At 43.3% G+C, this 55,277-nt stretch overlaps 3 protein-coding genes across 5 annotated transcripts; 2 read left to right on the top strand and 1 right to left on the bottom strand.

Annotated features, from left to right (window-relative positions):
* Positions 1-210: 210 nt before the first annotated feature.
* Positions 211-17,243, top strand: b4galnt1b (beta-1,4-N-acetyl-galactosaminyl transferase 1b). Its single transcript, XM_077198399.1, has 12 exons — positions 211-391; positions 7,115-7,243; positions 7,487-7,709; positions 8,472-8,648; positions 10,223-10,329; positions 10,712-10,749; positions 10,837-11,017; positions 11,131-11,229; positions 12,186-12,373; positions 13,190-13,330; positions 14,567-14,804; positions 15,776-17,243. Exons 3-12 carry the CDS (start codon positions 7,495-7,497, stop codon positions 15,988-15,990), a joined length of 1,599 nt encoding a protein of 532 aa, XP_077054514.1. The 5' UTR covers positions 211-391; positions 7,115-7,243; positions 7,487-7,494; the 3' UTR covers positions 15,991-17,243.
* Positions 17,244-18,884: 1,641 nt separating this feature from the next.
* arhgef25b (Rho guanine nucleotide exchange factor (GEF) 25b) lies at positions 18,885-31,786 on the bottom strand. Of its 3 annotated transcripts, XM_077198395.1 has the most exons (16): positions 31,563-31,786; positions 29,494-29,620; positions 23,585-23,937; positions 22,968-23,042; positions 22,748-22,872; positions 22,579-22,645; positions 22,392-22,495; positions 22,230-22,299; positions 22,038-22,127; positions 21,834-21,926; positions 20,770-20,820; positions 20,584-20,661; positions 20,206-20,397; positions 19,937-20,117; positions 19,644-19,828; positions 18,885-19,495 (listed from the first exon to the last, which is right to left on the bottom strand). In XM_077198395.1, the coding sequence occupies exons 1-15, from the start codon at positions 31,647-31,649 to the stop codon at positions 19,647-19,649; spliced, it is 1,875 nt and encodes a 624-aa protein (XP_077054510.1). In that variant the 5' UTR covers positions 31,650-31,786; the 3' UTR covers positions 18,885-19,495; positions 19,644-19,646. The 3 variants fall into 3 exon arrangements, with proteins under 3 accessions (XP_077054510.1, XP_077054511.1, XP_077054513.1); XM_077198396.1 differs by lacking the exons at positions 29,494-29,620; positions 31,563-31,786 and adding an exon at positions 25,117-26,647; XM_077198398.1 differs by lacking the exons at positions 29,494-29,620; positions 31,563-31,786 and adding an exon at positions 25,117-25,273 and having other exon boundaries at positions 23,585-23,928.
* Positions 31,787-33,399: 1,613 nt separating this feature from the next.
* ankrd33ab (ankyrin repeat domain 33Ab) lies at positions 33,400-38,170 on the top strand. Its single transcript, XM_077199949.1, has 5 exons — positions 33,400-33,559; positions 34,115-34,505; positions 35,623-35,752; positions 36,095-36,235; positions 36,695-38,170. Exons 2-5 carry the CDS (start codon positions 34,236-34,238, stop codon positions 37,543-37,545), a joined length of 1,392 nt encoding a protein of 463 aa, XP_077056064.1. The 5' UTR covers positions 33,400-33,559; positions 34,115-34,235; the 3' UTR covers positions 37,546-38,170.
* Positions 38,171-55,277: the final 17,107 nt, after the last annotated feature.

The raw sequence follows: 55,277 nt of genomic DNA, 5'->3' as shown, positions 1-55,277 counted from the left end.
ATTTAAAAGTATATACCTTAAATTATGTTACTTTTATTGTTTGCAATTAACTCTGGAGCATTTTTAGTTTAAGCTACTCTCAGCGACAACTCTGACCAGGAATAAAACAATCTCGATAATCATAAGAGCTAATCCGCTTTTTGTGTCGAGCGGCAGGCGTGATTGCATGTTGTGTTCAGCTACATCACTCTCCCCTCCTCATTTGAAGAGGCTGCATCCCTCCATCGCTATAGAGGGGTAGCCCGACGACTCTCCACTCTCCTCCATTCTGCCTCGGAGGTGGATGCCATGCCACCGGATTTTCTTCATTTATCAGCTGCTTTCTTTCACATAACAAGAGCGCCGGGAGTATTTTAAGGGTAGGAGATCCCTCTTGGACGCGACATTACAGGTAAGATTTATTTGAACGCGTTTGCTCGCTCATCCGCCCTCTTGTGATTAGCTCTGATATAATTTTCTCAGTCGTTTACGACACATTTGTTTGTTTCTGCTGCACTATTGAGTAAATAAATACAATTAAATAAGCACCTAAAGTAGCCTAATTGTTCGCACTCACTTCTTGGTGTTTGATTAGAAAAGATTTGATTAAAATTCCATGGTAACGTTTTTTTTAATAGAATTCTGCATTGACTGATAGAATCTTCTGTGGATGATGTGACATGGCGACAAATGGCCAAGGGGCTTTTTGTACCTTTCTTTATTTCTGTACGGCAGAATGGACAGTGGAAATGATGGGTTGGTTGGCAGTTACTTAATGACTATTGACTATTTGCCAAGACTTTGAACTGATTTAGCCAACGGTGCATGCTGTCAGCTGTGCGGCCTATGTGAGATATAGTTTACAGTAGGCTGGGAATCACCGCACACTGGCCTGTTAAATAGACTATACCACAATATATCAGTGGAAGGAAAGCGCCCCCATTGGGCGTCCACGCTTCAGGAATGCGCATATGATTTTATCTTCACGGCTGTGGATGGAGTGATGTTTAGATGAAGTGAATGGTTGTTTATTGCGTTAGTTCCGCAATGCAATCTCTCTCTCTCTCTCTCTCTCTCTCTCTCTCTCTCTCTCTCTCTCTCTCTCTCTCTCTCTCTCTCTCTCTCGTATTATAAAACACAAACGCAAATACTCACAACCCAATACAGAAACACACTGCAACTGAAGACAACTGAGGAAAAATCATGCAAATAGAAAAAAAACATCATCAGTTTGTCAACACATGCTGACAATACTCACAACACAAAACAGAAACGCACTGCAAATTCTCATGTGCAACCGAATATAGAAACGCACTGCAATAGCAAAGACCACAACGGAAATGTTACTAGGGGACCCCTATAGTGATGAACCTTGCTGGGACATGCATGCTTATTGTTCAATGTCTACTGGTCAGTGGTGTTGTCGATGACCTGAAAAGTGTTTTTTGTTTTGTTTATTTTAACATCCTGATAGTGCGTTGTGCGTATTTGCAGCGCTTTTCTGTATTCGGTTGAGTTGCGAGTAGGCTATAATATCAGAACATGTGTTGTCAAACTGATGAAGATGTTTTCTTAATTTGCTGGTGTTTTTTCAGTTCGCATCCGTTTTCTGCTGTTGCAGCGTTTTGAGCTCTCTCGGTCACTGTACTGAACAAATTATGTTTATTCAATGTTTATCTGATTCCCAAGCAGAAGAAAGGATGTGCATTGTATAGAAATAAGGCAATGCTCACCACAATGTCTATTAAAAGGATAGTTCACCCCAAAAAATTAAAATTTTGTCATCACTTACCCTCATCTTGTTCTAAACCTGTATAAGTTTCTTTCTTCTGTTGAACACAAAAGAAGATATTTGGAAGAATGTTGGTAACCAGTGTAAGGGGATTTACAGTCAAAGACCCAAGGACCAGATATCAGAAGCGACATGGAGTCAGAAGTGCAGTCAATTTAAGACAATAGTCAGAATTATGAAAAGTTTTACTGAAAATAGTTTGCAGTTTCATCAGGCAGAAGTCAGCTTCAAGACTCACAAGGAGTTCGTTGGCTGCCCCGCTTACAGTTACAAAGATCACAGCAATTATACTATACACCAAGGTCTAAGCAACTCCTTGCTTCAGGTTGAATGATTCTGATTGGCTAAGAAAATAGATAGGCCTAAACATATTCATTTTCCACACATAAACAGATAGACTGAATCATATCTCCATTGATTAGGCAGCTGACACTCTCGGACCCTGAAGTTAGGCACTTCGTGACCTTCCAGGTTGCAGATGTGGGTTGCTGGGCGCCAGCCTATCCAGAACAACAACAACTCAGTCAGTCTCCAATTATGCAGTTGTTCCTTAACCTGTAACCAGGGAGACTAACACACACAGCTTTTTCAAGGTTTGATTTGGCCAGGCTCTAACAGGATCATCTTTTTAAAACATGAAGATAATACGTTATTTCTCTCAAGGAGAGGACACTTTAATCTAACACAATAAAGACTTTAAGAAATGGTCACTCAACTATAGGTTCCAATGACCCCTGTGACCATTGGTGTCAGGCAGGGTACCCCAGCAAAACAGATGTATGTATTGACACATTTTATAGTCGTCCATAATTCATTTCTGGAAGCCGGGCTAAATGAGCAAGCACTGTTACTGCATTCCTGGCATTTGAGCCAGACCCTCAATCTCCTCTCAGATATTTCATAAAGACTTTGAAAGAATACATGAAAAGAATATTTTTTTATAATCACACTTCTCTAACAAAGTTAAATATCATAAGCCTAGAGAAGTCATTCAACTCATGTGATATTTAGAAGGAAAAATGTAGATTAATACTGTAACATCTTTCCATTAATCCGCTGTGGTATTGGTAATAACCAAGTAATTAACAAGTAATTAATGCGTATAAATTCCATGAACACAGATGTAAGATCTCACTGATCTTAGTGCTGCATTTGATACCATTGACCACAACATTCTTTTAAAAGCCTTGAAAATTATGTTCGTATTAGTGGAATTGTATTAGCATGGTTTAAATCATACTTATATCATACTGTTCTCAGTTTCTAACAGTAAATTAATTCTTATCGATCAAAAGTTCAGTATGGCGTACCACAAGGCTCAGTAATAGGACCGTTGCTGTTCACTCTGTACATGCTACCCTTAGGAGATATTATTAGGAAGCATGGCATTAGTTTTCACTGTTATGCTGATGATATTCAGCTCTATATTTCTTCATGCCCTGACAAAACCTACCAATTTACAAAATTAACGGAATGCATAGCTGATATAAAAAACTGGATGGCTAGTAATTTCCCACTACTTAATTCTGAAAAAAACAGAGATTCTTATTATTGGACAAAAAACTTCCTCACATACTAACCTAGAATACTGTCTAACACTTGATGGCTGCTCTGTCAAGTCTTCGTCGTCGGCTAGGAACCTGGGTGTGTTTTTTGATACCAATCTTTCATTTGAAAGTCACGTGACTAGTATCTGTAAAACCGCATTTTTCCTTCTTAAAAATATATCTTAATTAAGCCATATGCTCTCAATGACAAATGCGGAACAATTATTTCATGCGTTTGTGACATCAAGGCTAGATTATTGTAATGCTTTTATGGGTGGTTGCCCTGCATGCTTAATGAACAAACTACAGCTGGTATAAAACGCAGCAGCTAGAGTTCTTACCAGAACCAGGAAGTATTACCATATTAGCCCGGTTCTGTCAACACTGCATTGGCTCCCTATTAAACATCGTATCAATTTAAAAATATTGCTGATTACTTACAAAGCACTAAATGGTGTAGCTCCCCAGTACTTGAGCGAGCTCTTAACACATTATAATCCGTCACGTCTATTGCAATCTCAAGTTCCGGCCAGTTGATAATACCTAGGATATTAAAATCAACTGCTGGCGGTAGATCCTTTTCCTATTTTGCACCAAAACTTTGGAACAGTCTTCCTAACATTGTCTGGGAAGCAGACACACTCTGTCAGTTCAAATCTAGACTAAAAACACATCTCTTTGACCTAGCATACACATAACACATTATAGACTTATATAATTCAATGTTAGGCTGCAAAGATTAGGTCAGCCGGAACCGGGAACACTTCCCATAAATCCTGATGTACTTGTTACATCATAAGAATGGCATCTATCCTAATATTAGTCCCTCTGTTTATCCCGAGGTTTACCGCAGTCCGCCGGATCCAGGCCGTATCCGGATCGGACTAAGGACCTGCGCCTGGACACGACGACAACGCAGTCCTGAAGCGTCAACTAGTCTGTCCACTGTGAAGGCCTCCTTCCCTTCCCTTTACCTCTGTACAGATAAAACGTTGTCATGATAATTCCAATTCACGTGGCTACGCGGAAGCGATAAAAAATTCTGTATTATACATTTTTCAAGGCTTGTACCTTGGAACCTATTTCATGGTTTGCGTTCTCGAGCCACTAGGGACTGTTTTGTGCAAATGAGCGGCCAGATCGCATTAAGGGTTCTGTTAGAACAGTGTCATGTTAGCGGCCCCTAAGTTAATAACTTATGATCGTTGCGACGGAAGTGAATCAATCAAGGTGACTTAACTTGACTGATACTGTAATAATATCATTAAAAAATGTAAAAAAAAAAATAATGATGTTTTTGTAATCCAATTATAATACATTTTAAAATTATCATAACTTTTTTATAGATTACATGATTACGTATTTTTCACACAATGAAGTAAACTATTTATTAGAGATGCTCCAATCAGGATTTTTGCTGTCGATATGACTACCGGCCGATACCGATCTGCTAAACCCTTGAGCCCCACCTCAGACACTGAGAGCATATGACAGAGGCAATGAATCAGGTTCATTGTATTAAATCCTTTAGCCAATGTTCCTCCAAGTTATATTTCTTTAGAACATGACAGGTTACTGCGGTGCTAAAGTTTGACGTTATCACGTGTTTTACGTCATCAAATTGGGATCGGTTTGTGAGATCGGCCAAATTTAGCAACTACCGATCGAGTCAAAGAATATGATTATCGGCCGATACCGATCTGCGGTTGATCAATCGAAGCATCCCTACTCTTTATCATTCATTTATACTCACGAAATCTTTTTTCTCTTTTAAATGTTTCACTCCAAAAAATCCTTCCGCTAGTATACATTCGGAAAGTCTTTGGTTCCCTGATATTGGTAATGGTTACATTGACATCGAGGAAAATAAATTAAATATTTATATTTTTAGTGATCTAGTGTTTCATTTTCAATACATTTTTATGTCAAACATTTTTTGTAATTTATATTTTTATTAATTATTTGCTTATCCCACAGTTCTTTTATGAAAACCCTGGCATAATGTTATGTTTTTATTGATAACAAAGAATGGAAAACACCATGGTTGTCACTACTACACAATAATCCCTGGTTGCTGGCAAAAAGGCGAAGAAGACGTAGATATTCCAACATAAAGTTAATAACAATAAACCAACAGATAGGCGAACTTGAAGCAACACTTAACATAGACGTTACCAGACAATGAACAGAACACAGGCAGGAACATTAATACACAGAGATGATTAAGTAAACAACTGTGATGATTGTGTTAGTGTCCATGGTGACAGATGATAGGCGACAAATAGGAACAAGGAACATAGAAATGACAGAAATGACAACAAACTAAAAGTCCTTGAACTGAATATCACTGAACATAATGGTGACAGTGATAAACAAGTCCAAAAGTAACCAAGGTCAAAAGTAATCAGGTACATTACCTAAAATGTGTAAAATAATAGATAACGTTAATAACATGTAATTCGTCATGTAATTTGTAATCTGAATATCACTGAATATCACTGAATATCACAGGGGTGGTGATGGCGCAGTGGATAAGATACATGCCTTTGGTGTGAGAGACCCGGGTTCGAATCCACTGTGAGACACCAATGTGTCCCTGAGCAAGACACTTAACCCCTAGTTGCTCCAGAGGCGTGCGACCTCTGACATACAGTATATCGCAATTGTAAGTCGCTTTGGATAAAAGCGTCAGCTAAATGAATAAATGTAAATGTAATCTGTAACAGACTGCAATTTGAAAATAATCTACCCAGCTGTCACAGTGGGTTGCTGGAAGAAGACGATCATTTCAAATACAAAGTTTTAATTACAATTTAGAAGACAGGCAAACAGGTTGATACACACACTTAACATAACAGTGATCGGACAGAGAATGGCTGTGAGGGACCACTTATATAGCAAACACAAATGAGGATGATTAATCAAACACAGCTGAACCAAATGAACTCAGTGATGGTGACCATGGTAACAAAGGAGTGGCGGGAAAACTGAACAAAGGAAAACATCTGACTAATGAAAACAAACTGTGAAATAACGCCCCCTCAGAGTAGGCGTGACCTCGCACCGTAAGAACAAACAGATGAGGGAGGAGGTTTTGGAGGCGAGCGAGGAGCTGGAGAAGGGCAGGTGATGGCAGGACGACGATCCCCTGGCGGTGACGTTGGAGATGGTCTGCAAGCACAGACCCCAGAGCGGAGTCTAGAAAGGGAGGAGTCCAGATGGTGACGAGTAGGGATGGGAATTGATAATATTTTATCAATATCAATGCCACTGATGATTCTGCTTATCGATCTGATTCTTTAATGATTCTCATATGCTTTTTCGGCAAAAAAACATGTGGTTTTACTTGTTTTAAAGTTTACACTTGAGTAAGCAAACTGAATAATAAATAAGATTTACAAAATAAATAAAAAATCTTCATACATGCAAACTCTTCCTCCTAATATAGAATTAAAACTAGTCTCTATAAAAACAGGGATGGAATAGTTCTACATGATACAGTATTTTCGTAGAATATTCCTTATTTGTTAGACGCCAGTGATATTTGACATTACCCTGTTCAACGGAGGTTATGGTGCTGCTAGCTTGGGCAGTTGGTTGGTCCACAGGCAAACAGGTTGATCCACAGACACACTTAACAAGGGTGATCGGACAGAGAATGGATGTGAGGGACCAACTTAAATAGCGAACACCAATGAGGATGATTAATCAAACTGAGCTGAACCAAATGAACTCACAGTATTGAATACATTTGTAAATTAATGCACTACAACTGACACTGTTTTTCCTTCCTCAGCAGATGGAGAGAGCCCTCCATCAGCCACATCAACTACTGTCAATCACATTAAGATTGAGTCAATCAGTACCATGGACCTTTAGAAGCAGTAATGGCAACTTGCAGTACCTCTTGCTCTGATTGGATCGAGTGAGTATATAATAAAGTGTTACTAGGAATTACTGAAGTGCTTTCCCCCCATTGTTATTAAGTGAAGAGAAATCAAATGGAAGCTAATTAGAAAATGTAAGTGAAGTTAATGCTTAATTATTTGAATTAAGAGATTTTGATACTTATGAAGTTTCACATGAAGAACCCATATCATTTCTGTATCATTTAATCGAATTAAACTGAATGAAGTTTCAACACTATTTGTTTCTGTTTGTGTTGTAGTTTGTAGCATGCGTTCCCTACGTAAGACTGTGCTGTTAGCTCTGGTAGCATCAGTGGTGCTGGTTTTGGCTGTGCTACATTCTTGGCCCACGCGGGTCTACAGCACTGTGGATGTCCGGTACAGACCAGGTCCTGGAGCTGAGCGGCTACTGGAGGAGAGACTTCCTGAACCGGATCCCAGTGCTAGTACCATCCCTTACCGTGTGAGGGAGAGTGTGGCCAGGTTAGTTAATCCTCACAAACATCAGTTCAAGTAAGGGAGACTAAGAATGATCGTAAAACCTTTTTCCACTTCTAACTTTCTGATATACACTACCATTCAAATGTTTGAGGTTGGCAAGGTGTTTTATGTTTTTTTTTCTTATGCTCATCAAGGCTGCATTCATTTGATCAAAAATAAAGTAAAAAATTATTTTATATTATTTTATATTATATTATATTATATTATATTATATTATATTATATTATTATATAATTATATTATATTATAATATTATTACAATTTAAAATGACTGTGTTCTATTTTGATATATTTTAAAGTGATAGGCATTAATATTATTTTTTTTTTCCTGTGATGGCAAAGCTGAATGGCCATAACTGTATTAATCTGTTTTCAATGTCACATGATCCTTCAGTAATCCTAATAATCTTAAAATATCTTCTTTTTTTTTAGGATGTTTTTTATATTTGAAATCTTTTCTAACGTTACAAATGTTTTTACTGTCTTTTCTGATCGATTTAGTGTGTCGTTGCTGAATAAAAGACAGCTGACCACAAACTTTTATATGCTACAAATTAAAGATGTTCTGAAATCTGCAAATCTTTATCTTTAAACATTAGTCTGTAAATCCTTTATTTGTTTATATACACAGTTGTACACAGAGGCCTGCATTGTCTTCTGTCACATCCAAAGAGGTGCAAACATTTTCCTTCAGGTCAAAAACTCACAGAATGATCATGTGAAAACTTTTCTCCTCTTCGCAAGGCTTTTGGCTCGCAACGGGTGTGTTTGTGAAGGAGAGAGCCGAGGGGTCAACCTGCCCTTTGCTCAGCTATTGTTCCCCAGAGTGTCTGCCCATCCCCTACACACTGCCTTCCAGGCCTCCCAGCTCCATGAGATGAAGAAACGGCGAGCCAAAGAGTATCAGAGCTTCCAAATGAGGTGCATTTAATCATTTAATGACAGTGCCAATATTTGGTTTATAAATCCATATATTATCAAATAGAATGTCTGAACTTGGGAGAATTTTAAGGCAAGAGTTGTTCAAGTTTTGAAAACATAAAGTTTAAAATAAATGTGTGAATTTTTTTAGCATAATTGATATACTGTTATAGTTTTTGCTAATATTTTGAATTAGATTTTTTGTTTCTTTTTTTCTGGTTTTATTTTAATTTAAAGTGTTAGTAATTTTGTCATTTTACAAATTTTGTCATTTTTAGTAGTTTTATTAGTTGTTTTTTAAATACTATAATGTGTGGTGTTTCAGAAAAGATGGTGAATAGGATCAAAGAGCAACATAAAAGTTTATTAACAAAATACCAATAGAAAATCCAGACATGTGGTAAGACAGGCAATAACAGAACTGAAAACAATGTACATGATACAAACACAATGGACAACACCAGACATTAGTGACGGGATTTCAAAACATTGCTTCATGAAGTTTCGAAACCTTTACGAAAATTTTGTTTCGAATCAGTGGTTCGGATCGTGTATCAAACTGCCAAAGTCATGTGATTTCGTTATGTCATAACTGTTGAAATTTCAATCGTTTGCCGCTGGGGGAGATGTTTCTCGGTGAACCCATGATTCATGCAGATTCACTGAGATCGCCCCCCAGCGGCGAAACATTGAACAAGTGTCTATGGGCTTTACCAGATCTCTTATCAGTTTTATACCTTTGTTGAGGTTTTAATTAGACATTAGTATAAATAGACATTAGTAAGAAATAATAGTAGTTAATAGTCTCTTATTGGTCTGTTTAGCTGAGCAATTCAAAGAACAAACAGAACAAAAATTGATAAAAAGAACATATTACACAGACACTTGAATTTTAATCTTATTAGATGATTAGTTAATAGCATTTGATTGATTTCACTTTCAATAAAACATTTGCAATGTGTTTGTAAAAGGTGATTTTGCTGCATGTTTGGCTTAAGTTTTTGTTGCATTTCCACTTTTCTGACCAGCACGGGTCACCAGCGTGTAGCATTTCGACGCTTCGAAACAGTGAATCATTTTGTGAAGCAATTGCTTAAATTGATTCGAAGCTTTGAAAAGCTTCGTTTCTCCCATCACTACCAGACAATGAACAAAAGAAACACTGGGCTATAAACACACAGGGTAACAAGAGGAAAACAAGAAGCAGGTGTGGGTAATCAATCACTATGGCAACAAACAAGAGTAACTATAAAGCTGCTTTAAAACAATCTGTTATGTATAAGGTCAGGAACTAAACTCAGGAAGTGAACAGTGGGAACAGAAAATGCATGCCAATATAAAAATCCAAATAACAAAAACAAGAAACACAAAACAAGGGAACATAAAAAATACTAGGTAGACATATTTGTTACAAGTATTAGTTTATTTATTTTTAGTTATTTTAGTACGGCAACTGGCTAAAATAAAACATGTTTTTTGATATTTTATTTTATTTTTCTGTTAATGTTTATTTAATTTCAAGTAATAAAATGTTACGTTTTATTTTTAGTCAATGATAACTCTGGTGTGTATAGGTCGCAGACCCCTGCTGATCTGCTGATTGTATCTGAAGCTAACAACCCCCTGCAGTACCCAACACAGGGTGTGGAGGTTCGGCCACTTAAAACTATCCTTATACCAGGTATTACTCTTTTTGTGCCTTGTTAGATTAATATTGCCATATGACTGAAGAGATGTGATGAGACTATTGCAAAGCATTATATTAATAAATCTTTATTCTAATGTAATGAATATTAACACTGACAATAAAGGGATAATTCACCCAAAAATGAAATTATGCAATCTGAATTAGAAACAAGCTTTATCTTTTCCAGACTGAAGTGAAGTCTGATACATATATGTTTGTGCAGAATAATAACATGATGCTCACGATTTCACGATCTGAAAAGAGCATATTATGAGATTACTGAATGAACTGTGTCTTTAATAGAAGGTAGTTTAGTGGATTTTCATTTTGTTAAAGAGGCTGGACAGTAACAATGCATCGCTGTAATGTGTTTCAGGTTTGGCCTTAAAAGAGCTGCCCAGAGATTTCTATACTGTAAGTGATATGAATAATTTATGTCTTTTTCCTGTGCCTATGTGTTGTGGATTCTCCCTGAACACTGTTTTTTGTCCTTCTCTGTAGCTGAACTTTTCAGCTTCTCTGGGCACTTTTAATGTGGCAGCAGAGGTTGCAGGGGTAAAGGTCAAGGGTGATGGCGAGATGCACATGACCCTGAGTAGTGGCCTTTTGTCCAGTCTGAATCGACAGCTCCAGTTTATCACGTATACTAACACACTGTTCCACCCCAGCACAGCTGACACAGGTATGCAGCTTCTTGGTAGTTCATGTAAAAAAAAAACACATCCCAAATGTACATGTAAACTCAGGACTGGGTAATCTTTATTTCATGTTGATTTTTGTGTGCTTATGATTCAGTGCAGTTAGACACAGAAGGACATCAGGCTCTTTTCACCATCAAAATTCGTCATGGAGTAACACCTAAACTCTACAACACAGGCTCTGATGCAGATAAAGGTGAATACATCAGTGTCATTGTTAATTATAACTAAAACTGTTAAAAATAGTTTGTTTGATTGAAATAAAATATAAATATACTGATAACTGATAAAATTGCACATACATCCACATAATAAATATAAAAATAAAGCTAAAATATATACAATAGTATATACATAATACTAAAATAACAAACATAGACTTTTGTGAGATCACAACATAGTGATGGATTATTATGAATATTAATTAGGTCATGCTGATGTTGCTTGGTAACCTTCCTGAATTTCCTGATCAAAGTAAATGCATTACTGTAATATTTATGTTAAAGTAAATATTATATATTTATAATATTTTACTTATATATTTTACTTGACCATTTACAGTTTTACATGTTAGTTGCACTTCTCCATGATGTATTAATCTGAAGATACATTCTATAATGCAGTATTTGTTGTCCTTCCTAGAGACTTTAAATGACATCGGATTAAACTTCAAATTATGATTAGTCAATTCAAACTTGCTTAATCAATTACACTACCATTTAAAAACTGTCAGTAAATCAATCATTTTTATTCAGCAAGAATGCATTAAATTATTCAAAGGTGACAGTAAAGATGTTTAAATTGTTACAAATATATTTAAAATAAATGCTGCTCTTCTGAACTTTCTATTCATCAAAGATATAAAAAATAATAAGCAGCACAACTGCTTTCTACATTGAAAATAATAAGAAATGTTTCTTGAGCAGCAAATCGTCATATAAGAATGATTTCTGAAGGATCATGTGACACTGATGACTGGAGTAATGGCTGTCAAAGGAATGAATTACATTTTTAAAAATATTAAAATAGAAAACCTTTATTAGAGGCGTCATTACTTTTTTCATCATCACTTGATTCACTTGTTTCATTCGTGATTTTAGTGTTATTGGTATAGTAACTAAATCTCTCACATTTACCTTTCCCTGTTCAAAGAGTACAACATCAGTGCTCTTGTGACCATAGCAACCAAAACCTTCCTGCGCTATGACAAGCTCCAGGATTTAATTGACAGCATTCGACAGTACTATCCAACTGTTACAATTGTGATAGCAGACGACAGCGAACACCCGGAAACTGTGCAAGGCCCATATATTGAACATTACATCATGCCCTTTGGAAAGGTAGGTCACATCCTTTTAATATTAGTTTATATATCACTTGAAAAAAACACTGTGTTATTTTTAAACCCAAATGCTTGGTTGCATGAGGAAGCTGGGTTGATTTGACTTAATTTGGGTCGATAATCCTTCATAATCAGTAACCCATTGGTGCTGGGTTTAGAATGTGGTTGTGAAAGAGTGTAAATGTCAAACAAGCTCAAATGCAAATGGTTTTCTGTGTGCCAATAACACTTTGCCTTTGTGCGTTTGCGTCGCTCATCATGACCGTAATATGTGTGGAAAAGAAAAGAAAACTTTGAAACTGCCTGTAGTGAGGAGCGTGTTCTTTTAAAACCGGAGGGTTTTGTCAAAGTGTTTTTTTTTCTCACATTCAAATCACTCGATTGGTGCCTGGTGTCTGGTGAACTAAAAATGAACAAGATGGAATGGAAAGGAAAGGAAAATTCTGTAGATTCACTATAATAAATAGTTTATTCCTGACTTCCAGGGTTTATTACAGGCTTTCAGTCTGTGAGGTTCATGGCTGTACAGAGCCTAAGAAACTGTGTTTATTGGCGGGAGATATTCAATATTAAACTTTTAAAAAGCCATTTTGTTTAACTGTATAAGCTGTATAACTTGCTATTCTTTTCTTCACTTTTTCTTCATATATTTTCCATACTAATCAATAGTAGTTCAACTTTTGATTACTGGGTTCGACCATTTTTGACCCAGCTCTATGTTTCCAAAATGACCCAGATTTTTTAGAGTTTATGACCCATTCCTGTTTGTGTTTGCATGCCATATGATGGGCTCTGATTTGTGTCTACGTCTCAGGGCTGGTTTGCTGGTCGTAATCTGGCCGTGTCACAGGTCACAACCAAGTATGTGCTGTGGGTGGATGATGACTTCATCTTCACTGCCAACACAAAGCTAGAGAAGCTGGTGAATGTGCTGGAGAAAACCACACTTGACCTGGTGAGAAAACATTCAAATATGTACTATAAGTAGCATGATATATAGGGTTTTCCTGCACAGCAAATTTCTACCATAAAATGTTTTCATCAATTTTCAAAAATGTTCATCAAATAAAGACAAAAAAACAATACTATACACTTATAATCCAGTCTTATCTAGTGAAGAGCCATTGCAGTGACATTGTATGTGTTGTATGGCTCAGGTGCACATCAATGGCTTAAAAACCCCTTGAGGAATTATTTCCATTACACAGGAAGCAAAGTGTTTCTTCAGGTCCCTCTTGTGGTGAGGAACTGCACCTTTGGAACTGGCAGAGTCCCCAGTTAAACCTTTAATCAAGAAACCATCCCACCTCACAATATCCACAGCAACAACCTGTCTTTGCCAATTAAAAATACCAATTGTTTTTGGAGTTATACATCATGGTATTATTTTTTTTTAGCAATGTTTTTAGAGAAAACATTCTCTATGCCATGGTAAAAATGAGGAACCCTGCATTTTTACTCTCTTTTTATATATATTATAGATATTAAAAATATTTTTATTTATATTTTTAAGTTCATTCAAGTTCATGACAAATTACATTTGACTCCTGTTTTTCACATTATTTTTTAATGAGAATCAGAACAAAGGTTTTGGCAAATCTCTAAATCTCAGGACAGTGTTCACTGCTGATTTGATTCCTTTTGAGATCAGCACATTTAGCATCAGCACAGCAGAGCTAAACAGGCTTTGTGAGACCTTCCTACTCTCCGTCTTTGGCAGTGATTGCTAGAATTCAAACAGAGAAGACTATCGAAGTATGTAAAGTTCAAAATGGTCCAATAAACAACATGTTTTTTTGTATTTTGTTACATTTTGAGTACTCTGATGCTTGTAAAGGAAGAGTTTTGAATGGTAAATATTTCTATAGAGTCTGTTTGTATCAAATAATATGGTTAAGGAAAGAGTGCAATAAATAGAGTCTGCATTAGTTTTCTTTAGGCAGCAGCATATCTAGGGCAGATTATTGCACTGGAATGGGTCATCTATGTGACCTTTCTTGTGAACGAGTCTTCTGTGCGCACAGCCACCCAGCTGGAGACATGCCCTGGAGAAGGGAGACAAGCTCATGCACTTTCTTAAAGAGGAAGAGACAAAAATAGATGAACTGTTTTTACCCTGTACTAAAGAGTGTTCTCCACTTCAATTCGTCTTTTCTGCACTGTTATGTGTTTGGCTTCTGTGTGTGTTTAGGTTGGAGGAGCAGTGCGTGAAGCTACAGGCTACACTGCCACCTACAGGCAGACCATCTCAATTGAGGCTGGAGAGGAAGACGGGGACTGTCTGCACATGCGAAGAGGCTTCCATCACATCATCCAGGGGTTTCCTCACTGCGTGGTCACTGATGGAGTCATCAACTTCTTTCTTGCCAGGACAGATAAAGTGCAGCAGGTTGGCTTTGACCCCCGGCTTGCCCGTGTTGCTCACCTGGGTGAGTTTTCAATCGAGTGCTAACACAATTAGGTGATTCTAGGATTGTGAAATTTTGCAAAAATTAAACTCATAAATTAGGGATTCACTGATATTAAATTCTGGCAAATGCAGATGAGCTAATAGTTGTTTTCATGTCAGGCTATGGCCTATAGTAAAATACTGAAGAAAAAAAAATCTGATCAATGGTTTTAAATGTTATACATGTGAATCATAATGTACAGTATGAAAATATACATTTTGAGATCTGAAAATGAATTAATCATTGTTCAAAAGTGACAGTAAATACATGTATAATGTTACAAAAGATTTTTATTTCAAATGAATAAAACCCTTTCAATTCATCAAGGAATCCTGAAAAAAAAAATACACAACAGTTTCTACAAAAATATTATTTAGTACTGTTTTTAACATTGATAATAACAAGAAATGTTTCTTGAGCATCAAATCATCATATTAGAATGATTTCTAAATGATCATGTGACACTGAAGACTGGAGTAATAATGCTGAAAATCCAGCTTTGCCATCACAGGAATAAAATACATTGAATTTTTAAGTGTAAATGTAATATATTACAATATTAGTGTTTTTAGCTACTGTAATTTTGATCAAATAAATGCATTCTAGGTGAGCAGAAGAGAATTCTTTCAAAAACATTTAAAAAAAATCTTACTGACCCCAAACTTTGAATAGTTGTGTGTGTGTGTGTGTGTGTGTGTGTGTGTGTGTGTGTGTGTGTGTGTGTGTGTGTGTGTGTGTGTGTGTGTGTGTGTGTGTGTGTGTGTGTGTGTGTGTGTGTGTGTGTGTGTGTGTAAATATGTTATTTCAAACATATATGACGTTATTATAGAAACAGCAATTATCATCATAATTGTAGACTAAAGAAATTAGTCAAACGGACATGAAAAAACATCATACGTCATAGAGATGAAACTACGGTAATTTTCTCATTTCTATATTTTGTTTTACAGAGTTCTTTATTGATGGGCTCGGCTCCCTGCATGTTGGGTCGTGTGATGATGTCATTGTGAACCACGCCACTAAGATCAAGCTACCGTGGGGCCAGTCGGAAAGCGACAAAACTTACGCAAAGTTCCGTTACCCTCCTGCTTCATCTGATGCGACACACACCAAAAATGGCCTCTTGTACTTCAAAAACCGCTTCCAGTGTCTAACACACAACTGAACCCACTCTGACAATGCCTTCTTCTCTTTCTCTCATCCTCCCGCAAATGAACACTCTCTCCATGAGTAGCTAAAGGAGCCTGTGAAGACACTGGAGGTGTGCTGTGTAACTGTATATGGTCCCATGTGAGTAAGGGGGAGCTCTTTTGGAAAGTGTCCTAAGGTGATCAGACATGACTGGCGGATGAGATGTGCAGTGATGGCTGATTAACATTTTTATGATAGCTGAAGATGTCGTATTTTTGTGTCTCCTTTTTTTAGCTTTATTTTTGTTCAGAAGAATTCTTTAGATAAAGATCAAACCATTCCGTAAATTATGCACAGCCATCTTTTTTCTCCTCAGCCAATCATGTTTCAGTATCACATTTAAAGAGATAGTAAGCCCAAAAATGAAAATTCTGTCATTATTTACACACGCAAATGTTGTTTTAAACTGTAAAAGAGACATTCCAAGCCCCAAAATGACATGGGAGTAAGACAATGACAGAATATTTATTTTTGAACGAACTAGTCCTTTAACTGACGAGAGTACAGAAGTTTCTTTTGGAACTGAAGAACGAAGAGAAAACTGTGGAGGTAAATATTTCGAACCATGACTTTTAGAATTTTTCAATCCAGATAAAGGGAGACACTTTCTTTGGGACATTCATATGGAATGTCACATAATCTCCCTGTCTGGCATTAATCGAATCGTGTGTGTATCTGTGAATCTGTGTGGGTTTTATTGAGGGTCGTCTCTCTGTACGTTTGCACTAAAACAAATGGACTTCAATTGGAGAGACCGGCCCTCAGCATCACTGAAAGAAGAAACAGAGTGAACATCATTAGCAAGCTTAAACCACAGACAATCCAACATATCACTCTCATCATCTCTCTCTCCCTCTCACATACACACTCAAGCGAGAGATAGGGGGGTGATTAATGTATATCAGTAAAACCTCCTGAATTTGATATTTTTCTGTTCTAAAGAGTGACTGTGCCAAAGGCTGATTACGTCCCTATGTACTGAAGCATGCCGCCTGGATTAAATATCAGCCGGATGTGAAGCAGTAATGTGAGGTCCAATGTTAATAGACTCAAGTAAATAGCACATTATGTGCAAATAATGAAGAAGTCACTATAAAATAAAATGATCATTAAGGTGATATCTACAGTAGCTGTCAAAAATTTGGATACATCTCATTCTTAATTATTATTATTTTCCTCATTTTGTAATAATTGTTTGGATTAAAAACATTGAGCCCCCCCAAAAAATTAATCAAAATTATTATTATTATTATTATTATTATTATTTTTAGCTTTTTAAGTTGCCAAACTCGGCCCAATAATTTAATTTAAAAATTATATTTTGTAAAAACTTAGTCACTATGTAATTTTCTCAACCAAAATAAAGCTTTAAGATCAAAGGGTCTTTAAGGTCATTAGAAACAGTTTGTACAAACCTGTGACTAGTACTGTATGCAGCCACCTTCTGTAGAGTAAAAACATGTAAGAATCTGGTATAATTGCTGTCAAATCCAACGTATAGCATAATTTTAGTTATGTTTGTTTGTATATTGTTTGTTTTTATGTGTGTGTGAGAGAGAGACTACATTGAGTGGGCTTTACATTGCCGTCCATGAACAACATGAGGCCCTAATGTCTGTTTGCTGCATTATCCATTGAACCACAAATTCTTCAAATAACATTCAACATTAATACCATGTCAAAGATTATACATTTCTATACGAGTGTGTGTTGCGTGTGTGATAGTTATCTTCCTTTCCTGTTACATCATGTCTAAAAATGGTGCCATACAGGAGTAAATAAGTGCATGGCTGTCTAAAAAGCCTTAAAGAGGTGAAGGAAATGAAAGAGCTCAGAGGTTCAGTGAGTAATGGAGTTAAATTAATACACAGGTTCAATACATCATGCAATGGTTTAAAATGAAATTGAAAACACTTTTGCACTTTTTTTATATCTGAAATACCATGTGACACCCCCTTAAAACAGAAAAAGGAATACAATTTGGTAACACTTTTATTTTAGTGTCCTTGTTGCCCGTTACATGTAGTTACTGTAGTAATAACTATGAAGAATGCATTATTACATGCAAGTAACCCCATAGTAAGTATAGTTAATTAATATTACTCAATACTTAAATGTATAATTACACTGTAACAAGGACACCTTAAAATAAAGTGTTACCTAAAATTATTTTAAATTGTACTTTATCACTCTCTACCAGTCCTTGAGCTTATTTCAGTCCTGAAAAAGACAAGTGGAGGATGCAGTCCTGCAACACTATGATGCCGTCTGGAGAATGCTACCATTTATCTGCCCTGCATATTCAGGTGCATGAATATAAGGTCAAAAAGGGCGCATGCAAAAGCATTGGTTTAAGGCTACTTGATTACACAGTTTCAGATGAGCTAAAGGGGATGGGAGCTTGAACAGAAGTAAAGCTGAACATCTGATACTCTGGCTATGATGAGATCGACTTTTTTATTACAATTTTAATTCCCTGCTTTCCTCCTCACTTCACTGCAATGATTCCGACTCCTCATCTCTGGGTTTCTCACTGTGTCTGCATGACTATTTTCTGTTGGTGTTTTGTATCTGTAATACAAATATAATTTTCGGTCTCCCCAAAAAGTGTGACTGCCTATCGCCCATTTTTAAAAGAACAATGTAGTGGCACAGGTCCCTTAAATATAAAAAAAGGGGAAAAGAACAAAAGAAAAAAATAACTTTTTTCTTTCTTTTTCTTTTGTAAATGTAAGAAAAAGCATTTGTTGTTGAATGGAATGAGATAAAGGCTTTGGTGATAACATTTGTCATGTTTTCTGTCTTCCTGAAGAAAAGTGTAAATCTTGTATGGTGAGTAAAGTTAGAATAGACATACAGAAGTCTAGGATCACTTAAGAATCTTTTAATTGACAGCTTTCAAAAGAAAAAATCAATCAGTGAATATACAATGCCAATGAAAACATATGAATAAGAAAAAGTAACACACTGGATAGCTTGATTTCAGGTAGTACAAATACCTGAAATGTTACAGTACTGTCACATTATATATCATTTTGAACACGGAATAAGTTAACCTTCCCATGCACAATTTCAGTAATATAGAATTATCAGTAGCTACATATACATTCTCAATAATTTGTAAATTATATCGTCACTGACGCAAAGTTTAGTGCATACAGTCCAATACTTTCTTTTTTTAGTTATGGTAATGTAGTCTTGTAGGTCCAAAATAATTTTTACCATTGTCAAGTACTGAAGGTTGTGTTGAATTTATGATTTGTGTGAATTATCATATTGAAATGGCAGGTGGAAGAATAATTCAGTTATAATGAATAATTAAATCAATTCAGTCTTTGTTTATTGGACATAACTAACTCAGAAATGGACTAAGTATTCTTTATCTCCTTAAAATGTTCTCCTGAGGGTAACAGATGGTCCATTGCTTGGGTTGAGGGCAGAGGAAGATGAGAAAGTGCCTTTGCAGGACTGTCAGAAAGCTGAAAATTAAAAGAATAGAGTGAAAACATATGCTAGTACAAATACTCTAAAAAAATATAACGCTATGAGACCAGGTGGACCTCTGGATATTTTGGGGGGTTTTAATGAACAAATTATGATAACTTAACAAATCAAGCAAACATTGACCTTTCAATGAGGCGTGGAAGGCTGTGAGGAATTCCAGGAGCGCAGGCAGGGCAGACCCTGGCGGTCCACTGAGGCAAAGCTATAGGGTCGCAGGTCAGAGTTCAGTGAGGGTGATGTTGTCATGTTCTTTCCCAGGCTGAGGGATTTAATTTCTTTTCTCTGGAATTCAATAGGAGACTGCAGAGCTACAGTATGATGGGTGCGATAGATGAGATGAAAGAGAATAGTCTCCATTAGCAATTCTGATCTATGGCAAGGTCACACAAGGGTCATGGAACGTATGATGCTGATACCGTTTAAGAAGTTGCGCTGTGTCTCCAGCATCTGTATGATGTCATTTGCCCAGGACATTCTGATTTCTGGAGTTGATGCACGAAGAATGAATCGCTGCATGCTTCCATCTACATTACGAGACGTCAACACCAACCGACATGAGTCGTCTAGGCAACAATCCTCAATGCCCAAGCAACTAATCTGTGAAAGATACAAATATGGAAATAAACATTTACCCTTATATTTATTTTGCCTACAATTTCCCACTTTTTTCTATTCTGCTTTTCACCTTGATGCTGTTTTTATAGATGTATCCTGTCAGGGAAAAGCCTTTCTTGCGGTCAATTGGCTCACTGAGGATGACAAGCTGCTCAAAGAGGAACACCCGTCTCTCCTTGGGACGGGAGAGGATGCTGTTCTCATTCTCAATGAATGTAAAGGTGTCCTGTTGCAAGAGTTTCCCTTGTGCTCTCAGCTGACCCTATGAACCCAATCAATCACAGGCGAATTTTTTGCTTCAAATATGGATAAAAGAGCTAATACAACTATAAATTACATAATTGTTTTATAAATAATGGACTCATGCTGTGCTCATTTTAAATACTGAAGCAGTCCAAGGTGAAGTAAACCATTTCTATTTCTGCAGTGTATTTGAGTCTCATCCTACCTCAAAACCCTGTAGTCTTCCAACATTCATCATGTCGTTACATCGCTTTGGAACAAAACACATCACCTGAACTGCCCTCTGTGATAAGGACACAAAAAGAGAACGGAATAATAATTCAATATGTCAACTGATAATGAGTTTATTCTCTTGTCCTCACTTTTAGAAGCCAGTACAGACTGTACCTACCTCTAGATCTTCTGTTTGTCTGCCTGCTTTAGTGTAGTACTTCAAGAAATCCTGTAAATAAACAACATTTAGGCAGAATACTAACTAACAGGCATGTGGATTTCAACTCAGCTCCATAATTTGCAAAGAAGGACAAGAATGCAAATTAAAGCGATGAACTAACAGTTTCTGTGTGTATATATATATATATATATATATAATATAGTATATATATAATATATCAGGGTTAAATAAAGTGAAAAAGTGAAAGTGACGACCAATTATGGTAACCCATACTTGCAATTTGTCCTCTGCATTTAACCCATCCATGTTAGTGCCCACAAATTAGGAGTAGTAAGTAGTGAACACAGACACACTGCAAACCGTGGACACACACGTGTAGAGCATTGGGCAGCCATTTTGCTGCGGCCCCCAGGGAGCGATTGGGGGTTTGGTGCCTTGCTCAAGGGCACCTCAGTCATTTCCTGCCGGTATTGAGAGTCCAACCCGCAACATTCGGGTTACCAATCTGACTCTCTAACTATTAGGCCAAGACTGCCCACAAGGCATGGCATGTTTGATTTTATTTTCGTACAAATCACTAAGAAGTAACAAAAGCCATCAAAAAAAATTCCTAAATACCTGTTTGTTGCTATGCACTTTATGTCATTTCATACAATGGCAAGATTCATGATATATTGGACATACAGTATGAATTTGAGGTATTTTTTTCTGTAATGGGAATCGCTGAATAACATACGTTCAAAATGTTGATGTCAGTGTGATTTTTAAATAATTATTCTTTTAATTAAAACTTTTTCAGCAACAAGGCATTACATTGATTAAAAGTGACAGTAAAGACATTTATAATGTTGCAAAAGATTTCAAAATTCAGCTTTGCCATCACATGAATAGATTACATTTTAAAATATATAAATAGAAAACAATCATTTCAAATTATAATAATATTTCAGCTATGGCCAAAAACTCTGTTAGGTTAACAGAGGAGGAAGATATGGTACACTATTATAAGAAGTATCTATTTTGAATGAGTGTGTATTGTGTACAAGCTCACACTAACACACCTTCAGCAGCAGCTGATATTTCATGATTCTCTGAACAGGTTTGATGAGCAGGTCATTTAACTGTAGTCTGTGACCCAGCTGTTGTCTCAGTTCCTACATTGAGAAAGAGCACAGGACAGTTACAGGACCTTTCCCTCATACACCAAATAGTAAACATGGCCACATAACTATACTCAGATTTGACCTAATTTCAGCACAAATTACCTCAAAATAGGTTTCAATGTACTCTGAGACAATGTGCTCTGACTTCGGCTTGTTCTGACAGTAGACCACATACATGTTGAGTCGCCTCTCCTGGGAAACACACAGACATATTTGTTCCTCGGCAAATGTTTCGATTTATGTAATACAAATATCGACTGTATAGCAGATGAAGGAAATAAAACAAAGACTTACATGTTTGATAAACAGTTGTGCCAGCAGGTCAGGTTCAGACACACATTTCTCCAACTCTCCAAGAAAACAGCTGTTTAAAAAAAAAAAAAAGGTAGGAGCTGTAAGAAGGTCAGGTATGCACACACCTCAAATGGGCACAGATCCTATCAATAGGTGACCTACTCTTTGTGCCAGTCATAGATCTGATGAATGTTCCCAAACACTATTTTATCCTTTCCTACCAAATACTCAGGCACTCCAACACTTTTCATTGTAGCCATATAACCCTGGAGAAGGAAGAAAGTGAGAGTTAAAAAGAGAGAATGACTAAGCTCTTCTATGCGTGGGATTGAATGCATTTATGTGTTACCTCCACTACAAGCCCCAGATCTTCCACATATAGCTTCTCTGTCTCGACCAGCTCTGTCAGCACATATCTATGAGTAAGGTATGAGGAATGTAAGATTTGGAGAAGGTTTATTAACAATATTTCCTTCCACAAACCATGGGTTTAGGGTCACCATCAATCAAATACCTACATGGTTTTCTCTAATGCAATTCTTTTCTCCTGTTCTTCATCATCCAGGCTCAGCGATTGTACGTGTGTCTCATCATTTAAGGAGCCACCTCTCTCCGCATAATCCACATCGCAAGACTGATGCCTCTGAAATTGGACTCATTAGCCATCACAAGCACAAATCAGCAGACAGTTAAGTAAAATTGTTCAGCACTGTCCAGTAATCAGTTCTGTTGTATTACCTGCAAGAGATCATTTAGGTATCTTGGGTAATAGGGACTGTCAGGAGATGTTGGCCCTGGAAGTTCATCACAGTCCTGCATGCCACAGGACAAGAAAGTGTACGGTTTTAGTATTAAATACAGTATGAAAAAATTACACTTATTACCTCTCTATCTGTGATATACATTAAACATTCAAAAGTTTTTGGGTCAGTAAGATTTTTCAAATGTTTTTGAAAGAAGTCTCATGCTCACCAAGGCAACATTTATTCGCTCAAAAATACAGAAAAGGGCAGTAATATTGTGAAATCTTATTGAAATTCAAAAGAAGTGTTTTCTATTTAATACATTTCAAAATGTTCACATGATGCTTCAAAATCATTCTAATATGCTGATTGGTGTTTTTATTAATTATTATCCCAGTTGAAAATTGTTGTGCTGCTTAAAATGTTTGATAAAGAGAAAGTTCAAAAGAACAGCATTTATTTAAAAATGACTTTTTTTAAAAAGGTTTGTGAGTTTTTACTGTCACTGATTAATTGAATGCATGCTTACTGAATAAAAGTAGTCATTTCTTTCTTTTTTTTAAATCGTACTGAACCCACACTTTTGAACAGTAGTGTAAATTATGTACATACCAGTGATCTGTAGGAGTGGGGCAGATTTTTGGACTTCTCTGTTGGGCTCAATGGGCTTTGAGCTGGTGAGAGGGGTAAAAACATATAGGCTGACCTGTCTGGACTCTGAATGACCTTTGAGCTCTGACCCTTGCCACCTCCTCCCAGACTCAGCTTTCGAACTGGGCTGCTCAACCATCTCTTGAGGGCTTTGAGAGAGTGGGTAGATGTGCTAGATGACCGTCTAGTGGAAAGAGGCTGATATTTGCTGGGTGAGATTGGAGAGAGGTCATCATTGGAGACAGAGGTCGAAGGTAGATCAGTAGGCAAGGAGACATCGCCAAGCCCTGTCAATGTGTATGACTCTACAGAGACTGAGACAGAGAGAGACGGATAAAGGTAATGGTTCGATTTTTAAAGCAACACTTCCAAAAAACAGCACTGAAAAAAAAAATGTCATATGTATGGTAAAGCAAAAATTGGATGGAGGCTATGAACTCTGCTAGAAAAATATTATAACAACCTTTGACAAATTATTCGATGGCATTTTTAGGTCTACAAATATAACAAATTATAACTATATGCATAATTAAATGATATACAGTGAATATACACTGCTCGATTGTACTGACAACCACCATGATAAAACGGGGGGGGGGTAGAAGAGTTATCTAATTTCATAAGAAGTGACCTTTATTTCCATCAACTCTGGCGATTCTTTTACCATAAATAAAGTGCTATCCCTTGCTTTTTATTTATTATTATTTAAAAAAAGTAAAAGTCTATTCATTGTAACTTTCGCTCAATTTAATGCATAATTAAATTCATTCCAATAATAATAATAATAATAAGAAGAAGTAAAATCTTACTGCATGACCTCAGACCTTTGAATAGTAGTGTATGTTGTGCAGTGATTTAATAAGGGGAGAATAGGGAGAAGTAATGAGATATATCACAAGGGAATTTCCAGCTCCACCATTAATATTCATCTAGCAGTTATTTGTCCTGAATTTTCCACATAGTCATGAAAGGTGGAATATAAATATAACTGGCAACACATGAGATTCTGCCTTATAAGCAGATGATACAGCTTAAAAATGGTTTGTTTTTCCCCCCTGATTTAAAAGCTTTACAGCGCAATGTGGGAAAAGCATGCCCTATCTGAAGGGCAAAATGGAAGAAAAGACTTTGAGAGAGAGAATGAGGGACATAGCAGAAAGGATACTACTTTTTCTGTACATGGATTAGCTGTTTCTAAAGGTCGCATAACCATAATACTGCACTAACCTAAAAACCAACATTTACACACACAATGCATCAGCATTTCTACAGATAATCTGTGCAAAAAGATACTGACAAAATAACAATATTAAGAAGTGGTAAAGTATGAATGAATGTTTTGGCCAAATCAAGTATACTGGACACATATTCAGAATTTCCATCCCTTGAAAACAGCAAAGCCTACCAAAACACAATGCAAATACAAATAAGATTCGAAGAGATCTGACAATGCAACATCTGACTATATTAAAAAGTGACAGAGAATCTCTTACCTTGCTGTCTGAAGCAGCAATCACACCTGGCCAAAACTTTCTGAAAGAAGTGTACACAGCCACACACCCGTGGGGCACGATGCCCCTTCATACTAGCCGAGTAAACACTGCTGTATAATTTACAGCATGACACTGTGACGATGTTTAGAGGAAGACACACTCCTACTCTCAGTTCAGAGGTAATCCCTGAGCTCCGAATTCACATGCAACATCTGTATAATCCCTGCTTTTATCCACATGGACCCACTGGTGGATCATAAATCTTCACCTTCCAGGAGACATTGAGGAGGGTCAGAGTGAAAGAATGGGGATGTGGTTAATATCTTTGGCCCATGTTTCTTACAATTCACTTGCCCATTGCTAATATCTGTCTCTTAAATAGAGAGAGAACAAGAGCAATTTTTCTTTTAGGGAAATTTCAAAAACATCTTTTCTTCCCTATTGCGACATTAATTAGAGTGAAATAGCTTATCTAAAGAACAAATTTGGGAAAGGACTTGATTTTGTCCATCTTTGTCATTTAATGTGTTAAAGGCAGGGTAGGCAATGATTTTCTAAAACACTTTTTGCAAAATTTGTTTAAACTGTCTTTATATACAATACATATCTAAAATGTAAGTACTCTGAAAAGGAGTTTATAAAAATAGAGTGTCTGTAGTCCTCTCAGGGCTGCAATAAACACAGCTCATTATTCCATTTGGACTGAGTGCTCTGATTGACTGGGCGACTGTCACTCCTTCGCTGCTATGGCTACCAACAGGAGCTGGCTACATGCGCGCACTCGGTTGACTCGCTCATTTCTGAAGAGGAGAGGCGGGTACCGACCGCAAGCCACGAAGTCTCACAATTATGGCAGAGAAAGAGCAGTCAAAATTCCCAGTACCACCTGTACCTGCATATACAGTCAGCGCAGGCAAACAAGGCAAAAAAAAGGTGATGTCACTTCATGGAATGTGCTCCTCTCCGCTCGGCGCTCGTAAACGCGTCCTCCAGCTGTGCGGTCGGCATCACGCGTTCATGTGTTTTGGGGGCGTGGCTTTGGAAGAAGCCCAGAAGGGAGGGGGTGGGAGTTTCTCTGTAGGATACTTTCAAAATACAGCAGTTTTCTGCTAGTTTCTCAAACCTACCTACCTGCCTTTGGCGCCATTCACACATAGTGCCTAAAAACGCGTAGAAAAGCCTAGTCCTTTTTCCAAAGCGCTAGGGCGGTTGCACTCCGTCTGTCGTTGCTAAGCGCAACCATCAGCTGCGCTCTCCGTTACAGCAAGGAAAACACGTGCGGCATTCTGAAAAGTTGAGATGTTTTTATTTTGATGCGGCGCGAACCCGCTTGGAAAAAACGAGCGCGTCACACCGTGACCGCATCGCTTCCATTATGAGCGCGCATACCGCACGCCTACATTTGAAATAACAAACTTGAGCAGGCAGAAGACGCGATATGTGAACAGGCCCTTTAATGGCTGAGTTAAAGGAACGGAAGCTTAATAGCAGTTTTTTTTTAATTCGTTCAGTTCTTCCCATTCTATGGTCCACACTCCAGCCCAGTAGGTGGCAGGAATGCACCTGTCGTTTTGCTAACCGCCAAAAAACGGCAGAAGAAAAAAAATGTAGGACGGGTCACGGGACGGGATTTGCGTGTTGAACTAATCGAAGACTACGGTGAAAAACGCTAATAAAATCCACAGAAGACAGAAGCAACAAAGTGGACATGCGAGGTTGAAGGTACCCGCGTTTTTTGTACAACATGAGTTTAAAAGATAAAGCAACGTGTGTTTTCTGTCCTATGCAGGTCACGTCAGGTGGATTAACACAAAGATATGTGTTATTTATATGGGGGTTGATATGGGGGTTAGAAAAGCTAAAACGCTTGCACGCGTACAACGACAGACGTCAAGACGAATAACCAGGCTTTACTGCTCTCTCCTTGTAGCTTACTTGGCATACAAATCTCCCTAGATAAAATAGAACACAATATTGCCATCTTGTGGAGAAACGTCAGGAAAAACTTAATAAGAAGAGCCTATTTGTACAGACAGGCTAAAGTCACATTAGGGCTGTTCCGATATCACGGTTTTTGATCGTGGACGAATAAATTCATAAACGATCTGTTTTTTGAATTTTCTAGAATCGTGCTACAGTGCATTCTACCGGCTGCGTTTACACTTAGCATTAACATGCGATTAGCGTGATCCGGTTGGGATCTCTCTCCCTCTTAGCCGAGTGCGCGCTATAAAGTTTGGAGCTCGCAAGCTCTAGATTCCGGGAGATTTGAACTAATTTGCGGGCATCAGGGAGCCACTATCAATATGCGGGAGACTCCTGGAACTTCCTGGGAGACTTGGGATGTCTGCTACTATGATATTAGACTACATAGCCTATAATAAAAGATAATGAATTTCAAACCTGAACCAAACATATTTTATTCAAAGATCAACAGTCCTTTCATTAGTCTTTAGTCTGCCATAAAAAACAACAACATTAAAATCATGAACTCAAATATCACTGTGAAAAAACAATGACTGTTGTAACAGTGCATAAATCAGACCTTTCAGGCCATATCCATTCATATTTTGAATGAAAATTAGGATACCAATGCATATCTAAATTCGTGCCAACAGTACCTTTGTAGAACTTCAAAAAAAGAAACAAAAAAGATGCTGCAGCCAATGAGGACGACTCAACCTCCACGGGCAGTTTTTATTGTTTTATCAGACAATAACTACTCAAGATGTTGCTTTGGTATAATTTTCAGGACAATTAGGGCCGGATTTGAGACAACAGTTTAGATTTCGGGACTGTCCCGAATTTTTCGGGATGTCTGGTCACCCTAGGTGCGTGTCATATGCTCGTCCATTTAGATGCGCTGGTCTTAAAGGGGCATTTGGCAACTATTTCAACTTAATAAAACCTTTTAGAAATCATTTGGATGGTTTAATAACCTGTTCTGGTGGGAATGGTGACTTTCCCCGCTCCCTGCAACATTCCCAGGCAGAAAACCAACCTTGCAACATGGCATTAACGTCCCAGTAAGTTGGAAATAGGAAGTCTCGTGAGAATCGAGAATGAGTGAGAAACACTAACTGCTTTACCGCAATTCGACATAAACACACACGCCGCTCTCAATGTGTATGATGTATTACCCACCTCGGTAGACATAGCTCCACACGATATAGTTGGCCGGGTCCGATAATAACAAATGCATATGAGCAGCGGTGGGGAGGAGGGTGCGCAAGTGAGTTTTCTTACGACATTGTTGAGAAATATACGCCTCACAGCTGTAGGGGGAGCTCGTTGAGAAAACATGCTACAACAAAAGTGAAAATCAGCTAAGAAATAGCTACAGTTGCCGAATGCCCCTTTAAAGTGACAGTAGCCTAATAGTACACATGCTGCCTCTTGTCCTTAACGGGTTAGTTCACCAAAAAGAAAAAGTCTGTCATCAATTACTTACTCTAATGTTGTTCCAAACCTGTATTAATTTCTTTCTTGTGCTGAAAAAATATATGTATATTTTGAAGAATGTGGCTATCCAAACAGTTGCTGGTCCCCATTGACTTCCATAGGACAAAATATACTATAGAAGTTACTGGGGCTCAGCAACTGTTTGGTTACCCACATTCTTCAAAATAACTTTTATTTTCAACAGAAAAAAGAAACCTATTCAGGTTTTTAAAAAACGTGAGAGAGTAAATGACAATTTTCATTTTGGGGGGAACTAATCCTTTAATGTTAATAAAACAACAAAACACAAAGAGAAAATCACTCACTGCTCTTGACTGAGAACTTTAAAAGTAGCTTTAATAAGAATCAATGTATATTTATGTATAATAAATGTATAATTTACACAGTGATGTCTATGTAGTGTTTTAGGCTATTTGTTCATTTAATTTCTTTCCTGAATGCTACTGTTAAATACACCTAGTACTGTAGCTGAAAAAATAAAGCACTATTATTTCATTTGTATATTATGTTGTGTAGCCTATTTTTATTTGCGCCACTTTGGCCTAATTGTCTGCCATTCTTTTTTTATTTCATATTTTTTTTACCTTGGTAAGGTTTTGTTTTTAAAATATGGAAATTAGTTTTGCTGTAATGCTCAGTCACTTGCAAAATAGTAAAACCAACATGAAAGAGAATCGTGATAAACGATTTTAATGTTTTTTGTTTGTTTGTTTGTTTGTTTGCTTTAAACATTATTGCTTTGCTCATTCTTTCAAAGAAATAGACAAACTGACAAAGTGTATTTATTAATTATCACGTTTTTTTGTCTTGCACTAGGTGTGGAACTAGTAAAGACAATGCGTGCATGTTTTGACTGTGTGTAAAAAAGATTTCAAAATTCTTAAACATTATGAAAGGGTATGTTTGACCCCTCACCTTTGCCCTCAGGTATGCGTTTGGGTCTTGAGTTACAGCTTTGTTCTCCAGTTTCCAATTTTGCGCCCTTCTTTGAACAACCACAGCTGTCTTCCAGTAAAGTACACCCTTCATTGCTTTCTTGGATCTGAAATGGGTCATAAAAGTTAGGGTTATCTTTCAGCTCTGAAGGGGCAGAACTGTGACTAGCTTTCCTATCATACATGTCTATACCTGAGCAATTCATATAAATGTATGACCTCAAAAAGACCACATAACTCCTCAAATTAGACCGACAAGACACTCCTGGGTGAATCTTGAGAGAGAATTTCACACCAAATTTAAAATAAAAAAATATATTTTGGATGTAACTAACTACACAAACTAAGTCTATTGTAAGGACCTTAAATACCCAATACCTAATGTTTTGAACATTTGAGTTCCCAATGGTAATTTTCTTTAGATTATGATTCTGTTTATTTAAATCAGCGTAAATAAAAGATAATACTATAGTACCATGACATTTTATAAAAAGATTTACCTTTCTATTAAAACAATATAACATTGACAATATAAATAAAATAAATCTGTGCCACTGTCAAGGCATTAATTTATTTGATAAATATTTACATGTAATTCCACATACAAACCATCCAGACAACACATAAGCTAGAATAACAGGGTTTTCTTTCTTTAGTATCTGTAGAAAGTACATCCAAAGTACAGTGTACTGGAGGAGGCCTTATCTTTTGTGCTTCCTTCCTTCATTTGCAGTAAACATTTGGTTAGTTGGCGTAGTTGGAGCAATATCAGTATTGAGCTGATGACTTGTTGTGACAAGTTTGGCAAAATTCTATTGAAGGCTCAAGTTTTAACCATGAAGTAATCATTTTCTGTTTGGAAGTACAAAGAAGCCCAAAAAGACTTTCAATGAGACAGCAACTCACTAAAAAATACTTGGGACAAATTATCAGGTTGTCCATGTAATTCTTGCTGATCTGATGCAGGTATGAGAGACTGAAAATTTAGAATAGGTAAAAATAAGAAGCATCCCTCTAGGCATAAGATAAGAGACACAGGCCTGCTTTCAGTCACTCTTGTTTTGACTGGTGTGTGCTGGTCTGAGTTATTAGAGTATTGCTAAAGCATTCAAGCTATTTACACAAACAATTGAGAAATAACTACAAGATGGGTAAATAATAAGAATAATAATTAAGGCCAGGTTTCACAGACAGGGCTTAGATTAAGCCAGGATTAAGCCTTAGTTCAATTAGTGCATTTAAGTAGCTTTTTTAAACGTGCCTTAGAAAAAAAACATTACTGGTGTGCATCTTGAAACAAACACTGGCACTAACATATTTTAGCACATGTTTTCAGTTAAAACACCTCGAACATGCATTTTAGTCTGGGAGGATAGCCTTAAGCCTTGTCTGTGAAACCGGGGTAAGTGTAGTGCACTTATTAAGATAGTCAGGTCATTGTCATGTCTTGTGGTGTAATATGGTGTATTCTAGCTAAATCACTACATTTTGCTAATGTATATTGTAACTAATACAGTTCTTTTGATCTAATATTACTGTAATTGAGAGACCGCATGGAATATTTATTCATTTTTACACCACAGGACCATTATAAAAAAACTTAAAAAGGTGATTAAAGTGGATGAATTGATGCAAATAAATTTATGGACATCAACTACCCATATACTTATTATTAGTAGGGCAATGTTAGGGAATTGTATATGCAGTAATTTCTGTGTAAAGCGTTCATAAACCATTGAACTTAAAGCGACAAAATTCATGTAGAAAAATGTCCATTGAAGAGCGCTAACAGACTTTGTAATAAACCAAAAGACAAGTACAATAACAGCCATACTAAATAAGGCCTCAAGATAATCTCATCTTCTTCAGTGTATATTTAATAGCAGTCAATAATATGTGTGTATATACTTTACACTATGGTGTGGTATCCAAAAGTGAATTTAAAAATTATCAATTTTGTACAAAAAAAAAGTATATATAAAAAAAGGTTGTCTACATAAAGTATGTTCCCATTTATAAGTAAATATGTGTGAGTGTATGTTTTCTCACCCAGTGCTGGTTACTCAAGTCCAGGGATGGGTTTGATAAAGACATCCTGGACTCTGGGTTTCCCTGAGGTTTGGCCAAACTCTTCATTTTCCTCTTTCTTTGTCTCCAGATGGATGAAGGAAATCTTGTGTCTTCTCTATACTAGTCCAGTACTGTCCAGCTTAATCTCTACTCCACTCTCCCTGATTCACTGACACACATTCTTATCTATCTCCTTCTGCTGTAAACCACCCATTCCCTCCTGTTTCTCCAACACCCTCTTGCTCCATTTTAACCTCCCAGAGAGAGAGAAACGTGAGGAAACGAGAAAGGACTCAACATGTTGTCCTACAAACCTCCAATCTTAGACTTAAATAAAGGAATTAAATAAAGTCTTATTTAACATGTACAAGTCCCAAAGGTTAGGATTAGGGTTCTTCCTTAGGGTTAGTCTAATTAATTTAAATTTAGAACAAGAAGTCAGTGGGAGGCCACCGACATAAAAACAATGTACGGGGGGGTTGGGGTTGGGGGGTACAGAGGGTGCTTGTTTGAGGAAGGTTATTCTAGATCTATTATCCTTGTCTCCATAAGGAAAACATTTCAATAAGCATAGTAAATAGTGTCTAAAAAATCTATAAATGTTAAAAGGTTCCTCTGAGGGTTACGTTTAAGATTAAGAGATTATCCTTAAAATTAATAATTCATTTGAGAAAGTAGCAGAGTTCAGTTACGTGAAAAATAATAATAAAAATGTTGCTTTCTCTCTATTTCTATTTTTCTTTTTATACACTTCTGTACAACTGCAAATTCTATTATAATTAAATTCTATGAATGAAATGGAAAATGAAAATGAGGTTGATGTCAGAATCCAACGTCAGATTGAGGTTAATCTCCAACATTGGACAGACGTTGTGTTGTGGTTGAAAATGAAAATTTTGTTGACGTCAGAAACCAACACAAGTCGGGTTCTGACGTAAAGCCAACGTAGGGTTATGACGTCAATCTGACGTCGTGTTGTGACGTCAACCCGACTTTCATTTCCAACCAAAATGCAACCCCTGCAACCAAAATCATCCCGACTGATGTTACAACTTTCTACTCAAGGACCTTGACAGACATGTAGTGGCGTAAAAAGTACGATATTTGTCTTTCAAATGTAGTGAAGTTAAAGTAAAAAGTTTCCTGATATCTGATCAAAGACAGCTTCACATTCCATGTAATCCTCTGAACTAAATTCCCAGTGACATACAACAAGCAAAATAGAAGACAAAAACACACAAAGTCCTGAAACCCACCCACTACATGTTTAACCTCAGCATCATTGGATTGATAATAATTTTAATATTTAAATGTTTGTCAGTATGAGACAGAGAGAAAGAAAAGGAGACCATTTTGAGTGCGTAATATAAAAATAAAGTACATTTAAAAAAAAATTAAATGCAGAAAGTTTTCAGTTAGGTTATAGTATTTATAAAAAGCTGCATTAAAAGAATAGAAGTCTATGCAATATAGTCATTGCATAATAGACATTGCATAGTCCCCATTTAGATAGCTAAGCAAACGTGTGTGTGTGTGTGTGTGTGTGTGTGTGTGTGTGTGTGTGTGTGTGTGTGTGTGTGTGTGTGTCTGTGTGTGTGTGTGTGTGTGTCTGTGTGTGTGTGTGTGTGTGTGTGTGTGTGTGTGTGTGTGTGTGTGTGTGTGTGTGTGTGTGTGTGTGTGTGTGTGTGTGTGTGTGTGTGTGTGTGTGTGTGTGTGTGTGTGTGTGTAAAAGGTGATTACGCTCCGAGTGCCTGTGTTGGGTTCTTTCTGATCCTGAAAGGCATTAGTCTAAACCTGAGGTGTTACGAAGCATGTATACACCCCTCTGGGATCACATACACACATGCACTACAAAGACATGAAGCTGTCTGTTGTATTTTCTGGGAGCTGAGGTGTCTGATAATAAGGATGTGAAAGTTCATTCAAAGTATAGCAGCGCTCATCCGAAGGCTCTTCTTTTCTTCTCTCACAGGTGAGTTACACTCCATATTCATACAATATCTCTGTTAAATAAAGTAAAAGTATGTGATTGTCTTCATATTGGTTCACTAGAGCTCTAAAGAGAATGTTTATTGCTTTATTGTTGTAATCTTTGGATTGTATTTTGCTATATTTTGCTTTGTGACATGCACAACTGGAGAAATGTTTTATTTATTGCTGTTTTGAGAAAGAGAAATACCAGTTTTGTTGCAAAACTAAATATGTTTACAACTTAAAATAGCTGTATAACTGTATAGATATATTTATGCTACAGTTCACTGAGGTAACATGCTTTTAAAGAGTACATAAGCCTGTTTATTGGTATCTGTGTATTTTAAGCCTGAGCAGGCCGGATTTAGCACTGACCATTAAAGCAGAGCTCTCCCAGGCTAAATCCAGAGCTATTAAAACTCCCAATTTTCTCGCTTCAGAAGCTTTTGAGTCAACTGAACTGTAATAGTTGCAATCGCTGTAAATTAATTATTTTTATGAAGGTTCTCACTTGGTTAGAGAGTCTTGTCGTTTATCACTGTTGGTCTGTTTGCCTCAAGACAGGGGCCGTAAACACTTGGAGTGCATTCCTTCACCTCAAGTTGCTGACCTACAGTCGCGTTGGAACACTTTCCTCAAATCCCAGAAAAGATGATGTAGACAACATTTAACTCTTGAGACATGGCAGCAGTTGATAGCTCTGCCTTTGAGGACCCAAACCTGGGGTCAGGCCCAGCTGACGATGAAATATCATTGTTGGAAGAGTCTGACTCTGGAAGTTTGCTCTCTGATGACTCTGTTCTCCCTGATTATGAACAAGAGGACAAGAAAAAGGGAACTGCCAACACACTATATGAGGTGTGTGTCCAAAACGATACAGAAGCACTGAAGAGAGTGTTGGAACGTGGTGTGACCTGTGATGAGGTCATGGAAGTTGACATTAATGGCTGGGTAAGATATTATAAGATATTGTAAATTCGTATTAAAGAGCATGACACTGACTGTAATCACTGAGCAGAAAGGTCTGTTGCTCTGGCAATAGTTTTTTTTAGGAGTGAGCTATGAAAGATTGAGGTAATCCATTAAAAATAACTTTTGTCAACTTTTCATTAAAAATACATAACATCATTGTCAACCAATGATGTTTTGGTCTACCTTCATATTGGTTGCACTTTGATTTACAGTAAGTGTACTTGAGAATGTACTGGGTAATATAAGGTAACAACATGGGTCAAGGGTAGGTTTAGGGTTAGTAGTTATTACCCAGTTATTGTAATTACTATAATAAGTACATAAGAATGTACATGAGGAACATATTAGATGGCATTAACTACTAACATTAAATACCTACAAGAAGACTATGGGTTTATTGTGTAACTAAATGTTGTGGAAAATTCCCACATTTACTGTTTGTGGTTAGGAGTAAAGGTAGAGTTAGAGTTCGGGGGTACGGGTTTGGATTACAGTTAGAAGAAAAGTAAACAGTGCAACAACAAATCTTATTTAAATGCAAGTACTTTAAATGTAATTGCAATGCACCCACATGTATGTATATAATAAGTGTATTGCATCAAACAGTTAAGTATATAGTTAAGGCCACCTTATATAAAGTGTGACCAATGTTTCAATAAAGGCTATTTCGACATGGTTTTCTATGGGATTTTCAAATGTTTATGAGTAAAATGGGGTCTGAGGTATTTCTTGAAGAGACTTTTATGTTTAGTTTAAACTACAACTTGAACAACCATTGCAGTCTTTATGTAGCAACTTGTTAACAAAATTCATATTTGAGGTATGTCTGCATTTCATTTGAAATTTAACAGCATGTGGAAGTCAATTTAAGGAATATTAACAGACCTTATTGTAATCATGAATCAAAAAAACACTTAAATGATCTTTGGAAATTCCTGATTAAACATATGCCTCAAAGTGTTGCTGGGTCATTATGGTCTGATTGGTTATGAAAGTGTTGCCTGTTGGTATGGAGTGTCCATGTTCTGCAGTCTATGTCTCTACCTTTTTAACTGTAAATTGATAGAGGTCCTTATAACATGATTCTCTCTTCTAGAATGGACTGATGGTGGCTGCATATAAAGGATTTCTTCCGATTGTTTATGAGATGCACGGCTGTCCACACCTGGACATTAACCACCAAGACAATGACGGCAACACTGCTCTAATGATCGCTGCTCAAGCTGGTCAGTTACCGTGGGATGTCAATTCACTTTTTTTGATGGTAGTTAGAGGAGCTACTGCCCCGGATTCTGCTGGCAGTAATAGTGTTACAGTATATACAGCCTATTATTTTTAGCCGAGAGTTTTGTGAATATGGTTCAATAAGAATAATTTACATAAAATGGAGGTGCATTTGTATGAATGTTAAATTTATGTTAAGTACTTATGTTAAATTTGTTAAAGTTATATTAAATACTATTTAAGGTTACTTTTTACTGTTTAGGGAATTCACCCCATTTCTTTATTTTATAGGCTATATCTTCGGAAATTCAATGTGAAAACGTTTGAAATCTTTCTGTACACAGGTCATGTCTCCATATGTAACTACATCATGAATTACTTCCCTGGAGCAGAGACAGAGATCAGAGACAACAGAGGATTTACTGCCCTCATTAAAGCTGCCATACAGGGCAGGACTGATGTGGTGGCAGCTCTTATAATGCACGGTTAGTTATTGAACTCACATGCTGATATGCTGGAAATGATCATATACTGCTTATATGTTTGTCATATCACTTGGTTGGGAGAGACAATAAATCACCAAATGACCCACATAGCCAATCAAGAATGGCATATGCTGGCATAGGCCCAGTTCACCTCAGTAGCACCTATTGCATCAATTAAGCAGCCAAGCATAAGATCTGTGGAAGGCGCAAAATTAGTTCTTCTGACAGCATTTTAGACAAACTCTTTTTTTTATACCTAAAATAATTGTACATCTAAACTAATTCCAATCTGTTTGCATGACATGACTCTCCTGTTCTCTCCACATTATTCTTTAAATTGTTGGCCTGTCAATGTGCACATTTTAATGTAGTCTTTAAATGTCCAGCTATACTCTGCTTCAGCAGCATCCTCTAATACACAATATTCTTTTTTTTATTCTCTGTATTGTTCTATCTTAGGTGCTGATGTAAATGCTGTAGACACCAACCGTGGTAAATGTGCACGTGACTGGGCACTGAAAACAGGTCGCTTTGACACACTGACACGTCTGCGCCACCTTGTACTCCATCCCACAGCCGAACAGTTTTGTGACACGTACGTCCCAGAGTGGCCCAGCCTTAAGTTGCTGGTCAGCAAAGCAACAGCCAATAAGAGTGCTGGCCAGAAGTTGACTCATCATTTCAAGAGTACGTTCGGTTTCAGTTTCCCACGCGACCCACAGGAAAATGGTGTCATGGATCACATGGTGCGAATGACCACCAGCCTACACAGCCCGCTCATAGCCACGGCCACACGACCGCTTTGCCCGACCAGCCCTCCACAGGTAGGTAAACGTCGGCTGGCTGTGGCTGAGCTGATGCAGAAGCACTCAGAGAAACAGCTGGAGGAGAGCTCGCTGTGCCATCGAAACAGCTCCGTCTCCACCATTTCTCCATCTATCCACTCTGTCGAGTCCGTCTCTGTGTCCTGCTGTGCCGATACAGAGAGGGGTGGAAGTGTGCTGTCCATTGCTCAGTCCGGTATGCGCACATTCATTCCTCGTAGCGTAGCGTCAAGGCGCAACAGTGTTTTCCCCTCGGGCTGTATCCCACAGATCAAAGTTACTAAATCCTCTGAGCCCACCCCAAAGAAAGTGAAGAAGAATAAAAGGCAGAAAGGTTACCTGGAGCCTCCAAAGTGGAAGTATAAGGAGGCCAAGGATGAGAAGAAGAAAGAGAAGAAAGCGTTAAAGGAAAAAGAAGAGAAAGAAAAGGAGAAGAAAAGCAAAGACAAGACAAGGATAAAAGAAAAAAGAAAAAGTGATGACTAAGGTTTTTCTGAAATCTTTTTAACTCTGATAAGCACTCATTGAGGGTGTTGATGCCCTTAGTGTTGTGGGGCAATGCTTGATGACAGAATCAGTGAAGCAATGCAGTGAAGTAGTGCATTTTGAAACCTCAGCGGTGCAGTCCTGTCTCACGAAATCATTTCCTATTGTTACTGCCAGTTCAAAGGGGAAATTTATCTATGATCATTTCAGTCCTTCTCATGGGCTTAAGCAAACAGTTTAAGATATCTGATTGGATGACTTGCAATATATGATAGTTCCTAAATTAATTCTGCGTTATGTATTTAAATAAAAAACCAACATAATCAGAACTGAACTATGCTATAAATATTTCAGTTCATACTGTATATTGAACAATTTAATTAGGCATAGTCCATCACTAACATATAATTTAAAAAAACAACAACAAATTAACCATATCTTATCTAAATAATTATATATTTAAATGCTGTGGATTCCACATTTGCAAAATGATCCCACAGCAGACGTAATTCAGCTGCTAATAAAATTAACATTTAGAGGTTTTGTACAGTGTGAACTCTAACAAAATGCTATCATGACTGACTAGATCATGTATTACGTTTGTAAATATGTATGATCCATTGTAAGATGCTGTAAATATGATTTAATAAACTATGTATCCTGTAGTACACAAAAATGGTCTTATTAGGCTTTTTCTCACACTCTCTTCCACCTGTGTAACATCTCTGACAGAACGGCAGGGACAAACGTGACTGAACAGTCAGTAATCTGCTCTCTAACAGTTATGCAACACAACCATCCTAAGAGCAGCAGTACAGCCATGCAGGATTAGAGATCTAACCGGGTCGCTCAGGTCAAGCAGAGGCCTCTGTCTAAGTTTGGCTTCTAAAGGACGTTCTTTGGAATCACTTTTGTAGTGATAAGATCTTCTTCAACAAGGGGAGAGAAATACTGTGCACCAGTATTGCAAAGCAAAAGGACTATTTGAAATAAAAGACAAGCAGAATGTGGGAATGTGCAGTGGTATACAATTTAAAAAGAAATATGATGTGATATCTCAAGTGTGCAAATAACACTGTTCTTGGTGATTTATTTAAGCCTTTATTATCCTAATGCAAAATAATAAATAGATTAAATTTAATACAAAATATATATTTATTAGTACAGAATGACTAACGTTTCGACGCCATGCGTCTTCTTCAGAGTCAAACAGTCAATGGCAACAATATACAGAATTTAAAGAATCCAACTTCAAGGTATTGGCCACTGGCCTAGGTGGGTGTGGTGCAACAATTAACCAATCCTATACAAGCTCTCAAGCCTAATTTTTTTTAAAAAAAATAAATAAATAAATACAAAAAATAATGATAATAATAATACAAAAATAAATAAATAAATAAATAAAAACATAAAAAACATGCCTATAACCCATATAGACATAAACATATATACATATATATATATATACACATACATATATATAAACATATATACATACAAATATACATATACACACATACACATATAAAAACATACATATACATACATAAAAACACATAGGCTACATCTACACAGACATACACACACAAAAAAAATTTTTTTAAACACAAAGGTACATGCAGACACACTAGCAACATGCCTATAATTAACTACGAAAGTGATTTATGAATTATAGAAAGCATGAAAGGCCCAGTTCCTCATTAAGGCCATTTGGTTCTACTGTGTTAAGAGTGAAAATCCAGAAAGCATCCCGCTGCAGTAGGGACTTCTGAATTAGAATTTTTTCTAAACCTCAAAATTTTAAGGACGCGTTGGAACCATGATTAGCTTCTACATAGTGCCTCGCAATTGCATAGTCCATATTTCTGTTACGAATTGCTGCTTTGTGTTCTGCAATTCGTAGTTTGAGGGGGCGTTTAGTCTGACCTACGTACACCAACCCACATGGACATTTCAACATGTAAATCACGTGGGTGGTGTTACAATTAATGAAAGAATTGATCTTGTATTTTTTACCTGACTGGGGATGGAAACATTGCTTTGTATCATTTGAGTTAGAGCAATGGGTGCAGTGTCCACATCTGTAAAAACCCAAGGTAGGAGCCGGTAACCACGTAAGTTTTGGTGGCGGGCTCATGGTCGTGTGAACCAGCCTGTCTCTCAGTGAGCGAGGGCGCTTAAGTGTAATAGGCCTACGTGGCGATTCTGCGCATATAACTTTAGAGCTGGGTCACTCTGCAAAATGTGCCAATGTTTCTTAAAGGTGCTCTAAGCGATGTCGGGTGACATCACTTCTTGTTGACGTTTAAAGTATTGTCAAACAAATCGAAGGCTTGCTAGACCCTCCCTCCTCCTCATCCGCGCACTAACCCCCCAAACCCTTCTTGCCGGTTATTGGCTGGAACAGTTTGTTATGTTTCGTGGTACGGGTAAGCCCAGTTTGTTCCCTTTCGTTTTCACTCCGAGTTACGTCGGATGACGACGAATGGGGTTTCGCTTAGAACACCTATCGACTTCGAGTATTACAAAACGAGCCAATGGCAAAGAAATGCCATGGGTCTGCGGAATTTGCATGACGTAACTCCGCCCCACCTCGTGGGTATAAAAGGAGGACGCCGGCAACAAGCAAATATGTTTTCGCTTCGGAGCCAAGAGTATTTCTTCACTCCACAGTCATCTCTGACTTCGCTCTACGAGACGAGCTTCTCTCTCCGGTGTTGGTGTGACGGCGATCTGCAGCGAGCTCACAGTGCCTGCTGATCTGTGCAGTAATCTGCCAATGTGTGTGTGTCTCCCTGTGCGCTTCAACATCGCGGAGTTTTTTTCTCTCCTCTCATAAAAGAGCTCGCACGCGGCACGTCTTTTTAAAGACGGCTCGCCCGTGCATTTCTGGTTGCAGCGGACTGGTATCGGACTCTGATGGGCACGAGCGCTGTCTAGTGTGTTTGATCATGCTTGAACAGCGCTCGTGGGTGACTCATGTTCTCGCAAGGGAACGTGATCATCGCGTCATATATAGGTTGAGACTCGGTGAACTCGCAAGAGTGAGAGTCCCCTCATCCACCCCCCGATCTTCGGCTGGTGGCCAGGGTGACCTGAGGGTTACGGTCTGGAACAAGGCGCCGACTATGTGTCCGTGACCCCAGCCCCCCTCTTCAATGACGGTGCCCGCTAGTGAACTGCTGATTCCCGCGAGTCTACCCTCTGGTGGCCCGCGTGTTTCAGTTGAAGCTACAGAGGAAGATGCCATGTCTGTTGCAGCATCACTAGGTGGGCTTGAGTCTTCTGGAAGTGAGGGCTCGTCACAGCTGCCACCTTCCGGTGTGCATATGGCTGTCCCTGAGTCTGATCCGGAGATGACGGCCATGCTTTCCTGGGACGATTGGTTTTGGGTAAGGCCGCCGACCCTCGTCCGCGGCAAACCCCAATACCTCTCTTCCCGGACGTGCATGATGAGATCTCGAAGTCCTAGAAGACCCCCTTGTCTTCTCAGGACAGCTCGCTGATCTCATCCGCCTTTCCTCCCCTCGATGGGGCCGCTGCCCTTGGGTACACTGGGGTTCCCCCGGCTGAACGCTCTGTTGCGATGCTATGTGTCCTCAGAGTGCTTCTTCTCGGCGCAATCCCAAGCCCCCACCCGTGGCCTGTAGTTTTTCGTCTACGCTTGTGGCGAGATCCTATACTGCCACGGGACTGGCAGCCGCCTCACTGCATGCCCTGGTCATTCTGCTGGTCCACCTGACCCAGATGCTCATGGACCTGCACGAGGGCGGGACTGACCCAGGGCTCTTCACTGAGCTGCGCGCCGTCACTGACCTTGCTCTCCGGGCGACGAAAGTGGCCGTACGCTCCCTGGGTCAGATGATGCTCACCATTCTGTGGCTGAACCTGTCTGATGTGCTGGATGTCGCGCGGACCCGTCTGTCCGACATTCCCATATCCCAGGTCGGCCTCTCCGGCGGTGCGGTTGAGGGCTTGACCAACAGCTCTCAGCCGCTCATGAGCAGACTGATGTTGATTCTGTCCCGACGGCCCCGCCGTCCGCCCAGATCCCTCGGTCTGCCCACCGCCGAAGGCGCCCTCCCACCGCTCCCACCCCGCCCGTTCACCCGGGCCGGCTCTGGGGGCCGCGGGCGGACGCCACAGCCCCTCTCCAGCCCCGCCCCCCGCTACACGCCGGGTTAAGCGGCGCTCCTGAGACGGGCTCCTCGGGGATGGAGCAGACTGAGGTTGACTCTGTCCCGACGGCCCAGCCGTCCGCTCAGATCCCTCGGTCTGCCCACCGCTGAGGGCGCCCCCCCGCGGCTCCCACCCCGCCCGCTCAGCCGGGCCGGCTCTGGAGGCCGCGGTCGGACGCCAAAACAGTCCTTAACCCCCGCCGGGTTAAGCTGCGCTCTTGGGATGGGCTCCTCAGAGATGGGACTCAGTTCTTTCCAGGAGCTGGTAGCAGGACCACTCCTTTCCCCGGGTGAGGGCCGGGGAAGAATCCTTACTCTCCAAAGAACTGACTCTCCCGTCTCTGAGCACAGAGAGTTCGGACGTCACAGAGCGCCGCCCACATGCCGTGCTCTCCTCGTCCCCCTCTGTCCCGGAGGTAGTTGACACGGCGTGCCGTCCACGACCGCTTCGCCCCTGTCCCCCTCTGTCGCCAGACCCTTGACAGAGCAGGCCCCCGTGGAACGCTAGTCCTTCCCTGGCCTCCTCTGTCATGGTGCGGTTTGACCTTGCCCCCACACCGGGCCGCTATGCCGCCCACGTCTGGGCCGGTCATTCCGCTTCGCTGCACCACCGGGGGGACGTCTGTGGTTCTCGACGCCGCTGGCACAGTTGGGAGCCTGCCTAGAGCTTCCCTATCTGTTCCGCTGGGTCGCGCGAACCATCGGCTCGGCTATGCGATTCAGTTCGCACGGTCTCCTCCCCACTTCAGGGGAGTCCGCTCCACTTTGGTCGATGGCTATGCCCTATCATGAGAGCGGAGGTTGCTACCCTACTGGCGAAGGGTGCGATTGAGACTGTCCCTCCAGCCGAAAGGAGGTCCGGGTGTACAGCCCCTACCTCATTGTCCCGGAGAAGTCTGGTGGGTTACGGCCAATCCTGGTCCGAACCGCTCCCTTCACAGGCTGCCTTTCAAGATGCTCCTGGCCAAACGCATTTCTGGATGTGTGCGGCCACAGGATTGGTTTGCAGCGATCGACCTGAAGGACGCCTACTTTTATGTCTCCGTTCTCCTTCGACTCAGACCATACCTACGGTTTGCTGTCAGGGCACGCGCATATCAGTACGCTGTTTTCCCATTCGGGCTAGCCCTGTCTCTTCGCGCCTTCACAAGGTTGTTGAGGCTGCCTTTGTTCCTCCATGGGAACACGGGGTTCGCATCCTGAACTATCTCGGTGACTGGCTGTCTTAAGCTCACTCCTGAGACCAGGTTTGCGAATACAGGGACCCAGTGCTCCGGCACCTAGCTCGTCTGGGCCTTCGGGTCAACCGGGGAAGGAGTAAACTTTGCCCCGTGCAGAGGAGCTCTTTTCTCGGTTTGGACTTGGTCGCCTTCTCCACTCAGCCATTGCTGACTTGCCTGAGACTATCAAGCGCAAGAGTGCGGTTCCACTGAAGTTTCTTCAGAGGCTCCTGGGGCATATGGCATCTGCAGCCGCGGTTCGCCGCTCAGATTGCTTCATATGAGACCGCTTCAGCTTTGGCTCCGCGACCGAGTCCCGAGGTGGGCATGGCAACACGGCACCCTCCGAGTACCAGTTACTCCGACCTGCCGTCAGACCTTCACCCCGTGGTCGAACCTCAATTTTCTACGGGCCGGAGTGCCCCTGGAACGAGCTTTGCGGCATGTTGTTGTAACGACAGATGCCTCCTCCATGGGCTGGGGTGCCATGTGCAATGGACGTGCTGTCGCGGGCTCCTGGACAGGACCCCGACGCCTCTGGCACGTCAATTGCCTCAAGTTGCTGGCCATACGTCTTGCTTTGCGCCGCTTCCGGGCCGTGCTCAAGAACCAACACGTACTAGTCCGTTCAGACAATACCGCCACTGTAGCGTACATCAACCATCAAGGTGGTCTACGCTCTCGCCGTATGTCGCAACTCGCCCGCCACCTCCTCATATGGAGTCAGAAGCATCTGAGGTCGCTTCATGCCATTTATATCCCCGGAGCCCTGAACTGTGCAGCCGACGAGCTCTCACGGCTTCAGCCCCTCCCAGGAGATTGGCGACTCCATCCCCAGTCGGTTCAGCTGATTTGGGACCAGTTCGGGGACGCACAGTTAGATCTGTTTGCATCTCACGACTCGACCCATTGCGACCTGTATTATTCCCTGACCGAGGGCACGCTCGGCACGGATGCACTGGCGCACAGCTGGCCGCGGGGCCGCTAATATGCGTTTCCCCCAGTGAGCCTTCTTGCGCAGACCCTGCGCAAGGTCAGGGAGGACGAGGAGCAGGTCATTCTGGTCGCGCCATACTGGCCCGCCCGGACCTGGTTCTCCGAACTAGTACTCCTCGCGACAGCACCTCCTTGGCCGATTCCCCTGAGGAAGGACCTCCTTTCTCAGGGACGGGGCACCCTATGGCACCCTCTTCCCGATCTCTGGAACCTGCACGTGTGGCTCCTGGACGGGACGAGGCAGGTTTGAGTACCCTACCACCAGCGGTGGCGGCTACCATCACTTCCGCTAGAGTGTCGTCCACGAGACACGTCTATGCGTTGAAGTGGAACCTCTTCGTCAACTGGTGCTCTTCTCACCGAGAAGACCCCCGGAGATGTTCGACTAGTGTCGTGCTTTCCTTCCTTCAAGATAGGCTGGAGCGAAGGCTGTCTCCCTCCACCCTGAAAGTCTATGTTGCCGCTATTGCCGCACACCATGACCTGATCGAAGGTAAGTCTGTTGGAAGGCACGACCTGATCATCAGGTTCCTGAGAGGAGCGAGGAGACTGAATCCTCCTCGCCCTCCTCTCGTTCCCTCTTGGGACCTCTCAGTGGTTCTAACTGCCCTGCGGAGTGCTCCCTTTGAGCCGTTGCAGTCAGTGGAGCTTAAGTTCCTGTCTATGAAGACAGCGCTCCTGGTTGCATTGGCCTCCATCAAGAGGGTGGGGGACCTGCACGCTTTCTCCGTTGACGAAGCGTGCCTGGAATTTGGGCCGGCTTACTCTCACGTGATCCTGAGACCCCGGCCTGGATATGTGCCCAAGGTTCCTACCACTCCCTTCCGGGACCAGGTGGTGAACCTGCAAGCGCTGCCCCCGGAGGAGGCAGACCCAGCCTTGGCACTGCTCTGTCCAGTACGCGCCCTCCGCGCCTATGTAGACAGGACGCAGTGTTTCAGGACCTCAGACCAGCTCTTTGTCTGTTATGGTGGGAAGCTGAAGGGAAAGGCTCCCTCCAAGCAAAGGTTGTCTCACTGCATAGTGGACGCCATTGCTTTGGCATACCAGCAGCAAGGTCGACCGTGCCCCCTTGGTGTGACTGCCCACTCCACCCGGAGTGTGGCATCCTCTTGGGCTCTAGCGCATGGCGCCTCGCTAACAGACATCTGCAGAGCTGCAGGCTGGGCGACACCTAACACATTCGCCAGATTCTACAATCTCCGAGTGGAGCCAGTGTCCTCTCATGTACTCGCTTCAACCGGCTAGTACTGGACCCGCTCAGGTGTCTTCGCTTGCTCGCCATTCCACTCCACGGACTGGATACGTGCGATATTCTCCTCAGGTGAGCTTCCCCGAAAGCCCTGAGTTCCTCCAGCACTCCTGACGTTGGCGCCAGTGTCTATTGCCTGTGCGTCGGCTAGGTGCCTCCCGTGTGCATGGTCCCTCCCCTGAGCGACCCCCACATGTGTATTTCCACTGTAAGCCTCTTGAGCATGTGTCTTTCCCTTGGCAAGCCACCTTGCCACCCCTGGGGTTGAAATATTCCACCTGCGGCTGGACACCCCAGTGTTCTCCATGTCTCCTTCGGGTCACATGTGTATTCTCTAAGTCCCCCCCCCCCTCTGGGTTGGCAATAATTGCATATTTCCTCTAAGCTATGGGATATGCTCCCCAGTGTACCTTGGTATTCCTGTTCTAAATAGGAGTCCTTCGTCCGTGCCAGTCTCACGACAGGGATCTCAGATTTACGCAGGGCACTGGAAGACAGCTGAGAAGGTGGCGTGATTAGACTGGTAACCCCATTCGTCGTCATCCGACGTAACTCGGAGTGACAACGAAAGGGAACGTCTCGGTTACGTATGTAACCCTCATTCCCTACTCAGGACGTTATGTCTGCCTGCCACTTTCCGCTGTACCGCGGGGATCGCCTGAGCTCAGTCTTGACTCCTCAGCGAAGAAACATATCTGCTTGTTGCCGGCGTCCTCCTTTTATACCCACGAGGTGGGGCGGAGTTACGTCATGCAAATTCCGCAGACCCATGGCATTTCTTTGCCATTGGCTCGTTTTGTAATACTCGAAGTCGATAGGTGTTCTAAGCGAAACCCCATTCGTCGTCATCCGACGTAACGTCTCCGTTCCCTACTCAGGGAACGAGGGTTACATACGTAACCAAGACGTTTTTGTTGATGTTTGTGGAGCCTGGGGTGTCTGCAGAGACCGTGTTTTTTTACAGTGTGTCTGCCGTCACTGACCTTGCTCTCCGGGCGACGAAAGTGGCCGTACGCTCCCTGGGTCAGGTGATGCTCACCATTCTGTGGCTGAACCTGTCTGATGTGCTGGATGTCGCGCGGACCCGTCTGTCCGACATTCCCATATCCCAGGTCGGCCTCTCCGGCGGTGCGGTTGAGGGCTTGACCAACAGCTCTCAGCCGCTCATGAGCAGACTGATGTTGATTCTGTCCCGACGGCCCCGCCGTCCGCCCAGATCCCTCGGTCTGCCCACCGCCGAAGGCGCCCTCCCACCGCTCCCACCCCGCCCGTTCACCCGGGCCGGCTCTGGGGGCCGCGGGCGGACGCCACAGCCCCTCTCCAGCCCCACCCCCCGCTACACGCCGGGTTAAGCGGCGCTCCTGAGACGGGCTCCTCGGGGATGGAGAAGACTGAGGTTGACTCTGTCCCGACGGCCCAGCCGTCCGCTCAGATCCCTCGGTCTGCCCACCGCTGAGGGCGCCCCCCCGCGGCTCCCACCCCGCCCGCTCAGCCGGGCCGGCTCTGGAGGCCGCGGTCGGACGCCAAAACAGTCCTTAACCCCCGCCGGGTTAAGCGGCGCTCTTGGGATGGGCTCCTCAGAGATGGGACTCAGTTCTTTCCAGGAGCTGGTAGCAGGACCACTCCTTTCCCCGGGTGAGGGCCGGGGAAGAATCCTTACTCTCCAAAGAACTGACTCTCCCGTCTCTGAGCACAGAGAGTTCGGACGTCACAGAGCGCCGCCCACATGCCGTGCTCTCCTCGTCCCCCTCTGTCCCGGAGGTAGTTGACACGGCGTGCCGTCCACGACCGCTTCGCCCCTGTCCCCCTCTGTCGCCAGACCCTTGACAGAGCAGGCCCCCGTGGAACGCTAGTCCTTCCCTGGCCTCCTCTGTCATGGTGCGGTTTGACCTTGCCCCCACACCGGGCCGCTATGCCGCCCACGTCTGGGCCGGTCATTCTGCTTCGCTGCACCACCGGGGGGACGTCTGTGGTTCTCCACGCCGCTGGCACAGTTGGGAGCCTGCCTAGAGCTTCCCTATCTGTTCCGCTGGGTCGCGCGAACCATCGGCTCGGCTATGCGATTCAGTTCGCACGGTCTCCTCCCCACTTCAGGGGAGTCCGCTCCACTTTGGTCGATGGCTATGCCCTATCATGAGAGCGGAGGTTGCTACCCTACTGGCGAAGGGTGCGATTGAGACTGTCCCTCCAGCCGAAAGGAGGTCCGGGTGTACAGCCCCTACCTCATTGTCCCGGAGAAGTCTGGTGGGTTACGGCCAATCCTGGTCCGAACCGCTCCCTTCACAGGCTGCCTTTCAAGATGCTCCTGGCCAAACGCATTTCTGGATGTGTGCGGCCACAGGATTGGTTTGCAGCGATCGACCTGAAGGACGCCTACTTTTATGTCTCCGTTCTCCTTCGACTCAGACCATACCTACGGTTTGCTGTCAGGGCACGCGCATATCAGTACGCTGTTTTCCCATTCGGGCTAGCCCTGTCTCTTCGCGCCTTCACAAGGTTGTTGAGGCTGCCTTTGTTCCTCCATGGGAACACGGGGTTCGCATCCTGAACTATCTCGGTGACTGGCTGTCTTAAGCTCACTCCTGAGACCAGGTTTGCGAATACAGGGACCCAGTGCTCCGGCACCTAGCTCGTCTGGGCCTTCGGGTCAACCGGGGAAGGAGTAAACTTTGCCCCGTGCAGAGGAGCTCTTTTCTCGGTTTGGACTTGGTCGCCTTCTCCACTCAGCCATTGCTGACTTGCCTGAGACTATCAAGCGCAAGAGTGCGGTTCCACTGAAGTTTCTTCAGAGGCTCCTGGGGCATATGGCATCTGCAGCCGCGGTTCGCCGCTCAGATTGCTTCATATGAGACCGCTTCAGCTTTGGCTCCGCGACCGAGTCCCGAGGTGGGCATGGCAACACGGCACCCTCCGAGTACCAGTTACTCCGACCTGCCGTCAGACCTTCACCCCGTGGTCGAACCTCAATTTTCTACGGGCCGGAGTGCCCCTGGAACGAGCTTTGCGGCATGTTGTTGTAACGACAGATGCCTCCTCCATGGGCTGGGGTGCCATGTGCAATGGACGTGCTGTCGCGGGCTCCTGGACAGGACCCCGACGCCTCTGGCACGTCAATTGCCTCAAGTTGCTGGCCATACGTCTTGCTTTGCGCCGCTTCCGGGCCGTGCTCAAGAACCAACACGTACTAGTCCGTTCAGACAATACCGCCACTGTAGCGTACATCAACCATCAAGGTGGTCTACGCTCTCGCCGTATGTCGCAACTCGCCCGCCACCTCCTCATATGGAGTCAGAAGCATCTGAGGTCGCTTCATGCCATTTATATCCCCGGAGCCCTGAACTGTGCAGCCGACGAGCTCTCACGGCTTCAGCCCCTCCCAGGAGATTGGCGACTCCATCCCCAGTCGGTTCAGCTGATTTGGGACCAGTTCGGGGACGCACAGTTAGATCTGTTTGCATCTCACGACTCGACCCATTGCGACCTGTATTATTCCCTGACCGAGGGCACGCTCGGCACGGATGCACTGGCGCACAGCTGGCCGCGGGGCCGCTAATATGCGTTTCCCCCAGTGAGCCTTCTTGCGCAGACCCTGCGCAAGGTCAGGGAGGACGAGGAGCAGGTCATTCTGGTCGCGCCATACTGGCCCGCCCGGACCTGGTTCTCCGAACTAGTACTCCTCGCGACAGCACCTCCTTGGCCGATTCCCCTGAGGAAGGACCTCCTTTCTCAGGGACGGGGCACCCTATGGCACCCTCTTCCCGATCTCTGGAACCTGCACGTGTGGCTCCTGGACGGGACGAGGCAGGTTTGAGTACCCTACCACCAGCGGTGGCGGCTACCATCACTTCCGCTAGAGTGTCGTCCACGAGACACGTCTATGCGTTGAAGTGGAACCTCTTCGTCAACTGGTGCTCTTCTCACCGAGAAGACCCCCGGAGATGTTCGACTAGTGTCGTGCTTTCCTTCCTTCAAGATAGGCTGGAGCGAAGGCTGTCTCCCTCCACCCTGAAAGTCTATGTTGCCGCTATTGCCGCACACCATGACCTGATCGAAGGTAAGTCTGTTGGAAGGCACGACCTGATCATCAGGTTCCTGAGAGGAGCGAGGAGACTGAATCCTCCTCGCCCTCCTCTCGTTCCCTCTTGGGACCTCTCAGTGGTTCTAACTGCCCTGCGGAGTGCTCCCTTTGAGCCGTTGCAGTCAGTGGAGCTTAAGTTCCTGTCTATGAAGACAGCGCTCCTGGTTGCATTGGCCTCCATCAAGAGGGTGGGGGACCTGCACGCTTTCTCCGTTGACGAAGCGTGCCTGGAATTTGGGCCGGCTTACTCTCACGTGATCCTGAGACCCCGGCCTGGATATGTGCCCAAGGTTCCTACCACTCCCTTCCGGGACCAGGTGGTGAACCTGCAAGCGCTGCCCCCGGAGGAGGCAGACCCAGCCTTGGCACTGCTCTGTCCAGTACGCGCCCTCCGCGCCTATGTAGACAGGACGCAGTGTTTCAGGACCTCAGACCAGCTCTTTGTCTGTTATGGTGGGAAGCTGAAGGGAAAGGCTCCCTCCAAGCAAAGGTTGTCTCACTGCATAGTGGACGCCATTGCTTTGGCATACCAGCAGCAAGGTCGACCGTGCCCCCTTGGTGTGACTGCCCACTCCACCCGGAGTGTGGCATCCTCTTGGGCTCTAGCGCATGGCGCCTCGCTAACAGACATCTGCAGAGCTGCAGGCTGGGCGACACCTAACACATTCGCCAGATTCTACAATCTCCGAGTGGAGCCAGTGTCCTCTCATGTACTCGCTTCAACCGGCTAGTACTGGACCCGCTCAGGTGTCTTCGCTTGCTCGCCATTCCACTCCACGGACTGGATACGTGCGATATTCTCCTCAGGTGAGCTTCCCCGAAAGCCCTGAGTTCCTCCAGCACTCCTGACGTTGGCGCCAGTGTCTATTGCCTGTGCGTCGGCTAGGTGCCTCCCGTGTGCATGGTCCCTCCCCTGAGCGACCCCCACATGTGTATTTCCACTGTAAGCCTCTTGAGCATGTGTCTTTCCCTTGGCAAGCCACCTTGCCACCCCTGGGGTTGAAATATTCCACCTGCGGCTGGACACCCCAGTGTTCTCCATGTCTCCTTCGGGTCACATGTGTATTCTCTAAGTCCCCCCCCCCCTCTGGGTTGGCAATAATTGCATATTTCCTCTAAGCTATGGGATATGCTCCCCAGTGTACCTTGGTATTCCTGTTCTAAATAGGAGTCCTTCGTCCGTGCCAGTCTCACGACAGGGATCTCAGATTTACGCAGGGCACTGGAAGACAGCTGAGAAGGTGGCGTGATTAGACTGGTAACCCCATTCGTCGTCATCCGACGTAACTCGGAGTGACAACGAAAGGGAACGTCTCGGTTACGTATGTAACCCTCATTCCCTACTCAGGACGTTATGTCTGCCTGCCACTTTCCGCTGTACCGCGGGGATCGCCTGAGCTCAGTCTTGACTCCTCAGCGAAGAAACATATCTGCTTGTTGCCGGCGTCCTCCTTTTATACCCACGAGGTGGGGCGGAGTTACGTCATGCAAATTCCGCAGACCCATGGCATTTCTTTGCCATTGGCTCGTTTTGTAATACTCGAAGTCGATAGGTGTTCTAAGCGAAACCCCATTCGTCGTCATCCGACGTAACGTCTCCGTTCCCTACTCAGGGAACGAGGGTTACATACGTAACCAAGACGTTTTTGTTGATGTTTGTGGAGCCTGGGGTGTCTGCAGAGACCGTGTTTTTTTACAGTGTGTCTGCCGTCACTGACCTTGCTCTCCGGGCGACGAAAGTGGCCGTACGCTCCCTGGGTCAGGTGATGCTCACCATTCTGTGGCTGAACCTGTCTGATGTGCTGGATGTCGCGCGGACCCGTCTGTCCGACATTCCCATATCCCAGGTCGGCCTCTCCGGCGGTGCGGTTGAGGGCTTGACCAACAGCTCTCAGCCGCTCATGAGCAGACTGATGTTGATTCTGTCCCGACGGCCCCGCCGTCCGCCCAGATCCCTCGGTCTGCCCACCGCCGAAGGCGCCCTCCCACCGCTCCCACCCCGCCCGTTCACCCGGGCCGGCTCTGGGGGCCGCGGGCGGACGCCACAGCCCCTCTCCAGCCCCACCCCCCGCTACACGCCGGGTTAAGCGGCGCTCCTGAGACGGGCTCCTCGGGGATGGAGAAGACTGAGGTTGACTCTGTCCCGACGGCCCAGCCGTCCGCTCAGATCCCTCGGTCTGCCCACCGCTGAGGGCGCCCCCCCGCGGCTCCCACCCCGCCCGCTCAGCCGGGCCGGCTCTGGAGGCCGCGGTCGGACGCCAAAACAGTCCTTAACCCCCGCCGGGTTAAGCGGCGCTCTTGGGATGGGCTCCTCAGAGATGGGACTCAGTTCTTTCCAGGAGCTGGTAGCAGGACCACTCCTTTCCCCGGGTGAGGGCCGGGGAAGAATCCTTACTCTCCAAAGAACTGACTCTCCCGTCTCTGAGCACAGAGAGTTCGGACGTCACAGAGCGCCGCCCACATGCCGTGCTCTCCTCGTCCCCCTCTGTCCCGGAGGTAGTTGACACGGCGTGCCGTCCACGACCGCTTCGCCCCTGTCCCCCTCTGTCGCCAGACCCTTGACAGAGCAGGCCCCCGTGGAACGCTAGTCCTTCCCTGGCCTCCTCTGTCATGGTGCGGTTTGACCTTGCCCCCACACCGGGCCGCTATGCCGCCCACGTCTGGGCCGGTCATTCTGCTTCGCTGCACCACCGGGGGGACGTCTGTGGTTCTCCACGCCGCTGGCACAGTTGGGAGCCTGCCTAGAGCTTCCCTATCTGTTCCGCTGGGTCGCGCGAACCATCGGCTCGGCTATGCGATTCAGTTCGCACGGTCTCCTCCCCACTTCAGGGGAGTCCGCTCCACTTTGGTCGATGGCTATGCCCTATCATGAGAGCGGAGGTTGCTACCCTACTGGCGAAGGGTGCGATTGAGACTGTCCCTCCAGCCGAAAGGAGGTCCGGGTGTACAGCCCCTACCTCATTGTCCCGGAGAAGTCTGGTGGGTTACGGCCAATCCTGGTCCGAACCGCTCCCTTCACAGGCTGCCTTTCAAGATGCTCCTGGCCAAACGCATTTCTGGATGTGTGCGGCCACAGGATTGGTTTGCAGCGATCGACCTGAAGGACGCCTACTTTTATGTCTCCGTTCTCCTTCGACTCAGACCATACCTACGGTTTGCTGTCAGGGCACGCGCATATCAGTACGCTGTTTTCCCATTCGGGCTAGCCCTGTCTCTTCGCGCCTTCACAAGGTTGTTGAGGCTGCCTTTGTTCCTCCATGGGAACACGGGGTTCGCATCCTGAACTATCTCGGTGACTGGCTGTCTTAAGCTCACTCCTGAGACCAGGTTTGCGAATACAGGGACCCAGTGCTCCGGCACCTAGCTCGTCTGGGCCTTCGGGTCAACCGGGGAAGGAGTAAACTTTGCCCCGTGCAGAGGAGCTCTTTTCTCGGTTTGGACTTGGTCGCCTTCTCCACTCAGCCATTGCTGACTTGCCTGAGACTATCAAGCGCAAGAGTGCGGTTCCACTGAAGTTTCTTCAGAGGCTCCTGGGGCATATGGCATCTGCAGCCGCGGTTCGCCGCTCAGATTGCTTCATATGAGACCGCTTCAGCTTTGGCTCCGCGACCGAGTCCCGAGGTGGGCATGGCAACACGGCACCCTCCGAGTACCAGTTACTCCGACCTGCCGTCAGACCTTCACCCCGTGGTCGAACCTCAATTTTCTACGGGGCGGAGTGCCCCTGGAACGAGCTTTGCGGCATGTTGTTGTAACGACAGATGCCTCCTCCATGGGCTGGGGTGCCATGTGCAATGGACGTGCTGTCGCGGGCTCCTGGACAGGACCCCGACGCCTCTGGCACGTCAATTGCCTCAAGTTGCTGGCCGTACTTTGAGCCGTTGCAGTCAGTGGAGCTTAAGTTCCTGTCTATGAAGACAGCGCTCCTGGTTGCATTGGCCTCCATCAAGAGGGTGGGGGACCTGCACGCTTTCTCCGTTGACGAAGCGTGCCTGGAATTTGGGCCGGCTTACTCTCACGTGATCCTGAGACCCCGGCCTGGATATGTGCCCAAGGTTCCTACCACTCCCTTCCGGGACCAGGTGGTGAACCTGCAAGCGCTGCCCCCGGAGGAGGCAGACCCAGCCTTGGCACTGCTCTGTCCAGTACGCGCCCTCCGCGCCTATGTAGACAGGACGCAGTGTTTCAGGACCTCAGACCAGCTCTTTGTCTGTTATGGTGGGAAGCTGAAGGGAAAGGCTCCCTCCAAGCAAAGGTTGTCTCACTGCATAGTGGACGCCATTGCTTTGGCATACCAGCAGCAAGGTCGACCGTGCCCCCTTGGTGTGACTGCCCACTCCACCCGGAGTGTGGCATCCTCTTGGGCTCTAGCGCATGGCGCCTCGCTAACAGACATCTGCAGAGCTGCAGGCTGGGCGACACCTAACACATTCGCCAGATTCTACAATCTCCGAGTGGAGCCAGTGTCCTCTCATGTACTCGCTTCAACCGGCTAGTACTGGACCCGCTCAGGTGTCTTCGCTTGCTCGCCATTCCACTCCACGGACTGGATACGTGCGATATTCTCCTCAGGTTAGCTTCCCCGAAAGCCCTGAGTTCCTCCAGCACTCCTGACGTTGGCGCCAGTGTCTATTGCCTGTGCGTCGGCTAGGTGCCTCCCGTGTGCATGGTCCCTCCCCTGAGCGACCCCCACATGTGTATTTCCACTGTAAGCCTCTTGAGCATGTGTCTTTCCCTTGGCAAGCCACCTTGCCACCCCTGGGGTTGAAATATTCCACCTGCGGCTGGACACCCCAGTGTTCTCCATGTCTCCTTCGGGTCACATGTGTATTCTCTAAGTCCCCCCCCCCTCTGGGTTGGCAATAATTGCATATTTCCTCTAAGCTATGGGATATGCTCCCCAGTGTACCTTGGTATTCCTGTTCTAAATAGGAGTCCTTCGTCCGTGCCAGTCTCACGACAGGGATCTCAGATTTACGCAGGGCACTGGAAGACAGCTGAGAAGGTGGCGTGATTAGACTGGTAACCCCATTCGTCGTCATCCGACGTAACTCGGAGTGACAACGAAAGGGAACGTCTCGGTTACGTATGTAACCCTCGTTCCCTACTCAGGACGTTATGTCTGCCTGCCACTTTCCGCTGTACCGCGGGGATCGCCTGAGCTCAGTCTTGACTCCTCAGCGAAGAAACATATCTGCTTGTTGCCGGCGTCCTCCTTTTATACCCACGAGGTGGGGCGGAGTTACGTCATGCAAATTCCGCAGACCCATGGCATTTCTTTGCCATTGGCTCGTTTTGTAATACTCGAAGTCGATAGGTGTTCTAAGCGAAACCCCATTCGTCGTCATCCGACGTAACGTCTCCGTTCCCTACTCAGGGAACGAGGGTTACATACGTAACCAAGACGTTTTTGTTGATGTTTGTGGAGCCTGGGGTGTCTGCAGAGACCGTGTTTTTTTACAGTGTGTCTGCCGTCACTGACCTTGCTCTCCGGGCGACGAAAGTGGCCGTACGCTCCCTGGGTCAGGTGATGCTCACCATTCTGTGGCTGAACCTGTCTGATGTGCTGGATGTCGCGCGGACCCGTCTGTCCGACATTCCCATATCCCAGGTCGGCCTCTCCGGCGGTGCGCTTGAGGGCTTGACCAACAGCTCTCAGCCGCTCATGAGCAGACTGATGTTGATTCTGTCCCGACGGCCCCGCCGTCCGCCCAGATCCCTCGGTCTGCCCACCGCCGAAGGCGCCCTCCCACCGCTCCCACCCCGCCCGTTCACCCGGGCCGGCTCTGGGGGCCGCGGGCGGACGCCACAGCCCCTCTCCAGCCCCACCCCCCGCTACACGCCGGGTTAAGCGGCGCTCCTGAGACGGGCTCCTCGGGGATGGAGAAGACTGAGGTTGACTCTGTCCCGACGGCCCAGCCGTCCGCTCAGATCCCTCGGTCTGCCCACCGCTGAGGGCGCCCCCCCGCGGCTCCCACCCCGCCCGCTCAGCCGGGCCGGCTCTGGAG

The sequence above is a fragment of the Siphateles boraxobius genome, unplaced genomic scaffold, assembly GCF_051911475.1.
Source record: "Siphateles boraxobius isolate OS27281-9 unplaced genomic scaffold, OSU_SipBor_1 41, whole genome shotgun sequence".
NCBI classification, from domain to species: domain Eukaryota; kingdom Metazoa; phylum Chordata; class Actinopteri; order Cypriniformes; family Leuciscidae; genus Siphateles; species Siphateles boraxobius.
Note: the sequence above shows the minus strand (reverse complement) of the source record. Positions and strands in the feature narration are given on the sequence as shown.

Excerpts from the sequence above, each read along its gene's own strand:
- b4galnt1b (XM_077198399.1), top strand. The coding sequence starts at position 7,495 with ATGCGTTCCCTACGTAAGACTGTGCTGTTAGCTCTGGTAGCATCAGTG. Across the intron at positions 10,750-10,836 it reads TGCCCAGAGATTTCTATACT|CTGAACTTTTCAGCTTCTCT; the intron begins GTAAGTGATATG and ends CCTTCTCTGTAG. Across the intron at positions 13,331-14,566 it reads AGAAAACCACACTTGACCTG|GTTGGAGGAGCAGTGCGTGA; the intron begins GTGAGAAAACAT and ends GTGTGTGTTTAG.
- arhgef25b (XM_077198395.1), bottom strand. The coding sequence starts at position 31,649 with ATGAAGAGTTTGGCCAAACCTCAGGGAAACCCAGAGTCCAGGATGTCT. Across the intron at positions 22,300-22,391 it reads ATCTATGACTGGCACAAAGA|CTGTTTTCTTGGAGAGTTGG; the intron begins GTAGGTCACCTA and ends TTTTTTAAACAG. Across the intron at positions 22,128-22,229 it reads CACAACTGTTTATCAAACAT|GAGAGGCGACTCAACATGTA; the intron begins GTAAGTCTTTGT and ends TGTGTTTCCCAG.
- ankrd33ab (XM_077199949.1), top strand. The coding sequence starts at position 34,236 with ATGGCAGCAGTTGATAGCTCTGCCTTTGAGGACCCAAACCTGGGGTCA. Across the intron at positions 34,506-35,622 it reads AAGTTGACATTAATGGCTGG|AATGGACTGATGGTGGCTGC; the intron begins GTAAGATATTAT and ends TCTCTCTTCTAG. Across the intron at positions 35,753-36,094 it reads AATGATCGCTGCTCAAGCTG|GTCATGTCTCCATATGTAAC; the intron begins GTCAGTTACCGT and ends TTCTGTACACAG.